This window comes from Mangifera indica, chromosome 1 (genome assembly GCF_011075055.1).
Source record: "Mangifera indica cultivar Alphonso chromosome 1, CATAS_Mindica_2.1, whole genome shotgun sequence".
Lineage (NCBI taxonomy): Eukaryota > Viridiplantae > Streptophyta > Magnoliopsida > Sapindales > Anacardiaceae > Mangifera > Mangifera indica.
The window spans coordinates 13122273-13185951 of record NC_058137.1 but is presented as its reverse complement, the minus strand read 5'-3'; the positions used below and the strand labels follow the sequence as shown (position 1 = coordinate 13185951).

The 63679-nt window shown below is 32.5% G+C and overlaps 2 protein-coding genes and 2 long non-coding RNA genes across 4 annotated transcripts; 3 read left to right on the top strand and 1 right to left on the bottom strand.

Moving 5' to 3' along the window:
* Positions 1–3963: 3963 nt before the first annotated feature.
* On the bottom strand, positions 3964–4362 carry LOC123204394. Its single transcript, XR_006499546.1, has 2 exons — positions 4224–4362; positions 3964–4139 (listed from the first exon to the last, which is right to left on the bottom strand). It is a non-coding gene; the product is annotated as an uncharacterized LOC123204394 (long non-coding RNA).
* A 3216-nt stretch (positions 4363–7578) lies between these two features.
* LOC123216831 (zinc finger BED domain-containing protein RICESLEEPER 3-like) lies at positions 7579–9600 on the top strand. The gene is made up of 2 exons (XM_044637427.1): positions 7579–7708; positions 8785–9600. Exon 2 carries the CDS (start codon positions 8787–8789, stop codon positions 9594–9596), a length of 810 nt encoding a protein of 269 aa, XP_044493362.1. The 5' UTR covers positions 7579–7708; positions 8785–8786; the 3' UTR covers positions 9597–9600.
* Positions 9601–10141: 541 nt separating this feature from the next.
* LOC123216834 lies at positions 10142–11440 on the top strand. Its single transcript, XR_006502353.1, has 4 exons — positions 10142–10278; positions 10363–10410; positions 10498–10552; positions 11164–11440. It is a non-coding gene; the product is annotated as an uncharacterized LOC123216834 (long non-coding RNA).
* Positions 11441–32643: 21203 nt separating this feature from the next.
* LOC123216562 (cell wall / vacuolar inhibitor of fructosidase 2) lies at positions 32644–33165 on the top strand. Its single transcript, XM_044637044.1, has one exon. It carries the CDS (start codon positions 32644–32646, stop codon positions 33163–33165), a length of 522 nt encoding a protein of 173 aa, XP_044492979.1.
* Positions 33166–63679: the final 30514 nt, after the last annotated feature.

Genomic DNA, 63679 nt, shown 5'->3' with positions numbered 1-63679 from the left:
TTTTTATGCGTAAATAATAATATATTATTACGTAATTAAATAGTTAAAAATTAAAGATAAACCGATAGCAAATCATATATTGAACAATGAATGTGCCTGAATCTTATGTCTTTATATAATAACTAATTAGATTTTGTACTCACTATAACAAATTTTACAAAAGGTGATAAAAATTTTCATCTCAAAAAGTTAGTCGTGACAAAAGATTAAATTGTCAAAAAATATACATTGCCAAAAAGTAATACCCATGAAAAAGGAAATCGTCTTTAATAACTAGTTATTGTGGATGAAATAATATTTTCTCATAAAATAATGCACATTTTAAGACAAAATTTTTATCCACAAATGAATTAAATTTCATCTCAAATAACTCTATTTTATTCCAAAAAATCACATTTTGGGACAAAATTGTTCATTCTTGACTGTACATTGAATTGGAGACAATTTTTGTTGTTTTTGAATGTATAAAGAATCAAAGATAAAATTTTTCGTCTTTGATTGTATAATGAATTGCAAATAAAATTTTCTGTTTTTAATTGTATAAGAAATTGACAATTTTTTGTCTTTAATTGTATGATAAATTTAGAACAAAATTTTTTGTCTTTTATTAAGTGGTGAGTTGGAGACAATTTTTTATGTCCTTGATTTAGTGGTGAATCGAGGACAAAAAATTTCAGTCTTTGATTGTATTGTAAATTGAGTACAAATTTCTTTTTATGTAATGAATTTGATATGAGAATTTTAATTATAAATTAAAATTTATGATTATATTAATTCTCCAAATCCAACAATTTATATAAAGCATCTTTTCAACTAGTAAAAAATATTAATTATATCAAATTGTTATTTTACAAATTAGCTAATAATTAAACACTAGCAAAGTATCGTAAATTTATTAATATAATCATTAAAACATTTAATTATAATAAACTCATCAATAAAAGAGGCTGAAAGACTTATTCTCACCCAAGGTATGGTGAAATCCTAAGTTCTATCTTTTAATTTTTAAAAACTCAAATACCTACTAACAAGACAATTTAAGGGTAAAATCGTTATTTAATAAAAATATTTAAAAAAATTTATATCATTTTATTCCCTTGATTTGAAAAACTAATAATTTTTCTTCAAAATTAAATTTTGAAAAGTGACATTTCCCCCTTAGTGTTTCAAATTTTGTTAGCAATTTTCCGATGAATGATGATTGATCTCTCTCCCTCTAGGCGATGTCTCTCTCTCTGACCCTTTTCCTTCGACCAACGACTTCTAAATTCGATAGAATCTAGATGAAGAGTTGAAATTCTTTGTTGTCCAAACAAATCAGCTTTGTTTGGACGACGTTGTTGGGATAACAAAAGTCCAAATAAAGAGTTTCGACTCGTTATCTAAATTTTGTTGAATCTAGACATCATCAATTGGAGAGAAAGCATTGAAGAGAGAGAGACATTGTCAAAAGAGAGAGAGATTGACTATCATTCATTGAAAAATCATCGGTGAAATTTGAAACCTTGAGTAAGGGGAAAATTGTTTGTTTTCTAAATTAAGGAGATAAAATAATATAAACTTTTATTTTTCTAAATATTATTATTAAATGATTATTTTATCTTTAAATTTAACTAAAAATTTTAACAAAAATTGGTTCATAAGTAGGTGTTTGAGTTTTTATGAGACTTTGAGAGTTTACTATATCTTGGGGGATAACAAGTTTTTTAGGCATAAAAAAACATAGAAAGTGTCACTCATATCTGATAAAAAAAACTATGTTTTTTTATTAATTGAATGTAAAAATATCTCACTTTTATCACTATTTGAATATGAAAATAGGTGCATTTTTTCTTGTCATTCTAAGTAAACGATTATTTTATCTACTTTCTCCGAATATTTGATATTTCTCTTGATATGAACATTTTGTCTTTAAATGTACAAATTCAACCAACCTGAGTATGAACATTTATTATTACATTTCCTACCTAAATTATTTTTTACAGATTTCATAAAAGATCTTACTCCTTTGACATCTCTTTTAGATTAATTTTTTTCCTTTAATCAAGTCCTATCCATGATTAATATCTATAAAATGACCAAAAAAAAACCACTTTAACAAAATAAAGGACTAATAAAATCAATGTAAGTAGCCACATTATGTTATACAAAGAAACATGCAAATTTATAGAGGAAAATATTAAGAACTCACCTAAGAATCTTTTGTCAATTAATATGTCAATTGGATAGACAGAAAGAAATATGTGTTGTAACAACACATAATTCAGACCCTTCATTTAAAGAAATAATTTAAGAACAATTAATTCAGACCCTTCATTCCATTAGGTACTGCTTGGGCTACTAGTCGGTTGAGTGAAAAAATTCTTTACTCAGCAAGTTGTTCATAAAAAGAGTGAAAGTAATTGGTTGAGACTGACTAAAACTAGTACAAATAAAGCACCATCTTAAAAAAAGTGTGCCATGTATGCTAACATAGGAATCAATATGCTATAGCGTATGATATATATTTTATGATATAATATAATACAAATATAAAATAATATATATTATCAAGTGTATCAAATTAATATGATATAGTAGATATATCGTAAGATATGATATGATGAAACATATTATTAATACAGAACAATATATTTTTTAGAAAAAACGATAATATAATAAAAGTATATATAAAATTTTTAAAGGTGTTTTTGATTTTTTTAAATTGATGATGTGTTAATTAGATTTTTTTATTGTTTTATTATTATTTTATTTTTTAAAAGTTGTAGCATATGATATGATACAATACTTAATATACGATATAAAAAATTAGATTTTTTATACACGATACGATATATGATTCAATTATTATAATGCTCACACTAAATTACCTAGAGCTTAAAGAACAGACTACACCTATTAGTGGACAGAAATTAAGATTGATTTTAGAAATAAACTAAAACACTAAAACACATAGATGAAATACAGGATTTCACATGTAAACATAACAATTGGGTCGGGCCAAATGGAGGCCCGACCTGAAGCCCCAAATTCAGACCCGCTTCGATATTATAGCACAATGGATTGGGCCCATAAGCCTTTCCAGCTGTGCTATAGGTTTTAATATTAAGTTCATAGCTTGGGGTAACCCAATACTGTTCATAAATTTTTAAAAAAACAAGGGCAAAAGCCTTCATGGCTTCTGTCTAATTGGCTTCGGCTTGTGGCAATTTTTTTATATAAATCAATCAAACTTTTTTTTTTATTTACAAATCTCTTAATCTTATTTTATCTCATCAAATCTCTTTCGAAAACTATCTGAATTTGTAAATAATAATTTTTTGTGCTTATAATTTTGTTTTCATTTTAGTTTTATTTTTACAAAATATTACAAATGAGTCCAATGTTAAATGAATTCAGAAAATTGGATGTTGAGGATGAGTAGATAAATTGTATGGTATATATATTTTATTTATATTTATAATTACACAGTATGTAAATTAATTTATTTATACTATGTTATTAAATTATAATATTTTTAATCATATAACCACAATATTCTTCTATCACAAATGAGAGATTATAAATAATATGTTTAGAGTATTGTCTTTGGTTTTAATAATTAAAAAATAATTTATGTTTTAAAATTTTAATTAAAATTAAAATAATATTTAAATTAGAGGATCCGATTAAAGCTTATGGGCCAGCTTGGGCTTATATATATAAGGTCAAACTGTAAGCTTAAAAAAATTCATAGGCTAGCCTGGCTCATGAGCCCAATGGGCCGTGCAAGAACTAACCCATCCTGCCCGATTGACATCTCTTTGTAATACAAGCACGTTGTTATTTTAGGATGACAGACTGTACGGAAATCATGGATGAAAAATGTGGAGACATTATTATCCAAAACTACATCTGCAATAATGCAATCATGAAGATAAAATAAGATCTATGTAATTAAATTCAAATAAAAAACACATCAAATCGCATAAAGCTGAAATTCATAAATACATCTTATAACAGTAGAAATCATACATTAGCAAAAGAAAAAACCTAGAGTTGGTCAAAGAACAAACACTTGACTCAAAAATAACACATCATTCATTCAAATTCGAACCTGGATTTAGGGATCTTGAATCCAATGGAAGCCTACCATTAACCTTCACAGCTATGATTTTCAAAAATTAGTGCAAATAGCCATTCTAGCACTATGTTTTGTAAATAGAAGAGAAGAGTGAACGAACCTGGATTTAAGTTTCTTCGGAGGATTGCGTGCAGTGGAGTTGGGAGATCGGGGGAATTTCAAAAGTGAAAAGGTGGTGTTGTTTGGGAGTGGAAGTGCAGTTCCTCCATTTTTATGAGAGAAAAGAATCAATGTCTTGTTGTTCGGCTATCATTTGTTCAAAATGAAAGGTGCTCCTATTAAAAATTAATTTAATTATTTTATAGTTTATGGATAAGATAGGTAATATTATTTTACATAAAAATAAAAATGATTCACTAATTAAGCAACACTTAAAAATAAATATTTTTCAGATTGAGTTTGAAATCTTTGAGTCAAAATTAGTTGTGTTTTGAGAGTTGTTCAAATTAAAAATTATTTAACCATGAATTTAAGTTGAATCAAGTTATAAATTCGAACCACCAATGTGAACCAAATTAAGTCAAAAATTTCAACCATTGATATGAGAGCCGAATTTAATAAAAAGTCTTTTAATAAATCTTTACTTATTAGGCATAAAATTAAGATTTCGTCTCTTAAAAAATTATTTTGGGATGAAATTAAAATTATCTCTAAAAAAATCCTATGTTTTTGGGACAAAATTAAGATTTCGTTCATTAAAATTATCATTCTAAGACAATAAAATCACCTTTAAAATTATCATTTGGGACGACATTAAAAATATTTTTAAAAATAAATCTTAATTTATTAGGGATGAAATTATGATTTTATCCCTTAAAATAATTATTTATGAACGGAATTAAGATTTTATCCCTAAAAGTAATATTTTAAGAGAAAATTAAAATCGTTCTTAAAAATAAATCCTACGTTTTCATTTTGCTAACTAAAATTATAATTATAGGTAGATATATCAAATAGGTCAGAGTATATACAGAAAAATGGTCTCGCCCGAAAGGGCCTAACCGACATTGTAGCTGGTCATGGGTCTTTAGGGTTGGGTCTTAGGTTTAGGCATCAGGCTCCCGAGCCGGCCTGTGCACTGTTCACAATGGATTTTAAAAAAGAAACTTATAATTTTGGGTTGTAGCCTACAGCCTGCAAGGCCGCTTGGCTAAATCAGCACTCTGCGGTTAAGAATTTAATTTTTTTTCATTTTTTCTACACCCTCTCCACTGTCTAAATCACACGCATCTAATCTAATTTTTCATTCTCTCTCTACATTATTTTCTTTCAATCTCTTTTATATTCAACATTTTCTTTATTTAATTTTAATATTTCAATTTCAATTTCAATACATTCTATTTATTCATTTTTTGTATTAATTTTTTTATCTTTTGTTTAAAAAAATTAAATAAATATTTAAATATACTAATATAAGTTTTCTTCTAAATTAACATAATCGAAGATTGTAAATTGCAAGTCGATTTCCTAAATCGTGTTTTGTTTATTCTTTCAAATGATGTATATTTATTTTAAATTACTAATTATCGTATCTAATTAAAAGAAATTTTTTAATTTATCATGCCACCATGATGGATTTGCTTTCTGTAGCTTCGTTTTTGTGACTTACTTTACACTTGAGCCGATACAACTATATTTCATATGCTTTGTCAATAAAAAGATTGACTAACTCGTGTGCTTGTCTTTAAAACAACGTTACTTGTAATTTTTACTATACTTATTACTATCACCATTCTCTTAATGTTTATTAACAAAATACTCTTTTTTTAATAATTTTGTTAATTATTATTTTTCTTTAAAATATTTTGATAATAAAAATATTTAATATGATCTAAACGCAAAAAGGTGTGTATGCAATTGAGACGACTTAACTATTATAAACTCAATTGATCAAGAATAAGTGTAGTGTAAATACTACAACAAAGACTGCGTAAAGTCTATGTTACACTGTCGTTGTTATAGTATTTACATTGCATCTATTCTTGATCAACTGATTCTACAAAAATGAAGCCGTTTCAATTATTTGAACACTTTTTGTGTTTAGAACATATTAAGTATTTTCATTATCAAAATATTTTAAAGAAAAATAATAATTAACAAAATTGTAAAAATAAAATAGAAACTAAGTTGTTAAACATTAACAAAATAGTGACAATAGCCGGTATAAAAAAAAATGTAAGAGACATTGTCAAAAGACCATTCACATAAGTTATTTGGTTATTCTTAGTGGTTAAGCATATGAAAAATAGTTGTTTAGGCTTAAGTGTCTGATAAGTTAAGAAAACTTAGTTAGAACAAGTAGGTCTATGAAGGATTTTGGCAAGAAAATTAGAATTTTTAGATCATGTTCACACATATGTAACAATGGTAATATAAAATTTACATGTTGTTTCAAGAAATAAAACATAGAAACATGTAAACTACTTTGTACCTTGTAATTTGATTTGAAGTTTGGAAGCTTGAATTAGAGATGGCAATTTGGACCCTGTTTTAGGGGCTTCGACCCTCCCCGACCTAAACGGGGAGGGGATTCCCCGATAAAAACGGGGAAAGGGGCGGGGATGGGGATGAAAAAAATCCCCGAAATCGGGGACGGGGATACATATGTCCCCGCCCCTCCCCTCCCCTCCCCGCCCCCTAAATCTAATATATTAATATAATTTTTTTTTGAACTATTAAATTCTATAAAACTTTAACATTATAATTTATATAAATTGAAGTCACATCAATATTGAATTTTGATATTGATTAGTTGGTGTTAAGTTGAAAAATATTGAATTTTGATGGTAAATTTTAAGAGATACATCGTTGTATGTGGTTGGAATGGAGGAAGCCTGCTTTAGATCCAAACCTTTTTTTAATTACTTAATTAATTTGTAAATCCAAAATATTAACAAACCCTTTTAGAATTACTCAAATGCTATTAGAAGTGAAATTTTTTAGAATAAAGAAGCTGCAGGGATTAACACAAAAACATCATATACATGCCCATTTCATTAAATTCCATGGAATCAAGGGTAAATGATCTTCTTCTAAAATCTGTAGACATATGTAAAAAGAAAAAGATTATTAAGAGAAAGATTAATTAGAGCATACACAATACATTAAAATATGATTCAATTTGAATAAAAAATAGTTTAACTTAGTTTATTTTAAATTTTACTCGATTTCGTAGTTGTAATTTGATTCAATTTGAATTTATAATTTAAATTTATAACTCAAGTTTGTGTTTTATTAACAAAATGATATTATTTTATCTAAATAATATTTAATAATTAATTCAATCATAAATTCTAATAATTAGTTTAAAATATGAATTTAAACTAAATAAATTAAATACTTTTAACTCAAATTTAATATAATTTAAAAAATAAATTAAATCTTTTAATTTAAATTTATTTTTATATTACTAATAATTCCATATTACAAAAATGCCACCTACTTTTAACCCTAAATCCCCTTTTCCTTTCAATTTTCCTCCACAGCCGCACCCTTCCTCTTCCAGCCAAAGCTTTCATTTTTCACTCCACAGCTGCACTGCACACTCCCTCTCTCAGCCAAAGCTTCTTTGTCTTGTAGTTGGAGGTAAGCTTCTTCAGATGTAGATATTTAAGTGGTCATTTGATTAGATTAGCATTTGGCATGTCTGCTAAGCATATCCTTTTACATTAAGTTATGCTAGTACTTTTACTTTCCATTAAGGTCGCAAATACAGAATAAATAACTTTTGCATTGTAGGAACCTGGAAACCAAGATTTTGATCAACATTACTTGGGGTGCTTCTGTTCATCCATTGGTTCTTGCTGTTGTTTGATTGCATATGGATAATTGCTTCTGCACGTGAAATTTTCTTAATTTTTGTGGTTAGCATATCCTGCTGGCAGTGAGATGATTTTTCTTTGTAGCTTGTACTTTATTTTTTTCCCATTGTTGGTCATAATAGTTTTGATATATCAAAGTAACAGAAGGATTTTAGGTGACAGATGATATGGCTTTTTCAAGTAGAGTTTAGAAGATAATGCTTTTATGGAAACTTGTTAGTTCTTCAATTAGAAAAATGTAAAAGAGCTTTGTTGTCTTAAATTATTGAAAAATAGTCTTATACATAATTTGGATTACTTAAATTCATTCTATAGAATCAGGATTTTTTGAAAATTTAACACTTCTTTTCAAATTTTGAGCTTTTCCTTGTTGGCATAGAATAGCTTATTAAAAATCCTACAAGCACTTCTTCTATGCAACCAAAGAACTTAAATTTCAAAAAGAATTTGAACCTTTAAATAAGCTCTTATCTATTAGTATTTTCTAGAAAGCTTTTATAGAAAATGGCAACATGTTAATTTCCGAAAGTTACATATTACTTATGGTGCCTTATTGATATAGCATGTGTATACCTAGCATATCATTTTAATTATCTTGTGCTTGACTATAATATCTCAGGAATTGTTTCTACAATCTAAGGCTGTATAAACTAGCTAAAAAGAGATAGATCACGTTTTAGTAAAAACAATATTTTGGGTTCAATATTTTTTTGCTTCTAAAATGTTATTGTACCATCATGTTTTATTAAAAGTAAAGTTTATTGATTGTGATTCGCATTATGGGTTTTAATATTTATGTTATATATTAACTTGTATTTTAAATTTTGGACTATTTGATAGGAATGTCTGCTGAAAACTTTTTGGTTAATAAAAGAAAAAATATTGAAGATGTTAACATGCAAAATTCTCAATCCTTTAAAAAATTAACATCTTCTGAAAGTGGTCCTCATACTGCAACTCCGATAGGAAGTAATCAGATGCAATTGCCCGTTGATGAAATTAATAAATCAAGTCAGGAGTTGGATAGTCCTTATTCAAGCCCTCTTCAAAATGCACTTGCCAACTCTCTTGTTACTGATCCTACTGGAAGGTGTAAATCAATTGTATGGGAACATTTCAAGAAAGTAAAGGTTGATGGAAAAGACAAGGCGGAGTGTAACTATTGCCATAAACAATTGGTTAGTGGGGGAAAAAATGGCACTAGACATTTACATGATCATCATAAAATTTGTCCAAAGAGAAAATACCATGATGTATCACAGAAGTTGCTTGTGGGATCCCATAGAGAGAATAATAAGTTGACATTATCCACTTGTCAATTTGATCAAGAGGCAGGTAGAAAAGACCTTGCAAATATGATTATATTGCATGAATATCCTTTAAGTATAGTAGATCATTGTGGGTTTAGGAGATTTTGTAATACTATTCAACCTTTGTTTAAGATGATCTCTAGAAACACCATTAAGAAGGATATAATGAAAATTTATGATGTTGAAAAGGGCAAGACAATGAAATTGTTAAACAAAAATTTAGGGAGAATTGCAATCACTTGTGATTTGTGGACTGCAAGCAACCAAAACAAAGGGTACATGACTATTACAGCCCACTTTATTGATAACAAATGGGAGTTACAAAATAGACTTATAAGGTAATTTTTTTTATTTTCCTAAAATTTGTCAAATCAAAATTCATTTGACAAAATGGCTCATGTGTGAGAATGTCATGATAAAGAAAATGGCTGAATGAATGATTGAAAAATTTAACAAATATTGGAGTGTGATTCATGGTGTTATAGGGGTGGCCATTGTTTTGGATCCTAGATTCAAAATGAAATTGTTAGATTATTTCTTTCCTTTGATATATGGAGATGATGGCAAAGATGAAATAATTAGAATTCAACAGTATTGTCATGATTTGCTTTATGAATATCAACCGGAGCATGAAAGTAGTACAAGTCAAACTTTGTTTGTTTCATCTCCTTCTCAATCTAGTTTTTGTGGTGATGAAGAGTATCTAGCAGATTTTGATATGTTCATTGAACAAGAATCAAGTAATATCTTGAGAAAGTCAGAACTAGAATGTTATTTAGAGGAGCAACTTTTACCTAAAAGTCCAGACTTTGATATATTGACTTGGTGGAAGTTAAATGGGCCTAAATATCCAACCTTGCAGAGGATTGCTCGAGATATTCTTGCTATCCAGTCTCTACTGTTGCTTCTGAGTCTGCTTTTAGCACTGCTGGAAAGGTAATAAGTCCACATCGCAATAGACTTCATTCAGGTACATTGGAGGCATTAATGTGTTCTCAAAATTGGTTATGGGCTGACCTAAAAGGTAATTAAATGAATTTTTATCAACGTTAATATAAAGTTAATCATTATTAGATTTTGTCTTTAATTTTTTTAATTTTCTTGAAAGGTGAAGAGTCTTGTTCGACAATCTATGATGATAATGATTCAGAAGATAGTAAGTATTTTTCATTAATCTCTAAAATATTGGTTTTTAAAATATTACAAAAATTTATTACTTATTTTTTTACGTGTTGTATTGTAGTTGATAATTGATGACATGGATTTGAGTTTCACTGTCCAACCTTGATGTTTGACATGTAAGTGAATTTTGATTTTCTGTTATATGAATGCTGAAAACTTTTGGTGAGATATAAATGGCCCACTTGATAATGTTCCTAAGTAAAATTTGTTTCACTACTTTTAATGGTGGTATTGAACAATGTTTTTTGACTGTTATATACCTTAGATTGGCATGTCCAGTTGTTACTGTCCTTGATTCTTCACAGGTTTTTCCTTTTCCTTTTGTTATATAAAATGTTCATCTCTTCAAAAGTCCATGTTTTCTTGATTTCCTTCAAGCTATTTATCTAATGATTCTCATTCTTGTCGTTTAGATGGATGCTTACCTTATGAATTCATAAAGCTATTTATCTAATGATTCTCATTCTTGACATGAATAGGCTCGAAAGTGCTACATGAATTAGCCAATGTGTTTACATTGAGTCGACGATGGCATGACTATGACATGATCTAACAATGCCTGCTTGTATCTAATAATGAATTCTGTTTGCTAAATAATTTTACTCCTTAATTATGTGACAATGTAGTTGTGCTTCCATATTACAACACTCTTGAAATTAGTACAATATTCTCCCTCATTTTTATTTGTGACGAAAAGTTGATGCTATAAATTGGTTTAAACTTACAGTTGGTTTTGGGAGGGCCATTTCTACCACACATTGAGCGCATTCTTCGTGATAAAGCATCGTCAATGTGTTCACTGGTAGTATCAGCTACTGATGCTGGAATCAGAGCTACCATAAAGGGACTGAATTTTAATGATAAACCTTGTCAAGCTACCATAAAGTGGGCCATTATCAATTGTTTTCTTATTTCTTCAAACTTCATAGTGTGATGGAATTGGCAATGTCAATTTATAAAACAATGATTTGGACATTTAATTATACATATTTTATTTTATATTACAGGAAAATGTGCTTGAAAGATTAAAATATTTTCTATAAAAGGTGGAATATTATACATAAATTGTGAGATCTCTTTGATATATTTTTGTTTAATTAATTTCATTCTAATAAAAAATGTATTTTTTTATAGTTTTGTAAAATTTATTTATTGATTATTAGAATTATTAATAATGCACCATTGAAGAGTGTATATTCATAAAATATTGAGAAATTAAAATTTATTGGCTAGGGTATGGGGAGGGGATTTTTCCCCTTGGGGATGGGGATGGGGATGGGGATGGGGAGGGGAGGGGAGGGGAGGGGATTTTTCCCTGCGGGGACGAAGAGGGGATTTTTCCCCGCGGGGACGGGGAGGGGATGGGGAGGGGATTTTCCCTCGCGGGGAGGGGACGGGGATTTTTTGTTATCCCCGTAACGGGGACAGGCCGGGGACAGGGATTGATATCCCCTACGGGGACGGGGACGGGGATTGTTATCCCCTCCCCGCCCCTCCCCGTTGCCATCCCTAGCTTGAATCACTAAAATAAGTGATCTCTTGACTTGCACCCTTCAAGGAAGAAAAATGGAAGAAAAAGAGAAGCTTTCCCAGCAAAAGAAGAAGAAGAAGAGAAAATCTATATTTTTCTTCTTTTTCTCTCACATTTATTACATTAAAACTTTATATTTATCAAGTGAAAATACGTGTTTAATTCTCATTGGTTAATAATTAAGAGAAATTAAAATTTGACACATGTTGAATAATTTGTACCCAAAATTATTCATTCTAACTTTCTAAACAATTTAAAAGGTGTAAAATGATAATTTTGCCCATTTTTCGAATCTTATTCGAAAAACACAATTTTTATCCTCGGAAAGTGCTAGCCAACCATGGATAAATATTTTCAGCTTCATAACACCATTTTCTTCCTTAAAATATGGGTGTGACCTTCAAGGTTCATAGTGATGTAGTCGTGGGCCTTATATCAGACAATACGTTTCATTATATCACTATATAACCTAAAACTGTTGTTAACCGATATACTTCATTTTCCGCTACAAAACGAAGCTCCCATTGATCATGTGGTGTCATCTAGCAATGTCTCATGACCCCTACATCACAATGAAGTACAAGCTTCACATAATGTCAAATGAACATTTCTTACTTACACTTACCATGTAGTCCAATATTTCCATCATTACATCCCGATTAAACTTGGATTTATTGAATGTCAAAATCCAATATTTAATGTTTTCGAATATCAAGTAATACATCATAACGTGCCACTAGTATGATTTATGATGTATCATTGACTACATATTAATGCCCATGTGATCATCATTTAGCGATCACGTTCGATAAACAATATAATATAATAACCTTTGATCAGTTTTCTAACCATCAAACGGTTCTATTGTTTACCCATGTGTATATCTGTCATGTCTAATATCATCCATTGATATACTGTGGTGATATAACACACACCCACTATGCAATACCATTGCCTAAACAAACTGCTTATGCAGGGAACGATTTGATGACGTTTATTAAAACTCATCAGGACCTTTCACATGTCATATGCATGTAGCTAATATGGATGTAATATACAACTACAACATAGATATAAAAGTGATGCAGAAAATATGTGAAGTATGACATAACCCTTAAAACCAATTAAAGCGATTGGTTTTTAGGGCATATTCTAACAAGAACTCCCACTTGCACTAAAGCCAATCGCTGTAGTACCTAATGCCCATTCTTTCTAGATGTTAGTCCAACAGTCTTTGCGTCAGTGCTTTAGTTAGTGGATCTGCAAGATTGTTTGTCGAAGCAATCTTCTGAATGACAATATCTCTAGCTTCAATGAATTCTTTCAAGATGTCATTTTTCGTTGAACATGTTTTGACTTTTGATGTGCTCTTGATTTCTTTGCCTGTTCAATAGCACTAGTATTATCACAAAATAGAATTGCTGGTTGACTCTGAGGAACCACGCCCAACTCTGTGGTGAATTTACGTATCCAAACGACTTTTTTCGCAGCTTTTGAAGTGGCAATATACTCAGCTTCTATAATAGAGTCTACAGTAGTCGACTATTTGGCATTTTTCTAACTGACTGCGTCTCTATTACAAACAAAAATAAATACAGACGTAGACTTTCTATCGTCTACATCTGACTGAAAATCAAAATCTCACTATCTTTTGAGCGTCAACTCTAAACCCCTATAACCTAGTTTCAACTCCTTAGTCATTCTTAAATACTTCAAGATGGCTTTTACTGTTGTCCAGTGTCTTTCTCCAGGATTTGATTGATATTTGCTTATTGCATTAACTGCAAAAGCAATGTCTGGTCGTGTACATGACATGACATATATGAGACTACCTACTGTCGAAGCATATGACACCTTACACGTTCGTTGTCATTCCTCATCAGTCTTTGGACACATATCTTTTGATAGATGTGTTCCATAGAGTCTTGCATATGAAAACGTTTCAACACTTTCTCTATGTATAACTTTTGAGATAAACCTATTAATCCTTTCGCTCTATCTTTATAGATGTGAATACCTAGAATATAGGTTGTTTCTCTAAGATCCTTCATGGAAAAAAATTTCGCTAGCCATAACTTAACATCAGTCATAGTGCCAATGTCGTTTCCAATTAATAATATGTCATCTACATACAAGACTAGGAAAACGATAATTTTATCCCTATCCAATTTATAAACACACGACTCATATAGATTTTTAATGAAACCGAATACTTGAATTATTTCATTAAACCGGATATTCCAGCTTTTTGAAGCTTGTTTCAATCCATATATAGATCGATGTAGTTTGCACACTTTATGCCTCTTGATAGTGAATACAAAATCGATTGGTTGCTCCATATAGATATTTTCCTCAATATACCCATTGAGAAAAGCAGTTTTAACATCCATCTGTCATATCTCATAATCATAATGTGCTGCGATAGCTAGTAGGATTCTGATGGATTTAAGCATCGCGACTGGTGAAAAGGTCTCCTTATAATCCAACCCTTGTTTTTAAGTATAACCTTTAGCTACCAATTGAGCTTTATAAGTTTCAACTTTTCCATCTTTGCTAATTTTTCTCTTGAAGATTCATTTACATTTGATCGAAACTATTCCATCAGGTGGATCAACGAGTGTCCATACTTGATTGACATTCATAGATTCAATTTATGAATTCATTCCCTCTAACCATCTGTCGGAGTCAATATCCAATATTGCCTCTTGGTAAGTTTTTGGATCCTCTAGATGTTCAGTTTCTCTATTAGAAGAGATTCAAAATCTTCTTCTGTCAGAAATCCATATCTCTCGGGAGGTCGAGACACTCTAATAAACTTTCTTATTTGAGCCGTTATAGTTGGTAAAGGTGATTATATACCTGAAGAATTTATCTGAATAGGCTCAGTTACGAGCTCTTCAAACTCTTCTTCGAGCACAATTTTCTTTCCTGCACTATCTTCCTCTAAGAACTCTTTCTGAAGAAAATATGCATTTCTACTAACCATAATTCTTTGATTAAAGTGAAAGTAGAAATAATATCCTAAACTTTCTTTTGGATACCCGATAAACCAACCCTTTTTTACTTAGGACTCCAATTTATCATTTCTAACCACTTTAACAAATGCTGGACATCCCCAGATTTTTAAGTAGTTTACACTTGGAAGTCTGTCATACCATAATTTGTATGGTGTCTTTCGAATGGACTTTGATGGTGTTTTATTCAACACATGCAGTGCCGTCTGAAGAGCATATCCCCATAAAAAAACTGGCAAATCAGTAAAACTCATCATAGATCATACCATATCTAACAAAGTACGATTTCTCTGTTCAGACACACCATTATACTGTGGTGTGAATGGCGGAGTCAACTGAGATAGTATTCCTTTGTCTCTTAGGAACTTCTGGAATTCTGTACTCAAGTATTCACCTTCACGATCTGAATGTAAAGCTTTAATATTCTTTCTAGTCTAGTTTTCTACTTCTTTTTGGAACTCTCTGAACTTTTCAAAAGCTTCAGATTTGTATTTCATTAAATATAAATTCTCATATCGAGAATAATCATCGATAAAGGTAATGAAGTATGAAAAACCTCCTTGGGCCATTTCATTAAAAGGGCCACACACATCAGTGTGTATCAATTCTAATATATTTTTGGCTCATTCCCCTTTATTCTTAAGTGAAAGCTTGATCATTTTTCCTCGAAGACAAGATTCATAAGTAGGATAGGGTTCTGAACTGAATAAACCTAAAAGTCCACTTTCTTTTAATTGTCGAATCTGATCCTCTCCAATATGACCAAATCTATGATGCCATAGAACTATTAGATTTATATGTTCTGTAGTTCTTTTAGATGATTTGGAATACATAGTATTATATAAATCAAGTTCTACCACATACAAACCATTTGTATTGATAGCATTTCCTACTAATCTATTCCCAAAATAAATTAGGCATTCATTTCCAGTAAATGTAAATTGATAACCATTTTTACACAAAACTGGAATAGAGATGATATTCCTGGTGGCATTAACAAAATACAAAGTTTTAGCAAAATACAAAGTTTTATACAAAGTTATTACATGCCTAATAGGTAACTGTACACTACATACACCTATAGCCTCTGCAGAAACTCGTGTCCTATCGACCAGTCTCAGTATGATCTCATCACGTCTTAAAAAAGAACTATTCTGCAGATGCTGTAAACAAGCACAAACACGTGAAGTTGCAGTAGAATCTAATATCCAGAAATCAATGTTTGAATTAACATTTAATTCAAATTCAATTACATAACACTGATATGTACCTGCTTTGCTTTTTCTCAGATCATCAAGGTATAAAGGATAATTCCTCTTCCAATGCCCCTCTTGGTTACAATAAAAGCAATTGCTCTTCTCTTGCTTCTTTTCTTTCTGTGGAATAGATGGTCATGGAGGCTGAGAACGTGATGCCCCGATGCCAGAACCCTTCATCCTAGAAGGCCTAGTAGTGGTTTTCTTAAAACCCTTTCTTTGTACTTTTGGTCCACTAGATCCTATCTGTGAACCTCTCTGCCAAGGCTTTTGAGCTTGCTTCTTTTTACCTCTTGTGGCAAAGGTAGCTAACAACTCAGCTGGTGTTTTCCCTTTCTTCTCATTATTGTAAAATTCTTGAATATCATTAAAAAGCTCAGAGAGAGTGCGCTCAATCCTATTGAGATTATAATTTGTAATAAACAACTTAAAAGTTGGAGAGAGTGTATGGATAATCAAATTCACCCGAATATTATGTGGTAAATTTGTGCCCATAATTTATAACTTTCCAGTCTTGTTAATCATTTTAATAACATGATCATCTGGGGAAATGCCCTCCTTAAGCTGCATGCTGAATAATGAAGTCATCAAATTATATCTTTTCATTCGAGCATTTTCACTATATAATTGTCTTAAAGTAGTGATAATTTCATACGCACTCTTCACATTCTCAAACCGAGTTTGAAGTTTAGAGTTCATTGATGCCAGCATATAATTGCGAACTCGTAAGTCAACATCTACCCATTCAGCATAAGCCCTTTGCTCTTCCTCAGAGGCTTCAGGGTCCACTACTATTGGTAAAAGTGTCTCTAAGACATAAACTGACTTTTCAAGATTGAGAACAATGGTCAGATTTCTCAACCAATCCCTAAAATTGGGACCAATAAGCATATGCGAGTCCATCAATTTCAGGAGTATATTGTTTGTCATTGACATTTTGAGATTCTAGATCACAAGAGAGAATGCTACAAGAATGTAACATCCGAATTCAGGTGTGTCAGTAAACTCTACTTCCAAAATTACCCTTAGAGTTGATTTTATAACTTGTTGTATAAAGAAATTGCAAAAGAATCATAGAAAACTACTAAATGAGCAATATTTTTCAAAGGGGGTAAAATGGTCATTTTATAAAGATTCAAGGGACAAAGTGGGAATTAAAATTAAAGGGCACATTTGAAATTATATGGTGGTGCTAAGGGTTTTTGGTAATTGGCTAAGGATAAAATAGTAATTTATGGAAAAGATTAAGGGCAAAATGGTCCAAGAGGTTTATAAAACATATAATCTATTCATCTTCTTCATCATTGCCGAGAGAACTCCATTTCTTGTTTAGCTAAAGCTTCCCTTAACCAAAATTCGCTAAAAAACTTAGCTAAACCACCTAATTTCCAGTGCCTCCAGTTATAAAAAGTGTAGATCTGTCAATTCTGATCAGTTCTAAGGTAAGAAATTTAATTTTTAAGATATGTCAAGTTTAGGGTTTTGATGGATGATCATATTTTTGGTTGATTAAGGTTGCCAGAAAGAAGAAAAGAAGGTGAATAAGCTTAAATCACCAAATCAGCAAAGAAAAGGTGAGAATTTCATACTTTACATACTTAAAGTAAATTTGAGTTAGGTTATTTAAATAACCTTTACTTATATAAGTGTGTAAGGTATTAGAATTAAGGTGATTTATGCTTAAAAGGATAAAGAAATTCATTAGGATTCAGGATGTAATTTTTGGCCATAAGGGCAAAAATGTCATTTTATGTGATATAGGTTAATTTTGCTTAATTATGTGCATAAAATGTGTGATAACCCTTATATTAAGCCTACATTGTATATTTTGAAATTAATTAAATGTATAAGATATATAGATGCATTAGAGGAGAATATGATGTTTGATAAGGAATGAAAATAACAAAAGAAAACAATGAATGAGCATATCTCATATTATGATTATATATGCATACATGGGAAATCATAACATATGCATGATTTAGAAAAAAAAAATATAAAGAAACAGGAAAAATATTTTCTAAGTCATGCATGCTTTCAGAAAATGGAAAACAAGTGTTTTTGGTTTTATCATGACGCATATGATACAGGAAAGCAGAAAACATACTTAAAATCCTTACACGCGAGCTGTACTGTGTGGACAACAAAGAAAATAATTGGTTGTACTGTGTGGACAACCAGCTATACCGTGTGGACAACAAATAAAAATATTAGTTGTACTGTGTGAACAGCAAAGAAAAAATATCAGCTGTACTGTGTGGACAGCCAAAGAAAAATATCAGCTGTACTGTGTGGACAGTAAAGAAAAAAGAAAAATATTAGCTGTACTGTGTGGACAGCAAAGAAAAAAATATGCGTGTAAGAGAGAATTATACTTTGTATGGTGACTGCAAGTACTGTCATATGTAGTCTAGACCGATCAATGAGAAAGAGAGAGAAACAAATTAGTAAATATTTTATGAAAGTCATTTGTATTAGAATTATGCATACAAGCCTGTGTGGCTGATAAAGAGTTGAGAAAGATGTACGATCAGAAAATAGAAATGTCATGGCACTCATACATGCATAAATCATAACAAGTGAATCATATCTGTATAGTAAAGAAATGAATAAATGTGTGAAAGAAAAGAATTATGATATGTGTTAAATGCGTGTTTTGTGTCAATTATTTTGTTGTAAATAGTTCAGACATGCTGAGTATGGAAAAGATTAGTACTGGTATAAAATGCTTTAAGTGTTGAGTATGATTTTCTTACTGAGCCATAATCGCTCACTCCGTTTAATTTAATATTTTACAGGTAAAGAAATGCAGCAAAGGTTCCTAGGGAGCACTAATGAGACATGAGGCTGAAGGAGAAAGGCATTATAATCTTGTTAATTTATATGTTTTGATATATATGTGAATATATGCATATATATATATATATACTTGATGTAGATATTGGTGGATATCTATATATATGATTTTGTATAACTATATCTATATATGTATATATATATATATGGCTAGTTATGAAAATTGATTATAAAGTTCTGTGGGTGATAATTTTTATAATGATTATTATTATGTACTTATTGTAGTAATTGTGATTAAGTTGATGAAAATCCAGTCGGTTGGTAGGACTGGTTTGTGTGAATTGTTAATTGAGAGTGTTACAGGACATAATTAAAAAGAGAAAATATTCCCCGGGCCCTCTAAAATAGGGGAACTCTTGCTGTTTTTCTGTAACACACCCAATGGTTAGGAGAGGTTACATTTTTGGTATCAGAGCACGATTTTGGGCGCTTAAAGGAAGATATAATATAATGTGTGGTAATATAATACAATATATCTATGGTTTTGCATTCTAATATTGCATAGGTGCCCCTCATGTCTCACAGATCAGCTCCCGAGAATCGACTGCAGTAAGTTGTTTTCTTTAACTGTATTCAAATATTAGAATATTATGTAATTACACTTATGCAGTTATTAGATGATGAGTACCACAAGACGAGGACGAGGATGGGGTCGTGGAAGGGGTATTCAAAAAGAGATGGGAGAATCGTCTAACCCTGCCCCGTCAGTTAGTTCAGGATTTGGGCTAGCAGAAATAAGAGATATAGTTCGTCAGGTGTTGATTAAGAGTCAAGATAGACCCACACTTGAAAATATAGCCAGAGATACCATCCGAGATGAGATTAGAAGTGAGATTCGTGAGGAAGTCATAGAAGAAATCAGAAATGAAATGAGGAATGAAGGGAGAGGAGAAATTAGAGCTCAAAGGCGACTTGAGCCCATTTATTCCTTACCTAATCAGCATACCCCTCCTGAATTTAAAGGTACTAAAGATCCTTTAATGGCTGATGACTAGATCAAGCAGGTGGAAAGTACTATGGATTTATTTCCTATGACTGATAGAGAAAAAGTTCGGTATGCCAGTTTCTTGATGAGGGGAGAGGCCCGCGTATGGTGGGACCCAGTTAAAGAAACCAGAAATATGGATCTGATGACCTGGTAAGACTTTAGAAGGGTATTTGAGGCCCAATACAAAACAGCTGATGTGGTAGCAGTCAAAGTTCAAGAGTTCATTTCTTTACAGCAGGGAGAGGGTTCAGTAAAGGATTACTCTACCCGTTTTGATGTCTTAGCCAGTTTTGCTCCAGGTATGGTGAGTACCCCTAGTCTCCGGTTGGACAGATTTCTTCAAGGCCTTAAACCGGAGATAGCCTTACATGTGTTAGCTGGACCACAACCTTCTCAAACTTATAAAGAGGCATTGGAGAAAGCATTGAGGTTGGAGGTATATGTTAATAAGCTACCCAGGAATGCATCTTCCATGTCAACACCTCCATCAGTGACAGTACCCTGGATAGTGATGCCAAGTCAGTCAGCTTTACCTGTTTCATTGACTATTTCAACACTTGCTACAGCATCAGGGGGTAGCTCAATTGGCTCCAGTTTCAGAAACAATAGAGGAAAAAGAAAATTTCAGTCAAAAGCAAGTAGAAAAGGCTGAAAGAGTGACAAGAAGCCTAGAAAAGAAAATATTCCCCAATGTCAGATTTGTGGGAGACGTCATAGTGGGGAATGTTGGTACCAACAGAAACAGGTGATTTGTTATAGATGCCGACAGCCAGGGCATATAGCAAAGGATTGCCAAAGTACCGAAGTGCCAGTTCATATACAGCCACCACAAAGCCTAATTCCGCCAGTACAACCAGGGAGAGGTACTAATGCACGAGTCTATATAGCTACCCATAGTCAGGCAGAGGCTAGTCCATCTGTAGTTACTGGTCAGCTCTTTTTCCACTTTGTTTCTTTATATGCATTGATTGATTCAGGAGCTACACACTTCTTTATTGCACCAGGGGTTATTGAAAGGGTAGGTTTAGTACCTGTTAGATCTACCCATTCCATTAGAATTGAGATGCCAGATGGTGGGAGTGTGATTACTGATAAGATGTTAAAAGACCAGAGGGTAGTGATACATAGGAGAGAGTTAAAGGTGGACTTAATTGTCTTTGATATGCCTGATTTTGATGTTATCCTGGGCATGGATTTCTTAGAAAGATATGGAGTTGAGATTGACTATAGAAAGAAAAAGGCTCGATTCCAACTTGACAATGGGGATTACTTTAATTTCGGAGAGGGTCATCAGCCTAGTATGATGATCAGTAATGTAAAAGCACAAAAATTATTAAAAAAGGGGTGTACGGGATATTTAGCTCATGTGGTACATGAGCATGATGTTCAAAGATTGGGTGTTTAGGATGTCCCAATAGTATAAGATTTCCCAGATGTCTTTCCTGATGAACTACCAGGTTTACCTCTAGAGAGAGAGTTAGAGTTTAGTATCAGTTAGAACCTGGCTCAGCCCCAATTTCAAAAGCCCCTTACCGAATGGCTCCAGCTGAATTGCAAGGATTAAAGAAACAGTTGCAAGAACTTTTAGATAAGGGTTTTATTAGACCTAGCCACTCTCCTTGGGGAGCACCCATACTATTTGTCAAAAAGAAAGATGGGTCGCTCCGTATGTGCATAGATTACAGAGAGTTGAATAAATTGACAGTGAAGAATAAATACCCGTTGCCTCGAATTGATGATTTATTTGATCAATTGAAAGGAGCTTCGGTGTTTTCCAAAATTGACTTGAGATCGGGTTATCACCAGGTGAGAATTATAGAGCAAGATATTCCAAAGACAGCTTTCCGGCCCGTTACGGGCACTACGAGTTTGTGGTAATTCCCTTTGGATTGACTAATGCTCCAACAATCTTTATGGATTTAATGAATCGAGTATTTCATGATTGCCTTGACAAATTCCTGGTGGTATTCATTGATGATATCTTGATATACTCTAGATCAGAAGAAGAACATGTCGAACACTTGAGATTTGTCCTACAAAGATTGAGAGAAAAGAAATTGTATGCCAAATTCTCTAAGTGTGAATTCTAGTTGGATCGAGTAGTATTTTTGGGACACGTGGTTACTAAGGAAGGTATAGCTGTAGACCCTAGTAAAGTGGAAACAATACTTGAATGGGCGAGGCCAAAAACTGTGAAAGAGATCAGAAGCTTTTTAGGGCTAGCCGGCTATTACAGAAGATTTGTTCAAGGTTTTGCCCGGTTGGCCAAACCACTTACAGCTCTTACTAGACAAGGAACTCCTTTTATATGGACTGATGCTTGTGAAAAGAGTTTCCAAGAGCTAAAAACACGGTTGACTACAGCTCCTATTTTAGTATTGCCAGAGGAAGGTGTAGATTATGATATTTATTGTGATGCCTCGCATAATGGCTTGGGAGCCGTGCTGATGCAAAGGGATAAGGTGATAGCGTATGCCTCTCGGCAGTTAAAAGATTATGAAACACGCTATCCTACCCATGATTTAGAGTTAGTAGCAGTGGTTTTTGCTTTAAAAATTTGGAGGCATTATTTATATGGAGTTAAATGTAATATCTACACTGACCATAAAAGTCTAAAATATTTCTTCACTCAGAAAGACTTGAATATGAGACAAAGATGATGGTTGGAGCTAGTCAAAGATTATGAATGTGATATTAAATATCAGCCGGGTAAAGCAAATGTGGTAGCCGATGCCTTGAGTAGAAAGATTGCCATAGCTCATCTCACCACTCAGCTAGAGTTATAGAAAGAGTTTCAAAGGGAACAGATTGAGGTGATGGAGAGTTGGGTGGCCAGATTGGAAATTCAACCTAATCTCCTCAATGAAATAAAAGAGAAGCAAGTAGAAGATTTGTGGTGCCAGAAAATAAGTCAACAGATATGTGAAGGGAAAGCAACTGAGTTTCAAATGATAGATGAAGTACTCAAGTTCAGAAACAGGGTATGTATTCCCCAAGATCTGGAGTTGAGAAAGAAAATCTTAAGTGAAACACATGATACACTTTACACTGCTCATCCTGGGGGAGTAAAGATGTATCAGGATTTAAAGAAAACTTATTGGTGGATAGGTATGAAGAAAGATATTGGTGACTATGTAGCTAAGTGCTTGGTATGTCAACAGGTCAAGACTGAGCATCAGAGACCTTCAGGTTTGCTTCACCCACTTAGTATTCCTGAATGGAAATGGGAAGATATAAAGATTATCAAGACTAGATTGAAGCAAGCTCAAGACAAACAAAAGAGCTATGCAGATTTGAAAAGGAAAAAAGTAGAGTTTCAACCGAGTGATAAAGTTTTTGTGAAAGTAGCCCCTTACAAGCACGTGATGAGATTTGGAAGAAAAGGGAAACTTGCTCCAAGATTTATTGGCCCATTTGAAATTTTAGAAAGAGTGGGCAAGGTGGCTTATAGACTTGCACTTCCACCTAGTATGGATCGAGTTCATAATGTATTTCATATTTCTTTATTAAGAAAGTACATTAGCGATCCTTCACATGTCTTGAGATCAGATGATGTGGAATTAAAAGAAGATTTAGCTTATGAGGAGCAACTGATGCAGATACTAGACAAAAAAATAAAAGAGCTCCGAAATAAAACAATTCCATTAGTGAAAGTATTATGGAAGAATCATAAGGTGGAAGAAGCCACATGGGAAGTTGAGCAACAAATGAGAGAGAGATTTTCCAACTTATTTGTTTAAATTTCAAGGACGAAATTCTTTTAAGGGGGAAGAAATGTAACATCCGAATTCAGGTGTGTCAGTAAACTCCACTTCCAAAATTACCCCTAGAGTTGATTTTATAACTTGTTGTGTAAAGAAATTGCAAAACAATCATAAAAAACTACTAAATGAGCAATATTTTTCAAAGGGGGTAAAATTGTCATTTTATAAAGATTCAAGGGACAAAGTGGGAATTAAAATTGAAGGGCACACTTGAAATTATATGGTGGTGCTAAGGGTTTTTGGTAATTGACTAAGGATAAAATAGTAATTTATGGAAAAGATTAAGGGCAAAATGGTCCAAGAGGTTTATAAAACATATAATCTATTCATCTTCTTCATCATTGCCGAGAGAACTCCATTTTTTTTTTAGCTAAAGCTTCCCTTAACCAAAATTCACCAAAAAACCTAGCTAAACCACCTAATTTCCAATGCCTCCAATTATAAAAAGTGTAGATCTGTCAATTCTGATCAATTCTAAGGTAAGAAATTTAATTTTTAAAATATGTCAAGTTTAGGGTTTTGATGGATGATCATATTTTTGGTTGATTAAGGTTGCCAGAAAGAAGAAAAGAAGGTGAATAAGCTTAAATCACCAAATCAGCAAATAAAAGGTAAGAATTTCATACTTTACATACTTGAAGTAAATTTGAGTTAGGTTATTTAAATAACCTTTACTTATATAAGTATGTAAGGTATTAGAATTAAGGTGATTTATGCTTAAAAGGATAAAGAAATTCATTAGGATTCAGGATGTAATTTTTGGCCATAAGGGTAAAAAGGTAATTTTGGCCATAAGGGCAAAAATGTCATTTTATGTGATATAGGTTAATTTTGCTTAATTATGTGCATAAAATGTGTGATAACCCTTATATTAAGCCTACATTGTATATTTTGAAATTAATTAAATGTATGAGATATATATATGCATGAGAGGAGAATATGATGTTTGATAAGGAATGAAAATAATAAGAGAAAACAATGAATGAGCATATTTCATATTATGATTATATATGCATACATGAGAAATCATAGCATATGCATGATTTAGAAAAAAAAAATATAAAGAAAGAGGAAAAATATTTTCTATGTCATGCATGCTTTCAGAAAATAGAAAACAAGTGTTTTTGATTTTATCATGACGCATATGATACAGGAAAGCAGAAAACATACTTAAAATCCTTACACGCGAGCTGTACTGTGTGGACAGCAAAGAAAATAATTGGTTGTACTGTGTGGACAACCAGCTGTACTGTGTGGACAACAAATAAAAATATTAGCTGTGCTGTGTGAACAACAAAGAAAAAATATCAGCTGTACTATGTGGACAGCAAAGAAAAAAGAAAAATATTAGCTGTACTGTGTGGACAGCAAAGAAAAAAATATGCGTGTAAGAGAGAATTATACTTTGTATGGTGACTGCAAGTACTGTCATATGTAATCTAGACCGGTCAATGAGAAAGAGAGAGAAACAAATTAGTAAATATTTTATGAAAGTCATTTGTATTAGAATTATGCATACAAGCCTGTGTGGCTGATAAAAAGTTGAGAAAGATGTACGATCAGAAAATAGAAATGTCATGACACTCATACATGCATAAATCATAACAAGTGAATCATATCTATATAGTAAAGAAATGAATAAATGTGTGAAAGAAAAGAATTATGATATATATTAAATGCGTGTTTTGTGTCAATTTATTTTGTTGTAAATAGTTCAGACACGCTGAGTATGGAAAAGATTAGAAAAAATTAGTACTGGTATAAAATGCTTTAAGTGTTGAGTATGATTTTCTTACTGAGCCATAGTCGCTCACTCCGTTTAATTTAATATTTTACAGGTAAAGAAATGCAGCAAAGGTTCCTGGGGAGCATTAATGAGACATGAGGCTGAGGGAGAAAGGCACCATAATCTTGTTAATTTATATGTTTTGATATATATGTGAATATATGCATATATATATATATATACTTGATGTAGATATTGGTGGATATCTATATATATGATTTTGTATAGCTATATCTATATATGTATATATATATATGTATATATATATATATATGGCTAGTTATGAAAATTGATTATAAAGTTCTGTGGGTGATAATTTTTATAATGATTATTATTATGTACTTATTGTAGTAATTGTGATTAAGTTGATGAAAATCCAGTCGGTTGGTAGGACTGGTTTGTGTGAATTGTTAATTGGGAATGTTACAGGGCATAATTAAAAAGATAAAATATTCCCCGGGCCCTCTAAAATAGGGGAACTCTTGCCGTTTTTCTGTAACACACCCAATAGTTAGGAGAGGTTACAAAGAAATAACAAATTCATTAGAAATTACCAATAAACCTAATCTTATTAGCTCCCACTATTTTATTCAAATCTTATACTTCCCAAACTGAAGATTCGGAAAGTTCATTAGATCATTTTCTAGTGGGGAATCAAGTTCTTATCAAACTTGACAAACCGCACATAATAGATCTAAGTCCGTCAAACTCAATAAGTAGGAATCGATTTCCTTTTACATTCTAAATGCAAGCTATGATTCATGTGAGCCTCTATCTTTGAACACTGCATATAATAAATCTAAACACTCTAAACTAGTCAAATTCAACCCATCGTGCTTTCCAGATATAATACCCTATCACTCCCAAACATAATGGAATCTAGGGAATGACAGAAATAGTACTCTAGACACCAATCGACTAATTTTATGCCATATGACATAATATTCGTCACATAATAGAAATCTAGGATTTATAGCCTTATGACGTAACCCTAATCAATCCACAATGGAAGGCTCGAATTTGATATTGAAAATTTGGGAAAGATTTTATTATTATTAATTAGATTCATTTTATATCTTGGGTAGTCTATTATGTATTTTTGGATACGTATTTGTCACCCAAGACATGTTACTAAACCATATTCTTACAATTTATGCTATTGAAAACTTTTCTAATATCCTAAATGGTATTGTAAGAATATTTCATGCCTAAAAGTTTTAGTTCTCTAAAACACAAAACTATGTGTTATATGCCATAAATAAATTACATGATAACATAAAACATAAAACTTAGGCATGCTATTGAATACATATCAACTATATTATTCAATAATCAAAAGAAATTATATTTTCATACAACTTAGCATATCACATATCTAAAATGTACATTAGGTTGATCTTGCATATAAGACATCCAATATCTTATAACTTAATCCTAGACTAGCAAACTTGAGTTTTTATTTATGTATCTAAGACAACAAACATATCCAATATGTTAAGTCCATTTCAATCTAGCCTACATAATATTAAGCATTTAGATGCATGATGTTTACCATGTCACAATGTCTCATATATAACATACACATGTCACACATTAATACTATCACATATACCTTTAATAACAAGACTTTTTGGGCATCATATTAATATTTGTAACACCATAGTCAAACATTCAAACATAGAAATTAAATTTGTAATTTGGTAAACTTAACAAATAATTTACCATACTTCATGCTTTTTATTCAAGTTTGCTAAAACACAAACACATCTAATGTTTGGTGTCTACAAGATCAAACCATAACAAGTAAACAAAGTAATTTAACCAAAATTTTATGTTGCATTTTTCTTGAAACCAACCATGAAACCCTAACTCTTGATGTTTCCAAAACACATACCAAGTTCACCAAAATCTCACTAAACATGGTTTAATTCATACTTAAACATGAATAGATTTTATAATGACAAGTTGTAAAATAAATACATAACACATGCCTAATGTAAGCCAAATTCACAAGTGTCATGCATTTCACCAAATCATGACATATATGAATTATTCATCACTCAAACATAATCCATCTCACCAAGCAATAATTATTCAAGCATGAATATGGTTACTCATAAAATAATTTATCCAATCCAAGCTATCAAGAATTCAGTTCTCAATCAAACCAAGTCAAACACTAGTTTAATGAACTAGTAACAATTCAATCAATATTGAATGTTATTTCCATCAACCAAACACATGGAAATCATGTCAACTTGTTCATGCCCTTCACCAAGTCACACAAACTAAGTTTCTTAAAAACACATTCCCATGTAAAGTCAAGATTAAAATTCATGTGTATATCATGACAATCATGTATAAATCATGATTAAACCATTAATTTAAAAATCAGCCAAATTTCTAAAATTAGGGTTTTTTTTATTTTTTTATTTTAATTATGTCAAGAGTTATCCAACATAATTTCAACAATTTAAAGCGTCTCAAATGCTATTAAGACATTCCTAATAACATATGTACACTTGGTTTGAACCAATCACACATAACAAAACTTATATCTTAGGTTTTGATCACTAACACTTCCAAACACCTAAAATTATGGCATGTTCTTGTCATTCAAGGATCAAACTCTTGCTCTGATACCATTTGAAGTATTTTGGAAAGAAAATTAGAATTTTTAGATCATGTTCATATCATATGTAATAATGGTAATATAAAATTTACATGTTGTTTCAACAAATAAAACATAAAAACATGTAAACTACCTTGTACCTTATAATTTGATTTGAAGTTTGAAAGCTTGAATCACTAAAATAAGTGATCTCTTGACTTGCACCCTTCAAGGAAGAAAAATGGAATAAAAAGAGAAGTTTTCCCGGCAAAAGAAGAAGAAGAAGAGAAAATCTATATTTTTCTTCTTTTTCTCTCACATTTATTACATTAAAACTTGATATTTATCAAGTTAAAACTTGTGTTTAATTCTCATTGGTTGATAATTAAGAGAAATTAAAATTTGACACATGTTGAATAATTTGTGCCCAAAATTATTCATTCTAACTTTCTAAACAATTTAAAAGGTGTAAAATGACAATTTTGCCCCTTTCTAAATCTTATTCGAAAAGCATAATTTTTATCCTCGAAAAGTGCTAGCCAACCATGGATAAATATTTTTAGCTTCATAACACCATTTTCTTCTTTGAAATATGGGTGTGGCCTTCAAGGTTCATAATGACGTAGCCGTGGGCCCCATATCAGACAATACGTTTCATTATATCACTATATAACCTAAAACTGTCGTTAACCGATATACTTCATTTTTCGCTACAAAACGAAGCTCCCACTGATCATGTGGTGTCATCTAGCAATGTCTCATGGCCCCTACATCACAATGAAGTACAAGCTTCACATAATGTCAAATGAACCTTTCTTACTCACACTTACCATGTAGTTCAATCCCTCCGTCATTACATCCCGATTAAACTTGGATTCATGGAATGTCAAAATTCAATATTTAATATTTTCGAATATCAAGTAATACATCATAACATGCCACATCGAAACTCTCTTCATGTGGTCTTTTATCTACATTGGCCAGTGTCTTAGATTTTCATCTTTCTTAATATTCGTATGGGAACTCGGGAGCAGTCGAGCTAACGGATCCCTGTATGATCACCACTTGTCCTCTCGCTTAAGCAATATATGATCAAAACGGCTTCTGAATGAGACATGATTAGCCTCGTGGTATACACCGTATGAACTATACGTTCTAGAACGAAACACAACTATAATATCTCAAGTCAAAGGATCTATACACTAGTATGATTTATAATGTATCATTGACTACATATTAATGCTCATGTGATCATCGTTCGGCGGTCATGTTCGATAAACAATATAATATAATAACCTTTGATCAGTTTTCTAACCATCAAACAGTTTTATTGTTTACCCATGTGTATATCCATTATGTCTAATATCATTCATTGATATACTGTGGTGATATAACACACACCCACTATACAATACCACTGCCCAAACAGATTGCTTATGCAGGGAACGATTTGATGACGTTTATTAAAACTCATCGGGTCCTTTCACATGTCATGTGCATGTAGCTAATATAGATGTAATATACAACTACAACATAGATATAAAAGTGACGCAGAAAACATGTGAAGTATGACATAACTCTTTATTTATTAATAATGTATATGCAAGATATACAACCCTTAAAACCAATTAAAGCGATTGGTTTTAGGGCATATTCTAACAGTCTACTGCAGTGTCATCGATAAAATAAAGAGTCTTATTTAATTTGATAGGACAATAAGTAATACAAAATGATTTAACATCATTTAAAAATGTAAATAAAATCTTATTTGAGGAATCGACTTGCAATTTATAATCCTCAATTGTATTAATTTGTAAGAAAATTTATATTAGTAAATTTAAATATTTATTTACTTGTTTAAAATTAATATATAAACAAGTCAATTAGGTCGTGGACCTTATATATTTACAGGGTTGATCTGGCCTGAAGGCTTGCAACTATGCTAGCCTAGGAGCGGGCCCCTAGACCCAATTGACCGTGTTAAAGCTAACCGGCCCAACCTAACCCATTGTCACCTTTAATTTTAGGATAAAAATAAAATCGTCTCTAAAACAGACATTATAGGATGTAATTAAAATTATCTCTAAAAATAAATTCTATGTTTTTTAAGATGAAATTAATATTTTGTCTCCTAAAATTATCATACTGTGATAAAAATAAAATCATTTTAAAAATTTCATTTTGAGATGATATTAAAAATATCCTTAAAAATAAATTTTAACTTATTGGGGGCAAAATTTAGATTGTATCCCCTAAAATAATCATTTAGGGATGAAATCTTAATTTCATTCTTAAAAGTAATATTTTGGGACGAAATTAAAATTATTCTTAAATATTTATTCTTAAATGGAATTTTTATTGAAGTGACTCCAATACAAATATGAATTTGGTATTTAGGTCAACCTATAATTCTAATTACTCAATTCACAACTTTCTTTCTGGCTGTTATAATCACTAAGAAAAGTTAATTTCTGAATACTTTTGCATCTTTCTTTAAACTAAAATGACTCATATACTCCTACGAGGAGGGGAGATGAATAAGAGTTTTGAAAAATTAGTGCAAAATTAAAACTTAAATAAATTAAATCACATCGTGGAATACCCCTTTCAAGGGATGAATACTTACCAAAGAAAATATTCACGGAAGAGTTGTGTTGACTTGCTTTACTTAAACATCATGTCATTTCAAAACTAAATGCGACAGAATTAACTTACAAATAATAACTCAGCATGAATACTCCTCTCATTAAACACGTGTAAAATGTGTTAAAATATATATATATATATAATAATCAAGACTTGAGATCTCCAATACATAAAAAAATAAGCATTATACATAAACACAAAATAAAAAAGATAAAATCAGGAAATGCAGCAAATAAATCTCTTCTCATGCATCCACTCTAGCTAACCCTCACTCCTCTCATAGCTCTCTGTAATCATCTCCTGCATGCAAAACCATCACAAGGAATGAGAAAGTGTTAGACAACAATATGAAAAAATATGACCTATATGATACCTTAACATACACATAACTAATCTTTTATATCTTATCATTCCTTTACATACAAAGTATACAATTGCACACAACTAACGTCAGTAAGACTTCTCTCTCATCCGTTCACTTTACTTCTCATGAAAGCATAGCTACTTAATCTTATCTCATCACTTTACTTAACTCATTACTAGCTTGCCTTAGGTGATAAAATATAATTTATCTATTAGATAAGAGGTGTATCTAATATAATTTTTAATTGTGATTAACTGTAGATTAATTTAAAGGATAAAATTTGATGTAATAAGTATTGTAGAGTTTAAGATATAATCATATTATAACGTGTTGGAAGACATGGCCACTTTATTTATTCATTGAACTGAAATAATATTTTACATTAGAGGACCTAATACTAGTGATTATGCATGGTGCTAATATAATTATATTATAATAATCCTCATTAGAGAAGTACTATATATATATATATATATATATATATATATATATGTATGTATGTATGTATGTATGTATGTATGTATATATTGACATTAACGTTATATTTAATAAATCGCAATATGCAATATGCATTTCTTAAAAAATGTATTTCATTGAAACATTTTATAAGAATAAATTTAATATCAAACAATTGTTTTATAAAGAAACTAAATTTAAATTTATCTTTTAAGGCAAAGGTATCTTTGTCTACTCACATAATATGGTGTTCGAAGATTGAAAATAATTGGTAGTTAACGTGACCTTATCCTTAAGAGCAATTAGTTACTTAATTAAGTTAAACAGTTTTCTTATTCTAAATTATCGTGAAGAAACTAATAACGTCTATCGATTTAGAAACTAATTAGTCGGCGGCATGGTTTAAAAAAAAAAAAAAATCACATCTCCTCGCAATGGCAAAGGGATTTTAGCCACCCCGAAAGTTTAAGGAATTTAAAATACCCCTCACGTTTATAACATGTTAGACTGACTAATATGCCCTGGAGCACGATGAGAAAGTTTTTTGGTTAAAGAAAATATTGAGAGTTTCCCATTAATTATTAGTTTTAGATGATTATTATTTAACATGGACAGCTTGCATTAAATTAATAAATTTATTTTGGTGTTATGGATAGCATTAAGAGGCTGATGAAATCATAGCGCACAATAATTGGCGGTCCAGATCATGTGTTTAATACAAAATTGTGCAGTTTTGATGAACAATACAATTCAGACTCAGACCACTCAAGTGAGGGGGTGTTCTGTTTTTATGTGTAACCCGTGAACCTTAGCTATATATGCCACCTTCCAAACCAAGGCCCATAATATAACTAACCATACAACATGTATGCACATTAATTTTATCTCCTTTAACATGTTATTCAAATTATTATTAAATCAATCTCCTCTCTCTAATGGCTTCCACCTTCTTCATCTTTCTCCTCTCCCTTCTCATTTTTCCCTGTGCAGACCCAAACTACATTCATAAAACCTGCAAACTCACCAACCACTACCATCTTTGCCTCTCCTTTCTCAACTCCAACTCAACCAGTGCCAATGTGGTCGGCCATGGCCTAACACTCATCATGATCAGTGTTGGCACTGCCAATGCCACTGCGACCTCTACATATCTGTCGTCGCAGTCGCTCAGCAGCGCATCCAATTACTCCGCTCTAAAGAGGGTGCTTAAAGAATGTGCCGACAAGTACTCATTTGCCGGCGATGCTTTGCAGGATTCGGCTCAATATTTGGTCTTAAAGAATAATGATTATGTCGCCGTGCACGCAACTGCAGTGGCAGATTATCCGAATGCCTGTCGCAACGTGTTTAATAGGTTTCCACGGCTGATTTACCTGTCAGAGATTGCTCCGAGAGAGGAGAGTTTGAAGGAGATTTGTGATGTGATCTTGGGAATTCTTGAGCATATTGGCTGGTGAAGAAATGATTTTTTGAATTTTCGTTGTTTTGTTTGTGTGTAAGTGTGTTTTTTTTTTTTTTTTTTTGGGCTTTTGCCTTTAGATATGGAGTCATAAGGCTACGTGTGTATGGGTACACACACACAAACATACTAATCTCCTTAATGGAAAGAAAGTGCATATGAACTTAAGGTGATTTAGTGGACATAATTTTTTTCACAAATAATAATATATCATATAATTAAATAGTTCAAAATTAAAGATAAAATATTTAATCAAATGATAACATATATTATTTATGTACAAAATTCTATACAAAAATTATACAGATAATTTTATTAAATAATTAATACGTTAAATTTTGTTTTAAATATTTCATTATTTTTGGTGAATATATGCCAATTTTTTTAATTTTTATAAATTTTTATAAATTTTAATCATTTTCATATTAAATTATGTGGTTGACCAAAGGCCAAATTAAATGGAGAGAGTATATTTATTCAATAAAATTATGTATACACATTTTTTATATACAATTTGAGTACATAAATAATGTGTTATTATATGAATAGAAAATTTTGAATTAAAGATAAAATAATATTTAAATTGTGTAAAAATATATATATATATATAAATGTAACACCCTTCTCCAGATACATACTCTTAATGGGAATATGTCAAAAAGAGGCATACACAACTGAACTATTTTAAAATTTTAATGCATGATCATAATTACAAAGCGTGCAAAAAAGTGATGTAATAAAAAAAATCACTTATTAATCAATACTCATGGGGTACCATGTGTTTGAAAATACCAATAACAATGATGATAACATAAACAACAACAACAACAATAATAATAATAATAATAATAATTAGTATTATATGCCAGATAAAAAACTGAATAACAAAAGGCTCCTCTCCTTGTGCAACAGCTAGTTAGATTGATGAATCCCTTGTTTGCCTCGTTACTCACCTCTACTTACAAACATATGAAAGAAAACATATGAGTAGAACTCAGTAAGTGGTGACCTTTCGACACTTAACACTATTATATTTATAACTGGTGGTAAATTTTGCATTCCATTCATAAGCTAAAATGCGATCATACTATGACACCTTAGTGCCTTGACATGGGATGTCCACAGAAGTTATGGAGTCCCAAGCTAAAATCGATATATTTGATGCCCTGATAAAAGCTACTATTGTGTCTTACACATATGCCCAAAGATCTATTGGGTTATCTAGCTAGGACACCTTGATCACACAAAGAAATCTTTGATAGTAGTTTCTTCCCTTACCACATATGTTGATCAAAACTGTTGACTAACCATGAAAAGATGACCCTTACCTCAGCTACATATATCTCATCAATCACGTGAGGGATATCTAAAGCCATATCCTTACCATGCATACTTGAACTGAATTACCATCACTTATGTGCCTTGGCGCCGAGTTCATAATGTATCTCATGGGTAACCATCCTTATTGCTTTCATAATTACCATCACTTATGCACATAACTAGTGACTATCTAGTTGTGTGATATTAGCCTTTAGGTTGTTAACTTTCAATTTAGATTCAACTTGATCTGAGTTTGTATGGTAATCCAAACAGTTGAACACCTTACCTATGTCTTTTTTTGAATCCTTTGTCCTCTAATAACTTATTATTCTTCTTACTTAATTTTCCTTTTCTATGCACATAGCTTAGGGGTATAACATCTTTTGTCTTTGTCTAGAAGTACATGGTCATGTGTTTCTCCATACACACCCTTGTGCCTCTTAACCTATATACATGAGCATGTGTCACTTAACATATGACCATGCATAAAGCAGATGCACACGAGGAGTTCATAATTACTATCACTTAAGACATGATTAGGAAATCACATCCCAAGGTTTCTACACCTCTCTAATTATGATTTTAGTGATACTCACACAACCAATGCCTAAACAATAGTCTTTAAGCATCCTAAACATATTGTTTCCACCATTCTTTAAACCATAACGCATATATACATAATTTCATGGCTTTAAATCTAAGAATAATGGACATTCAAGCATGCTTTCATCCAAATAGCACATCAATCATGTCATACATTACTACAGACATTTCACATGCATATCTATATTGTTTTATAGCTAATAATTATCCCAAAGACTCCTATAAATATTCAAAATATAATCAATGCAAGGGCAATGGTCATTCAACCTAAACAATCCATAGATAAGATTCTATGATGAAAAGATTCCATGATCTCATCCAAACATCAAATATTTCAACCACACAGATCATAAAACAACATATTCATGTCATGAATCATACAAAAAATCCTCTTAAACATTCCTACAACAATGAATCATGCTTAATAAATTGAAGTCAAGCTAGAAGTACCACTTTTCTTTCTATGCTTAGCGATACACTCTCCTCAAAACTGTCACTTTCAATGATCGATGGTAACTCCTGAGGTGACCACAAACTCCTAAGGAAAGCGGCTGAAAAACAAAAGAATATGAGAGAATTAGGGTTGATTGTGGTTTTATTTTATCTCTAAAATGTGATACACGGGCTTGTATAGCATAACCAAGGTAACCTCTTGTTTCATAACGATCACAATCTAATCCACTAATTGACTTTCTACTAACCAAACACGATTGTGTATGCCTCTATACACAGATTTATATCCTTAAAAATAATTAATCATTGAATTTAAAAACTACGAAAAATATTGAAATGCTCTTAGACTTACTTGTAGTGTTACAATCTTCCTTTCCTAATATGAATTTCATCATCGAAATTCATTTCAACAAATGTGGGAAAATTTGTCGGATATTCTACTCAACCTCTCATGTGGCTTCCTCAACTCGTTGATTCCTCTATAGAATCTTTACAAATGGAATCTGTTTATGTCTAAGCTTTTTAACTTGCTAGTCTAATATCTAAACTAGATGTTCCTTATAAACTAGATCATCCTCTAGCTCGACATCCCCAACACTAAGCACATGAGTAGAGTCACTGATATACTTGCATAACAGTGATATATAGAACACATTATAAATACGATCCGTGCTCGTTAGTAGTGCAAACCGGTAGGTAACCTTATTTACATGCTTTAATACCTCAAAGGGTCCCACAAATCTTGATGCTAACTTGTTTTTTCTATTGAATCTTATAACATGCTTGTAGGGGTTTACTTTGACAAATACCTTATCACTTACCTTAAACTTAAGATCACGTCTCCTCTGATCTATGTTACTCTTCTGACGATCTTGGGCTTGCTTCATCTTATTGTTGATCATCCTTATATCCTTAATTATCCTTTAAGGATGATATGTTATGTTGAATGCCAATCTCATACCCAAGAATTTCTACATACTCTACCATAATACTAAGACAAATTTGTTGTCTTGATCTGATATTATTCTCCTAGGTGCTCTATAAAGTTTGACAATCTCCCTCACATAAATCTGACCTAGCTGGTTTATACTCACGGTGTCTTTGACTACTATTGATGCGAACCTTGATGATTTAACGTAAAACCTAACAGTCAAGAAGATATTTTCCTAGAATTGAATCGGTTTCGTCACGTAATTAAACCTTGACCTGAATCGATATGGAATCGAATGAACCTTGGTATTGAGAATGGTGAACACCACAAGACAAGCTTGATAAGTTCAAAGATTGTAAACTCAACAGTAAGCAATCTTTTTGTGAAAAGTCAGCCAAAAAGTCTTATTCATCAGGAAAATGTTTTGTTTTTATAGTACAATGTCAACTTAACCCTAAACTACCCATGACCCAATGGACTTCTAAACTTCCCAAAGCCCATTACCTAAGTAACTACCCAAAACACTAATTAAATTAAAAGAAAATATGTCACTTGGGCTCAATAAAGTCTAGCCCTATCACAAACAAGATCAAAATCATAAAACTGAAAATCCTAAATTTGGGTAAACAAAAAACTATGAAATACGAACTGAAACGATGTTATTTGGATCTCCAAATTGGGTGCAAACGATGTTTCCATCATTCCCTCCCTCTTGAAAAGGATTTGTCCTCAAATCTGTATCATCAAAAGGAGATAGGTCAAAAACATCAAAAGTAGCACTTATATTATACTCACCTGGAAAATCTAATCTATAGGTATTATCGTTAGTCTGCTCGAGTACTTGAAATGGACCGTCACCCCTCGGATGTAACTTCGATTTACATTAGGATGGAAATCGTTCCTTCCGCATGTGTACCCAAATCCAATCACCAGGTTAGAAGACCACCTTGTGCCTTCCTTTATTAGCTTGTTTGACATATTGCTCAGTCCTCCTCTCAATATTTTGTCTAACTTTCTCATGAAGCTATCGAACTAACTCTGCCTTCCTTTTGCCGTCTAAACTGGTACGTTCCTCAACAAGTAAAGGTAACAAGTCTAAAGGCGTAAGTGGATTAAAACCATAAACAACTTCAAAAGGTCAATAACCAGTAGATGTATGCACAACCCTATTATATACAAATTCTACATGTGGCAAGCTATCCTCCCAAGTTCTCAAGTTCTTTTCTAATACAACACACAATAACTGAGATAAAGTTCTATTGATTACCTCTATTTGCCTATCCGTTTGTGGGTGACATGTTGTAGAAAAAAGTAGTTTAGTACCTAACTTACCCTACAATACCTTCTAGAAATAGCTTAAGAACTTCACATCACGATCAGATACAATACTTCTTGGAACTCCATGCAAACGCAAGATCTCCCTGAAAAACAAATCAACAATGTAAGTTACATCATCAGTCTTATGATATGGAATAAAGTGTGCCATTTTTTAAAACCTATCAACTACGACAAAAACCGAATCACTACCCTTCCTAGACCTAGGTAACTCTAAAACAAAGTCTATAGAAATATCCTCCCAAGGTATAGTAGGAATAGGTAAAGGTGTATATAAACCATGTGGTAAGACTCTAGACTTGGCCTGTTTACACTTAATACAACGAGTACAAACATGTTCTACATCTTGTTTCATATGTGGCTAAAAGAAATGCTTTTGTAGTACATCTAAAGTCTTAGCTTTACTGAAATGACCCATTAATCCACCCCTATGTGCTTCCCTCACAAGCAATTCACATAAGGAACTCATAGGCACACATAATTTGTTTTCACGAAATAAATAACCATCATGCCTATAAAATTTACCAAATGCAGTTTTCTCACAAGCTTCATAAATACTAGAAAAGTCAGAATCATTCACATACAAATCCTTTATGCACTCAAAACCAAGTAACTTAGTATCTAAAGTCGAGATTAGAGTATACCTGTGAGATAACGCATCTGCCACAACATTTTCCTTACCTTGTTTGCAATGAATGACATAAGGAAAAGTTTCAATGTATTCAACCCACCTTGCATGTCTCTTGTTCAACTTACCTTGTCCCTTTAAATGTTTTAGGGACTCATGATTTGTCCTGATGATGAACTCACGTGGCCAAAGGTAATGTTGCCACGTCTCCAACACTCTTACCAAAGTGTACAACTCCTTGTCATAAGTAGGGTACTTCAAAGTGGGTCTGTTGAGCTTCTCACTGAAATTCACTATGAGTCTATTTTCCTACATCAAAACAGCTTCAATACTAATACCTGAAGCATCACACTCAAGCTTAAATGGTTTAGAAAAATTAGGTAGCGCAAGTAAAGGTGCAGAACTTAACTTATCCTTAATTAATGCATATACACGCTCTTGTTCCTTACCCTACCTAAATCCTACATTCTTTTTAATAATTTCAGTTAGTGGTGCCGCTAGTGTACTAAATTCTCGTACAAACATCCTATAAAAACTAGCTAAACCATGAAAACCCCTAACCTCGGTCACAGAAGTAGGTGTTGGCCACTCTTTGATAGCCTTGACCTTTTCCTCATCTACCTTAATTGCCTTAGATGAAACCACAAATCTTAGGAACACAACTTGGTCAGTGCAAAAGGAACATTTATTAAGATTACCAAATAACCTCTTTTTCCTAAGCACAAGCAAAACATCATGCATATGTCCTATATGCTTATCTAGACTATGATTAGGGCTGGACTCAAGCCGAGCCAGCTCGAGCTCTAGCTCGAGCTCAGCTCGGTCGAGCTTGAAATGAGTCGGGCTCTACTCAGCTCGATCGAGCTCGAGCTGGCTTGGGTTGGCTTGGTAGATTTGTTTTAAAATTTTTTTATACAAAACGGCATCATTTTGATCAATATATATTAAAAACGATGTCGTTTTGATAACAAAAAATGAGTCAAACTGAGCTGAATCGAACTCGAGTCAAGTCAAGTCAAGCTCGAGCTGAACTCGAGCCACCCATATATGAACTGAGCCAAGCCCGAGTTGGCTACGAGTCGAGCTCAACTCGGCTCTAATCCAGCCCTAACTACAATTATAAATGAGAATATCATCAAAATAAACGACTACAAACTTGCCAATAAATGCACGCAAGACATGGTTCATTAATCTCATAAACATACTAGGCGCGTTAATAAGCCCAAATGGCATTACCAATCATTCATATAGTCCATGCTTGGTTTTAAAAACAGTTTTCCATTCATCTCCCTCTTTCATCCTAATCTGATGATACCCATTTTTCAAATCAATTTTCGAAAAGATATAAGATCCATTCAACTTATCAAGCATATCATCTAACCTAGGTATATGATAACGATACTTTACAATGATTTTGTTGACGGCTCGATAGTCAATGCACATTCTCTACATCCCATCCTTCTTAGGCACTAGAATCACTGGTACAACACCGGACTTATGCTCTCTCTCACGTATCCCTTCTTTATCAACTTCTCCACTTGCCTCCGAAACTCCTTTGTCTCATCAGGATTACTTCTATAAGCTGGTCAGTTAAGTATCACCGCTCTAGGTATGAAGTCGATTTGGTACTCAATCCCATAAATTGGAGGTAGTCCATCAGGAATCTCCTTAGGGAATACGTCTTCAAACTCCTGTAAAAGAGAAACAAACACACTAGGAAAAGAATTTTCAACATTAGTGAAAGATATAAAACTTTCCTTGTAAATTAACAATAATGGATATTGTTTAGTCACAAGGGCAATCCTCACATCACTCATCTTCCTATAAAAACTCTCTTTTTTTTGCTCCTTGTTTTCTCTCTTGTTTTTTCTCTCATGGCTGAATTGCTCTTCCTCTTCTTCCTCTCCCCTCTTTTTGGCCTTACTTTTTCTTCTCTCATCTTCATTCACATTTTTTCTCTTTTTGTTTTCACTCTCACTTTCTTTTCTCTCTTTATTCATGTTTCTTCTCCTCGCTTGATCCTTAAAAACTTGCTTTGGTGACAATGGTACAAGTGTGATAAGTTTATGGCTCATCATGAAAAAGTATCTCCGTCATATGTCACCTTTCTATCATATTGCCATGGTCTCCCTAACAAGATGTGTCCAGCATGCATGGGTACTACATCACATAACACCTCATCTTGATATCTACCCACAGACAAAGCCACCACTACTTGTTTGTTCACCCTAATTTCTCCACAGTCATTCATCCACTGAAGTTTATGAGGTTTAGGGTGTTTGATTGTGGTTAAACTAAGTTTTTCTATAAGTTTGGTACTAGCTACGTTCGTGCAACTACCCCCATCTATAATTAAAGTACACAATTTACCTTTCATATGTCATTTAGTATGGAAAATATTCTCTCTTTGCTCGTCATTTTCTTCCTTATAGTGTAAACTCAAAGCTCTCCTAGACACTAATGCCTTACCCTCTACTGCATACTCCAACTTTACATCATTAGCATCCTCTATTGGTGGCATAGACTCATCACTAGACTCTTCCTTTGTCTCATATTCACCATCCTTTCTCAACACCATGGTTCTTTTGTTAGGGCATTGGGAAGCTATGTGACCTCTACCCAAACACTTAAAACATTTTATCTCACTATTCCTCTTCGATGGTTAAGGATTAATACTAGACTTTTCTCGGCTAGACTTATTTCCCTTAGGTTTAGAGTACTCATTTTTGGCTTAAAAGATGGCCTATCATCTCTCTTTGACACACTCGGTTTCCCAAGACTAGAATAGGAAACTACATCCCTTTTACCCTTATGTTGTAATTGTCTTTCTACCTTTATCGCCATATGTACCAAATCCTCTAGCTCTATATAGTGTTGAAACTCTACAACATTTTCTATTTCCCTATTCAACCCCATTTAAAAACCTAGCCATAGTGGTTTCCCTATCTTCCTCTATATTAGCCTTAATCATGGCTATCTCCATCTCCTTGTGATAGTCCTCCACACTTTTAATCCCTTGCTTAAGCCCCTGTAACTTATGAAGTAAATACTTATGGTAGTGACTAGGAGCAAAACACTACCTCATTACACTCTTCATATCATCCCAAGTATCTATGGGTTTACCCAAGCTCTGACGTCTACTTTTCAACAACTGGTCCCATCAAATGCTGGCATAATAAGTGAATTCTACAGCAGCCAACTTTACCTTTTTCTCCTCAGAATACCCTATATGTATCAAAAACCTGATCTACTTTTCGCTCCTAATCTAAGTAGGCTTCCAGATCGTCTCTAACTTGAAAAGGTGGAATTTTCATCTTAATGCTACTAAGGTTACTATCACTCTGCCTACTCTCTCTATACATACTATTTCTATGACTTCGATGTCCTCCTTTACTCCTTATATTATTCAACCTATCATTTATTCCATTATCCTCATTATCGGTAACTATCCTATCCTCATCCCTTACTACTGGTGTTTATCTCCTACCCTTAGTTATATTACTTTCCCCTTTATCACTCTATTGTTGCTCTAATCTATCCAATCTATCGTTAACACTCTTTATTACATTAAAAAGTCGCTCAAACTGTTGTTAGATTGCTTACATTGTAAAAGCCTTGGTTTTACCCGAATCTTCTACCATGTTATAATTTTAGAAAACAAAATGTGTTTGTGAACAATAATCCTCCCATGCTCCCTTACGTGTTTACACTCGTGCTCGTGTTTTCACTCTAATGTTCTCACCAACTTTCTAATGTGAAACTCTTTTTTTTTTTAAGAACAAATCAAAATGGTATTTGTGACAAACGACCACTAGTTAACCTAGGTTATGCTACGATTATCGACTATTAAAATAAAGAGACTAAGATTCAAGAAGAAAGAAAATTTTTAAAATCGGAAAAAAAATGAACACAATCACAAGAATGAATAGTCAAGGGAAAGAAATTCAAAAGAGATGACAAGAATAAAGGAAATCAAATTCAAAGGAGGTAAGTGTGCTAACTTTCTCCTTGATCTCTTTCTTTGTTTTTGCTTTTTTTTTTTACTTTTTTTTTTTACTGTTTTTTTAACTTTCTTTTTTTTTTAAGCTACTTGGCTGAAAAGTAGGAAAGAAATAACTTCTTTAGATCACACAAAATCCCCTCTTAAAAAAAATTTAAAACAATTAAAGGAACAACCAAAGTCTAATCCCCTAATTTAGGAATACCAAAATTTTCAAGGAAAATTTAAATTTTTAGGAACAAATCAAGAACTCAATCTTCCAACTTAGGTAATTACAATGCTTCTCCTAAAGATTAAAGGAAACAAGGCAATCCTAATCCAAGATTATTCTCCCCAATTTCGGAATCCCTACTTTCCCATTTTTCTTTTTTTTGCTTCTGTTTTTTTTTTTCGCTACTGTTTTTTTTTCTTTTTTTTTTTTGACAATCAAGGCAATCAAACAATAATTTCCACCAAGAACTACCCTTGCAGTTTCGGCAACAACAAAATCTTTCCTAAGAGGTCAAGAATCCCACACAAAGCTAATCCCTAATTCACTCCCCAAAGGTTTGTTTGAATCTAGATAAAAAATCACGCCACCCTTAATTTAAATTACTTTCGGCCTTCAACAATATATATATTTCATTTTTTTCATTTTTTTTCTTTTTTTTTTTTTGGATCAATCAAGAAGACAATTAGACACCCACATAACCTAGAATTTGACTATTCCAGGGTTAATCACGAATTCAAGAATTTGACAGAAACAAGGACACCAAAACACAATCAAGAATTCAAGAATTTGATGGAAACAAGGACACCAAAACACAATCAAGAATTCAAGAATTTGATGGAAACAAGGACACCAAAACACAATCAAGAATTCAAGAATTTGATGGAAACAAGGACACCAAAACACAATAAAAACGATGAAAACGAAATCACCAAGAGAACGAAATCACGACTAATGAAGAAGAGAATTCCTAATCGAAAACACAAGAAAAGATAGATACGAAACCTGATTCAACTCGGCTTTGATACCAACTGAAGTGAACCTTGACGATTTGATGCAAGACCCAACACTTAAGAAGATATTTTCCCAGGATTGAATTGGTTTCGTCACGTAATTAAACCTTGACCCGAATCGATGTGGAATCGAACAAACCTTGGTATTGAGAATGGTGAATGCCACAAGATAAGCTTGATAAGTTCAAAGATTGTAAACTCAACAGTAAGCAATCTCTTTGTGAAAAGTCGGCCAAAAAGTCTTATTCATCATGAAAATGTTTTGTTTTTATAGTACAATGCCAACTTAACCCTAAACTACCCATGACTCAATGGACTTCTAAACTTCCCAAAGCCCATTACCTAAGTAACTACCCAAAGAACTAATTAAATTAAAATAAAATATGTCACTTGGGCTCAATAAAGTCTAGCCCGATCACAAACAAGATCAAAATCATAAAACTGAAAATCTTAAATTTGGGTAAACAAAAAACTATGAAATATAGACTGAAATGATGTTATTTAGGCCTCCAAATTGGGTGCAATTGGCGAAGCTAGTTATAGTTATAGAGCTCAAAATGAACTTCGTGTTGATATATTATAGGCCCCGTAACTCCTCCCAGATCAAAAGTTATGGCCGTTCAAAGTCTATTCGTGCATACGCTTAGGCCTGAATTAAGTTGACCTCTCTGTTGGCTCCTTCAAGCATCCAATCATCCTTGAGTGAGCTGATCTTAGTCTCCAAGCCCTCCACGAGTCCAACTAAGGCTTGTTGCATCTTCTTAGCTTTGCTCCTTGTAATTAGCCCAACTGAAATATGTAGTGGATCTCCTTGATGGCTCGATGTGCCTATAATGCCTCTATCAACTATAAAATGTGTTGACTCAGTCAGCCGATCAATTATAACTTTTAATGTATTATAACCAGCTTTGACTCTCGATAATCCAACCACGAAGTCCATCAATATATGTTTCCATTTCCACTCAAGAATACTAAATAACTATAAAAGTCCAAATAGCCTTTGACGTTTAGCCTTAATTTGTTAACAAGGCATTTAGCCACAAAGTTTGCAATGTCTTTCTTATTCCTAACCACTGAAACATCTTCCTCAGATATTGATACATCTTTACACTCTTAGGATAGGTCATGTAAAAGAATTGTGCGTCTCTGCTAGGATCTTATCTCTCAAACTTTGTTCTCAAGGAACACATATCCTTCCTCAAAACCTTAAGATGTCTTCTACCATACTAAACTCAATCTCAATATTCTCAGTCATCTTTTGTCTGATCTATAGATATCTCTCATTTGAGCCTGTGCTACACAGATCTCATCTAAAAAGGTAGACTGAACTTAGAGACCTATTAACTACCCTATGAAAACCTCAATCTGCACTCTTAATAACTCTTGTTGTAACTCGTAATATGTGGGAATATGTGATAAAAACATTTTTCTACTCAAGGCATCTACAACTACATTGGCTTTACCTAGGTGGTACTTAATCTCATAATCATAGTCTTTTTTACCAACTCCAACCATCGTTTTTGTGTCATGTTTAATTCCTTTTGAGTGAAGAAATATTTGAGGCTCTTGTGATCTATGTAGATGTTACTCTTTACCTTGTATAGGTAGTGTTGCCATATCTTAAGTGTAAACACCATAACTGGTCTCATACTCCTGTAACTGATAGGAAACATACGCTATCACTTTCCCTTTCTACATTAGTATTGCTCCCAAACCTTGTTGTGAGACATCTATGTATAAATCATAGTCCTCACACTCTTTTGGCAAGGCAAGGATGAGAGTTGAGGTCAATCACCTTTTCAATTTATGGAAACTCTACTTGCAAGCCTTTAACCATGTGAAATGAATCTCTCTGTGTGTCAACTCTATGAGAGATCGATCTAACTTAGTGAATCTCTCAACAAATTATCTATAATATCTTGCTAATCCTAGAAAACTCCTAAGCTTTTTAGTTGTCTTAGGTCTCTACACTACCTCAATTTTACTTAAGTCTATTGATATGCCATCTACTGAAATCACATGACCCAGAAATGTCATTTTATCCAGCTAGAACTCATATTTAGAGAACTTTGTGAATAATTGTCTCTTTTTTATCCTTTAGAGCATAAATCTCAAGTGCTACTTATGCTCCTCTCGAGACCACTAGGAATTTATCTAGATGATCTTAAAAGGTTTATAAATATTGTCAGAGCATTGGCTAATTTAAAGGGCATGACCACAAACTCATAGTGCCTATAACTAGTTTTGAAGGTAGTCTTAGGTATATCTTACTCTACTACTCTAACTTGGCTATATCCTGACCTCAAACCTATCTTAGAGAATACCAAGGCAGCCTTGAGCTGGTCAAATAAATCATTAATTTTGGGTACTTACTCTTCATCGTCACCTTTTCAACTCCCTATAATCAATGAAAATCCTTATCAATCCATATTTCTTCTTTGTGAAGATGATTGGTGCAACCCATGATGAGTGGCTCGGTCTGATGAAACCACTATCAAACAATTCTTGTAACTGCTTATTTAGTTCTTGTAATTTAGCTAGGGTAATTTTGTAGGGGGTTTTAGAAATTAGTGTTGTTTTTAGGGCTAACTCAATGTTAAACTCTAATTACCTATCTAGTGTTAACCTTGGGAAGTTATCAAGGAATACATCTAGAAATTCTTACACTACTAGAATATCTTTTATGCCTAAAACTATCACTGTTAATTCTTGAACCATGTGCACCAAATACACCATACACCTTTCACTCAACATCTTTTTAGCCTTGATATTGCTAATCATTATTTTGAGGATTTAACCCTTTCCAAATGTGAACTGCCTACCATTATCCATATTGAATCTAACTTTTTTCTTCTTGCAATCTATTTCTGCTTTGTATCTACTTAGGAAGTCCATGCCTAGTATTATATTAAAGTCTGACATGTCCATGATTATCATGTCTATGACCATGCCATAGCTTCTTAGAAAAACTGTCTTCCTTACTAACATTAAACTATTGTGAATTCGGTCCTTATCTAACATTTCTATTCTAATTCGAGTGACGACTGAAAGCTCTAGTCCTAATCTCTCAACTATGCCTCTAGCAATAAAATAATGCATGACAACATAGTCAATTAAAACATATAAATGACAAGTGTGAAATAATAATTGGCTCGTCATAATTGTAAGGCTAACATCCACTTGTGCCTCAATAACTACGAATACTTGGGCTTATCCTCCCTTAATAATCTATTTACTAGGGCTGGCACCATAGCTGATGCTATACACTACCAGGCAAAATTTCCTGATAGCTTATATTTATGACACCTATAAGTAAGCTTAAAGGCATTTTAGTCTTTTTTCTAGTTTTAAATTCAGTAATTAATGATTTTCAAAGATACACACCTATGTATGGAGGCAAACACAATCATGTATAATTAGTAGAAAGTTAATTAGTGGATCAAATTATGATCGTGATGAAACAAGAGGTTGTCTTAGTTATGTAACTAGATACATGACCATGTATGGTCCCATACACACCTATGTATCGTATCTTGAAGATAAAATAAAAATGAGATCAATCTTAATTTTCTCACATTCTTTTGTTTCTTAGTCATTCAAAAGTGAGAGAGGAGTTTGTAATTGCCTAATGAGTCATCGCTAATCATCAAAAGTTACTAGTTTCGAGGAAAGTACATTGCCAAGCATAAGAAGACAGGTAAGTGGTACTTCCTGCTTAACTTCAGTTTATTAAGCATGATTCATTGTTATAGGAATGTTTAGGAGGATTTTTTATATGATTCATGACCTAAAAATGTTGTCTTATGATCTATGTGGCTAGAACATTTGATGTTTGGATGAGATCATGATATCCTTTCATTATAGAATCATATCTAGGGATTGTTTGGGTTGAAAGACCACTACCCTTGCATTTGATTATATTTTGAATATTTATGAGTCTTTAGGATGGTGGAATCATAATTATCGTGCAAGGGAGACTTTGTCAATGGAATCCAAAGTAAGTGGAATGTCTTCCCTTGCTTAATCATGATTTTTATGATGTTCTTTTCTGTTAAATACACAATCTAGGGTGATTTAGATATAACTGTGAATAGGACAAATTATAAGCATGCTTAGTTTCTGAAATGTATGATGAATATATGTTTTGGCTTGAAAGGTCTTTGTTTTTAGATTTGATGCCATGAAATTTCATTTATGTGTGTTATGGTTAAAAAGATAGTGAAAATAATGTCTAGGATGCTTAAAGACTAGTATTGTATATTGTCTGTATGTGTATCACCGAGATCATAATCGGAAAGGCGTAGAAACCCTAGGGTATGATTTTTAGATCATGACACACGACCATATATAGTTGAATACACGCCTATATACTGTCTTAGAATTTTGAAAGCCCAAAGATCTTGTGCTCGTTCTAAGGGGAGAAATGCATGGTTGTGTGGTGTGAGATACACACTTGTGTATGACTTTCCGAAAGTGGATGACGTGCGCCAAAGGACATGTGGCTCTTACATATGGATCCAAGTACATGGGAATGTGTCCAAGTTAACTCTCTATGTGTATATGCTCTATATACAACCATATGCTGAGTGTCACATGTCTGTTTATATGGTTTAAAAGGCACACAAGCATGAATTGAGAAGCACACAACTATGTATCCTTAGACAAAGTCAAAAGACGATTATACCACTAGACTGCATGCATAAAAGGGTGAGAGTTACATAATAAGAGTGATAAGCTATTATAGGATAAATAATTCAAGAAAGATATAAATAAGAAGTCTAAAGGCACAAACTCAGATATAGTCAAATTCGAGTTGAAAAGTTAGCAACTTTAAGGCTAGTGTCACATAACTAGATAGTCACCAACTATGTGCGTAAGTGACAATATTTATGAAAATAATAAGGCTAGATACCTATGAGATGCATCATACACTTGGTGCCAAAGCACATAGCCACCCAATACAATTCAGATATACATGGTAAGGATGTGGTTTTTAGATATTCCTTATGTGATTAGCAGGATGCACCATATATGTACATTATTTTTGCATAGTTAGTTAGTTGTTCTAATCAAATTATGTTGTAAGCGAAAGAGTTGCTATCAGAGAGTTCTTTAGGTGATCAAGTGTCCTAGTTAGATAGCCTAATAGGTTATTTGGCATATGCACGAGGCACCAAGTAGCTTTCACTAGGGTATCAGATATGTCATTTTTAGCTTGGGTCACTATAGTTTTTGTGGATGACCTATGTTAGGACATTGAGCTGTCGTAGTGTGACAATAGTTACCTTATAAATGGAACACAAGTTTTACCGCTAGATAGTTTAATAGCCATAGATGTCAAAAAGTCTTATTGAGTTTTACTCACACGTTTCCTTTGTATATTTTGTAAGTAGAAGTGAGTAAGGGGCATGCAGGGATTCAACGATCCAACGAATAGTTGTACAAAGAAAGAGGTGTTTATGTCACCTCAGTATTGGCAGTCATATGTTTATTATTGTTATCGGTATTTTTAGATACCTTGATGTAGTTATGTTATAATAAAGATTTTTTAGACAATTATTATTTTATGAGTTTGACTTATAAAGTGTTTTTATTACATCACCTTTTTGCACACTTTATACTTACAATTGTGTATTAAAATTTTCAAATAATCTAGTTATGCACATCTCTTTCGGTATGTTCTCATCAAGGGTACATACCTAGAGAGGGGTGTTACACAATCTAACCTTGTACTTTCTCACATACAACCCTAACTATTAAAAATTATTTCACTTTAGTCCCTCAATACTATAAAATATACTTTTGGGTCTAAAGACCTTTCCAAGACTCAAAACCCTCAATTTAGAATCCAGATCAAATTTGGCACAGGTTTAACTCGAAATATCCAATGCCTTTGGAGTTCAATCAACTCCTTTTTGTGTGTGACCCATAAGTTCTCCACTAAGTCGATAGTGATCAAATTTGTGTTGGGCTTCTAACCTGACATCTGTCTAGACATAAACCAAGACATCATGGCCATCAGATTAATGGAGTGTTAACATATGACATTTTAACCTATCAATGATATAATTGCTCGTATAATTCGATCCTTTGTCATACGATATCTCTTTAAGACTGAGGTATAGATGAGGTGTCTCCCTCTAGGATCTTGAGTTATATAGATTAACTTCTGCCAACGATAAAAAAAAAATCAAATCGAGCATCAACTCAATCCCACTATGGCTATAGATTTAATTGATCATTGCCATTTGTCAAAGGGCCCTAACTGAGATATTAGCTCTTATGTTTAGGAGTGAGGAATCCTTTATTGATCTACTATAGTCTTCATACAAATCTTTGTATGGCTAATCACAATCTTTCTAGCAGTCCTCTGACCAGACTATGTTAGGTTGGTGTCAAACCATACGATCCTTGCATATGACAGTCTGATAATTTTAAGTCCAAGGATCACATGTATCTTTATTCACTAAAAGAATATATTCCATAGACACTAAAACAACCATCCATATAGAATCCTTTTGGTAGATCAATTCAGTGAACATATCTACAACATGTACTTATGTGTTGTACCAAGTTATCAACAAACTTTGATACGTGAAAATTGTCATCATCTTTTGATGAGGTCGTTCAACACTATAATAACTCTATCACTATTTCTCGTGCCCTTGGTCATGGTAATATCTGAGTTATGAACGTTTTAAGAACAACCACCTAATATGCACATAAAGTTCTCAAGATTAGGTGCCAAACACTAGTCCCTTCATTATAGTTCACCTATTCTTAGGATAATTGTTTAAGTATATATTAGTTTGTTTTATAAACAAAGAATGTCCTAGTAAATTACAAATATAACATTTATCAATGAATTCGTCCCGTTATAAGGATTAGCTCTAGGGCACCAACCTTAACACGAAGAGGGAACATGGGGGTGCGAGATCTTAACACGTCTATGTGTATACACTTAATGGAACATGAGGGTGTAATTTCCATACATGCTCTTATAGATACTAAGAAATAGAAAAAAAAAAAAAACTAGTTTACCCTAAGCTATGTGCAATAAGAGGAAGAGAATTAAAAGATTTTAGCAAGGCAAAATAAGATTGTTAAATATAGAAAGGTACCTGACTATGTGAAAGATGACACAAACCCTAACTGAGTCAAATTTAGTTTAAAAAGCAAGAAAGTTAAGAAAAGTGGTATACATTTAAATAACCACTAGTTGTTTGTATAAGTGGTAAGATCTATAAAAGTAATAAAACTTTGTGAGAGATAGATACTTATGAGATGTATCATGCACTCGACGCCAAGACTTACTAGTCATATAGTTCAATTCAGATATGTATGGTAAGGGATAAAAGACTTCAATTAGTTTCTCACATGGTTAGCAGGATGCATCACACATGAGCTCATGTTAAGGATTGTTCAATGATGGTTTTTTAGTTAGCAATCCTATAGTATGTGTACGTGATAAAGGAAGGACTGCGACTAGTTTCCCCATGTGACTAAGGTATCATAGTTAGTTAGCCTAATAATCTATAAGTCATGTGCACAAAGAACAATTACTAGACACGTAAGGTGTCAGTTGTTTTCAATAAGGCATTAGATATGTCAAGATCAAGTTAGGTCTTTGTAGTTTTTATGAGGGCCTATGTATAAGGCACAAGGGTGCCAAGTTATGACCACATTAAAATCCACTAATGGACTATTTTAGTTTTATGCTTTGTGTAGGGTATTGAAAGGTCACCTATTTACTGAGTGTTTTTCACTCAAGTAAAGGTAAGTAGCAAGGATATGAAAAAGCCACCAGTTAGATTGAGTAGTTGCATAAGGGTAAAGGGCAAAATCATCATTTTTGGACTTTATGCTATTTTATGTTTTATTTTATATATTTTTGGACTTTGGTCTTTGTAGATTGTATTTATGCACTGTTTGAATTATGGGATTCCAGACAATAATTAATAAGTTGATAGTTATTTCATTACACCTTTTTGCAAGCATTTAAGTTTAAGTATTCAACATTATTTCATAATTTCCGTTATGTTGTACATGAAGTTAAGTTATGCACGTCTCTTTAGGTCATATTCCATGTAGGGTTATGTATTTGGAGAATGGTGGTTTATTTATAGTATCTAAACATGATTTTTAAACCAAAAAGGTGTTAAGTCTTAGTGTGTCTGAAAAGTACATTAATAAGTTAAGTAAGAAAGTAGCTCATAATGTAATGTTAACCACCTCTCATACCTACCATTGTAAGTATTTTAAACCTACAATTAAATTTAGTGGTATAGTGGTTTGCGTTTTATGGTCTTATTTCAAGATGAGAAGATCCAGAAGGTTGATTAGAGATGTTCCTGAAATCCCTCACCAAGAAATAAGCCAGGCAAAGGCTTAGGGATTGGCCTACAGTACGTCAATGGCACCCTTAGTAGACTGTATAACAATTAGACAAATAGTAGAGGAGATCCTCAAGGGAAATAGAGAAGCATCAAATAGTGTTGGGTTCAAAATAGCCTCTAATTGTTAAGTTGCCATCCCAATAAGATAAAGTAGGTAAAGAGGCTACAAAAGTGGCTTAAGTGGGTGGTAGCAAATGGCAACTTCACCCTATTTACAATATGACAACTAGATACCAGCCTCTTAACTTTAAAGGCAACTTAATTCTATGAGGGGTACCAACTAAAAAATGACTAGAAGTAGTTGAGTATGCCATAAGACTATTTATCATGGCAGAAATAGAAAAGACTTAATATGCCAATTTTTTGTTGAAAGAAGATTCTAAGATTTTTTGGTAGATGTTTTGTAGGACTCATCAAGTTTCTAAGATGAGTTAGGTTGACTTTAAATGGGCATTTAAGAAAGAGTACCTATCAGCAGACACCTTTTATGTAAGGGCTTAAGAGTTTATTAACCTTAAGGAAGGCAATATGTCAATAAAAGAGTATTTCACAAAGTTAAACACTTTAGCCAAGTATGCATTGGGAGTAGCGAATACAAATATGAGTAAGATAGAGGTTTTATTTGGAGGGCTTAAATCAAATATAGCTAAAGATGTCATAATGGGAGATCATGCTTCTTGGTCCTATTTGGATGCCCTAAGTAAGGTATTGAAGCTAAATGCCATGAGAGAAAAGATGGCTAAAGAGAGAAGAATGCCAGATCAGCCTATACCAGTAATCTCAAGAGGCAAAAAATGGTTACCTAATAATTGTTATTATATGTAAACTTCATCAATAGTAACGCATCAATCCAACTCACTTTTGGTTCCATGTAACATGTCTTCAACATGTCCTTAATCACTTGATTGACCCTTTTAGTTTGTTTGTCAATCTGAGGATGATAAGTGGTACTAAATGCCAACTTTGTTCTCATAGACCTTTGTAACTTTACTAGAATGTTGAACAAATCTTGTGTCTCAACCCGACATAATTATCTTGAGTACACCATGGATAATCTTTCTAGCATAAATCTAACCCATCTTATCAGTGCTAATGTTATCTTTAAGTAGAATAAAATTATGTTGATTAGGTTAATCTATCTACAATAACTAATAAGACATTAAATGCACCTTTGATCTTCGATAATCTAATAACGGAATCCATAAATATTTGCTTCCATTTCAACTCAAGATTACTTAAAAGCTATAACAAACCCTATGTTTAACCTTAACCTACTAACACACCAAACACTTGTCAACAAAATCAATGACATCATTTTTCATACCAACCACTGAAATGACTTTCACAAGTCTTAATACATATTTACACTCATAAGGTGGGCAGTGTAAAAGGAACTATGAGCTCTTACAAGGATCTGACTCCTCAAATCAACATTATGGGAAACACAAACCCCGATCACAAAACCTCATCATATCATCAATCACGATAACTCTACCTTATCTAGTTACATTGCTTATTAGTGAACTTAGCCATCTAGATCTCTTCCAACAAGGTTGATTAAATCGTTAATCTAGCCATTAACTTAGTATCCAAATTTATATGATCTCAGCTCGTTGATATAAATCTTTATTTTACTCTTGTCAATATTAGTTACACTAAGAGCACACAGAGAATCTACATTAAGTTTGATAGAGAGCTCTTTAACTGTAATGTTTCCTTATCTCAAATTAAGATACTTTTGTGTTATAACATACAAAATATCAATTAACAGGTACTCTCACTTAAAGGCCTCTCTAAAATCAACCCATGTCATCACATCAATCGAGTAAACATTATTTAGCATTTGTTACCATATCTTAGCATCAATTCTTAAAAACAAATAGCTTATCAAAACCTCTCACAATTTGTCATCTCAAATAAGCTTATAACATCTTTCACAACCTTGAGCCACTTCTCTACAGGTATGGATTTAGTCTAGCACCACCTTAATACTCTAAGGGTTGACATCTGTTAGCCAAACTATAAATAGGGTAGAGTTGTCCCCTATTACTACCCGCAACAACGGTCCTCTAAACCTCCTCGCCTACTTTCTCATGCTAGGATGACAAATCAATGATTGGTGGATGCTCAATAATAAGGGAAACCTAAACTAGATAACCCACACTTTTTGAAGCTTTTTGATTCTCCTAAAGAACTGATCGAGCAATCTATCTAATTATAAAGCTATCTATTTGAGGCATTGTAGCTATGCCAAAAGTTTGTCATTATGCCACTCTCTAGCTACCTTCTTGGGTTGAGACTTCATTAGCATTAACATTGCCTAACAACTTTATAGATCTCATCATCCTCAAACCACACATATAAACTCATATAGATATACCATAACTTAAAATGTAGGATAAAATGATAGAAATATTAGTCAACGAGCAAGAGTAGTCAATGTCACATGAAGGGCTACTTAAACATTTATGTATATTTAGACATTTAACACTTTTGGGATCCCAAAATTAAGCTTTGATACCATAAATATAACACCCCTTATTAGATACATACCCCTACCTGAAATATACATCGAAAAAGACATGTTAGCTTAAAATTTTCCCAAATACATACAACAATTATTGTAATCGCATGGTACTCAATATATTCCCACATATACCCAAAAGGTAGAATAATTAAACATTATCAATATTATATAATGAAACTTAAAGTGTTTGAAATTTAATACACATAATCCAATGCATATATAATCTTAATGACATAATGACACAAATACATACTAATACAAACAAGAAAAACATAATGACATAATGTCTCTCACTCATGCAATGTCCCAAATTGACCCGCTAGCTCCTTCACCACTATCTTCTTACTTTATGATCCTATCTACAAAATCATAAAAGAGTATGATGAGTGAAATAGGCTTAGTAATTAGGTATGCACATAGTAACATAATACATGATAATGTCAAAGCATTTCATATTCTATAACGTTATAGTATTTCAAATGTTTTCTCAACATCTTAGATACTCATCTAAGTATCTCAAAACCTGTGCCCAATCTCTAATAACCATGTCATCCCTGATGACTTATACCAAATGATGTATATCAATGGTTCAAATGCCTAGTGAAAGCATGTAATATCAAGCTTTGAGTTAGAGTCACACAAAAAGTCATATATACTAGCCCTAATGCTTTTATAGGTGCACATAGCTTAACAGCATAATCACATTGCATGTAGCTCAGTGATATGTAACACTAGATATAGCTCAATGATATGTCACATCATACATAGCTTGGTAACAAGTCCATACTACACTAAGCTTAATGGTATAGCCACACCGAACACAACTTGGAAGGTAGAATCACATAATACATTGTTAGTGTTTTCAACTCGGAATTACTTTGGTCTAGGTCTATGCCATAGTTTATATAGTCGAGCACCCTAATATTAATTTCCATCATATTCAACCTTCGTTAAGGCCTTATCCTTTATTCACTTCTCATTCATCCCTTATAAAGGTAAAATAGTAATTTATATTATTATACACAATTATTACTAGTACTCCAAACCTTTTTTTCTACTTTCCCCAATTATGCATGAGGGTGTGCCTTGTATACAAGAATGTGTACTTTTAAAGCTACACGACATGAATGCTACACACACAAAGGCATGCAATTTAGGTAATATACATGGTCGTGTGTCCCATACCATATGGGCATGTTTCCATTCTCAAATTAATACACTTGTGACTTTAAGCTAGCATAGGAGATGATTTCCCCAAAATTACACGAGCGTATGTCACCAATTTTCCAAAATTTCAAATTATGATTATTTATATTTTCTAGTCTACCAACACACTACCACAACATTAAACAAGAATCATTACACATCCAAAATATTATCATACATTCCAGTTTCATAACATATAAAAAGGATAATCATATAACATCAATATCAAAGCCAAAAGTATATTTAAACCCACATCTCAATTTATTCAATAACCCACATGTGTAGCCATTCAACCTTGACTCCACTCATTTTTCAATCATTTATAGTGCCAACAAATCACCAAAAGCCCATCTTAAATACATATAATCATACACATACAAATGAAAATGCAATCAAGCCAATATTTCATTTAGATAAATAGGATCTTAACTATTCCTTCATATATTACTATTAATGAGAAAGTAATCACCAAATCATCATCTATTTATCAAGTATGAGTAATCACGATCAAGTATTTGTCATGTACATATATTTATATATATAGTCTAGAGAAATCAAGATTAAGCAAAACAAATTGAGGTAAAAGAAACCATACTACTTACCTCTCTTCTATGGTCCAAAAATAGGTCTCATGTGGCAAGGCAATTTCTCCAAGCTACCAATGTGTTTCTTGACTCCAAGAGCTTTTGTAAGCCTATATTTGTTGGGAGTTTTGCCAAAGTGTTTTAGTCAAGGCGTTTAGAACTTTTTTAATTTTTACTACATTTTGTGATATATGGGTGTGTACTATTCATACACAGGCATGTATATTATTACTATATAATGGTAGTTTTCAAAATCATCCTAAAATTGTTTTATATCCAAAATTCAAACGTGTTGACTATACACAAGCATGTATACCAACACACACAAGCATGTATGTCAACCATACTTAGCATGAAAAAAAAAACTATTTTGCCCATGTCATCACACACATAGGCACATGGCCTTCTCACATGATCATGTAACCCCAATTTTATACACACAATATAATTAAACATAATTAATCATAATCAAAGCCGAAAGATATAAACAACCATGGACAAATCTACAAGTGTTACAAAAGGTCTTTCTAGTCCAAGAGTAATAAGAAAAACTAGAGCTTTAAGAAATAAAGGAGAGAAGATCAACTAAGGTAGGATGGTCTCCTTGCTTATTAAAGATATAGGCAGAGACATGTCGATGACTGCTTAATAGGTCAAAAGAGTTGCTACAAGTGTAAGTAACCTGACCATTTTGTCAAATAGTGCACAACAGTAGTAATACTAACCTGTACAAATCAGACAGTTGAGGAGGGATAGGCCAAAGTATTTGTAACTACTTAGACTTAGGCTAAGGCTAGCTCGACAATGGTGACAAGTCAATTAATCTTTCATTCAAGTCTTTTGTATGCTTTAATTGATTGTAGTGCTACACATTGTTTTATTGCAAGTGGCATAGTAGAGAGGATAGGATTAGAGCCCACACTAGTCTCACAAATTAGTACAGATATGTCTAATGAAGATAAAGTCCATAACAGCTATTTTTTAATAGGAGAAGCAATTTCTCTGAGAGACTAAGAATTTGTCATAAATCTGATAGTGATGGACATGCTCGATTTTGATGTAATACTCTACATGGATTTCTTAAGCAAATATAAGACATAAATTAACTATAAAAAAAGGTTTGGTTAAACTTAGATGGTGGTGATGAGTACACTTTTGGAGAAGGTCGAGTTCTTAGTATGATGATCAATATTATCCAAGCTAGAAAAATGATAAGTAAATGGTACGCAGAGTATTTGGTGTATATAATAAGCAATTCAAATAAAGTAGTCTTGGGTGTAAGAAATACTCTATATGGTGTTTCTATACAATTTTTTAGATGTGTTCCTTAACAATTTTCCAAGGTTAACACTCGAAAAAGAAAGGTAAAGTTTAAAGATCCTCATTCAGACAAAATTTCTTTTACACTACCCACCTTGAGAGTATAAAGATATATCAAGGTTTGAGGAAAACATTTGGGCGGTTTGGTATGAAGAAAGGTTTAGCAATATTTGTCGCTAAATGCCTTGTCTATTAGTAGGTTAATACTAAACACCAGAAACCATCATGGTTATTTATTAATTAGGTGATATTTATGTCAAAGAGATAATTAGACTTCACGGGGTACCTAAGATAATGATATAAATCAAGACACCAGATTCATCTAAGCTTTTTGGTAGAGTATATAGAGGTCTTTAGGTATGAGATTAGCCTTTAGTATAACCTATCATTCCTAGACAGATAGATAGATCAAAAGAGTCAGTAAAGTGATCAAAGATATGTTGTAGGCTTGTTGCTTAGACAAATAAGCAAATTGGATGGAGATGTTACCTCTGATGGAATTTGCATACAACAATAGCTATTATGCAACTATCAAGATGGCTTCATATGAAATATTATATCGTAAAAAGTGAAAATCATTATTCATTGGATGAGATAGGTGAAAAGGATGCCTTTACTCAAACATTGGGACCTAAGATGGCACAAAGGATGATAAAAGATGTAAGATAAATATGGGAAAAAATGAAACAAGCTTAAGATCATCATAAGAGTTATATAGATAAGAAGAGATGAGATCTTGAGTTTGAGGTGGGTGATAAGGTATTCTTTAGAGTTACCCCCTACAAGTATGTCATGAGGTTTGATAAGAAAGGCAAGGTAGCGCCAAGGTTTGTAGGACCATTTGAGGTATTAAAGCATGTAGGTAAGGTTATCTACCAACTTGCATTACTAGTAAGCATGGATCATATGTATTCCATGTGTCGTTGTGCAAGTATATTAATGACTCAACCCATGTGCTAAAGGTTGAGGATGTTAAGTTTGAGAATAACTTAATGTATAAGGAACACCAGTTCAGATATTAGACACATAGGTCAAAAAGCTCAACATAGACAAATTTCCTTTTTGAAGGTTATTTGGAGGAATTATTGGGTAAAGGAGAATATATGGGAGGTCAAGCAAGATATGAGATAGAGGTTTCATAAACTCTTTAAGTGAATTTTAAGGACAAAATTTATTTAAAGGGAGGATTGAAACACCCACAAGTAAGCCTAAGGGTAAATTAATTTTTTCTCTTTGTTCTAAATTTTAATTAATAGTGAAATTTCAGTGGGGTGCAAACCTATGTATGTTCATATACACAACCATGCATCATCAACAAAATTTGAAAATTAGGTAAGATGAGGTTCACGGTGAAATGGGAAACTACCTTAGTTGTATAATGTCACATGTCTATGTATCGTGTTTGCCAAGAAAAAAATTAAAAAAAAACACTAAACATAATGTTTGCATTATTTTACACTCACAGTTACATGAATAGAAATAAGGAGAGAAAGTTGAGTGCCTTAAGACATCGAAAAAGAGTCATCGATCATCAAAAACGCCTTAGTCACATGAAGTTTAACATTCTCCAAAGGACAAGTAAGTATGGTATCCTTTGGTTGATCAAGTTCTATGAAATATATGCTAAATATGGTTTATGATTGCATGATTTCGATTGTATTAATATCTTATGATTAGTGTGATGATTATAATGTAAGGATGATCATTTAAAAAGTATGATATGACCGTTGAAAGTGTGAATGACGACTCTAAGTGAATGAGGCTGTGAAGTTGTACAAATAAGCTATATAATTTGAAAGTTTGGTAGTATGCTTACGTTTTGGTTAAAGTAAAGATGATTAGGATGCTTAAAGATATGCTTGGAATGTCTGTACATGATTGGATTGCTGGAAGTTGGCTAGAAAAACATAAAAATCAGTAAGGTGCAATCTTCATATCATGATACACGGTTGTGTAGGACAACCCATAGGCCCATGTATTATCTATATAGAAAAGGAAATTTAGCACAATAACACATTCGTTTTGAGGAAGTGCTTACACGATCGTGCGATATGGACACATACTATGTATGGTTTCTCTAAAAGTGAACGCTTATGTTAGCATTAGGAAATATGTTGTGTACGAAGAAGGAACAAAAGGTGGTGAGATCTCAACACACTCAAATGTATACACTTAAAGGAACACGAGGGTGTAATTTCCATGCACACTTATGTAGATATGAAGAAATAAAAAAAGACTAGTTTATCTCTAGATTGCGTGCAATAGAAAGACCTTAGAAAGGCAATATAAAATAGTTAGATATAGAAAATGTGTTTGACTATGTGAAAGACGACACAAATCTTGACCCATTTGAATCCAAGTCAAAAATAAAGAAAATTAAGTGGTATACACTTAGATAGTCACCAACTATATGTATAAGTGGCAAGATACGTGAAAGCAATAAGACGTTATGAGAGATAGATACCTATGAGATGCAATATGCATTTGATGCCAAGACATAGTAGTCATATAGTTTACTTTAATTTAGTTCAGGTGTGCATGGTAAGGGATAGTAATACTTCAGTTTGTTCCTCAAGTGATCAGTGAGATATATCATATACATGCCTATGGTAGGGGCCATCCAAGGATGGTTTTTCAGTTAGCAATCTAATAGTATGCATATGTGGTAAGGGAGGGATTGTGACTAGTTTTCCCGTGTGACCAAGTTATCACAGTTAGTTAGCCTAATAGGTTGTATAGCATGTGTATAAGATAAAATAGTTACTAGACATGCAAGTTGTCAATTGCTTTCACTAGGGTATCGGATATGTCAAGATCAACTTAAACTTTCATAGTCTTTGTGAGTAGTCTATGTATAAAGTATGAGGGAGCCAAGTTATGACCACATCAAATTTCACTAGTGGAGCACCAACTTTAGTTTTATGCTTTGTGCAAGGTATCGAAAAGTAGCATATTTACTAAGTGTTTTTCACTCACGCATTCCTTTTCTGTGGTTTTGCAAGTATAGGTGAGTAGCAAAACATGTAAGAGAGCTAGCAATCCAACAAAAGCGGAAGGGTAAAATCATTATTTCTAGATTTTATGTTATTTCATGTTTCGTTTTATATATTTTTGGACATTGGTCTATGTGAAATGTATTTATGCACTATTTGAATTGTTGGATCCATATTTTTTAACCAAAATCTCAGTTTTTGACTCTTATTTCAATAATAAACGAATCTACGACTACTATAACATAATAGCCCTCAACTAATTTATCCAAAATAAGTAAGAATCAACCCATAAAATCAATTAGTCAAAACAGAAAACCCTAAACTAATAACACTCAAAATCTTCATCTAATCGGAAAAATATAAACATCAAAATGATTCAAACTAGACAAAGGACAATATACTCACCTTTTTTACCATTTTTGCCACCAAAAAACTGCAAAAATACCGAAGAAAATGAGAAGTTTTGAGCAGTCGTCAAAAGCCCCATGGAAGCCTTAGGTTTTCTTCAAATTTTGGAATAGTGAATTCAAGGGAAAAATGAGTGAGAATTTGACTAGGTTTTGTTTATATATGAGGGTATTTTGGTCATTTCATGTTAATGGGGGCATTTTTGCTTTATCAAAAAGAAATTGGGCAATTTCGTTTAGAACCCTAATATTTAGGACAACTAATTTAATTTCTTTTTTTATTATTACATTTTTTTACCTTTTTTTAATTTAATATTGTCTTCTCAGTATTATTTTAAAGTTGGTATCAAAGGCCAAGTGCACATTGTCCAACCAAACTTTGATAAAATGATCATTTTCACCTTTTAAGTTTGAAAATTTTGTTTTATTTTTTTTTTGCTTGTCCATCAATTCTATCTAGTTTCACTATAAATTATTTGTTTGTCTTTATAATAAACTTATGAAACTGCCTTAATACTTATTATAAATATTAATTACTAAACTATCCTTATTTTTTATTTAAATTACAAAAATACCCTAATTTAATTTTAAATATTAAAAATAATTCTTTTCTTTTTCTTTTTCTTTTTCATTTCTTCTTCTTCATCTTCATCTCCTTTCCTATTTCTCTTATCTTCACCACCATCATCACCGACATTGTTTCATTAGTCACCACCATGATTGATTCTCACCATCACATAGTTTGGCCAAACACCACCATTGATTGGTTCTCACCAATCATCTTATTAATCCTCACCATCATTGCCATCGTTAATTAGTTTTCACCATCAATCCTAAACCCTCACTCATCATCTTAGTCACTACCACCACAACATCATTTCATTGTTGGATTAGCTAATTCCATGTGTTTGACTAAAAAAATCACTTCTTCCCTAATTCTCAAGGTATGTGTGTAATTCACTTCAAATCATAAAATCAGATAAAAATGCTTGAAAATTACAGTGTAGTTTGATTTGGATTGATTTTTTTTTTGAAAAACAATTTACAATTTAAGTTACAATTTGGTTGATTTTTAAATCAAATCAAATTAGAAATTGTATTCTTTTTTAAATATACACATAGTAGCTTCACAAAGGCTTTTATGTTGATGTTTAATGCTCCAAGGGCTTCGATGTTAAAAAATACAGTACAATTTTCTATATGATTTAGGAGTTAAGTGCTTTTTGGTAACTACAAAGTTATAATAAATGCCAATCATAGTAATAACTTTTTTTTCTATAATGAAAAAATTATGTGTATATATTTTTAAGTATACAATTAGATACATTGATTATCTATCTTCATGTAATTGAGTAATTTTGAATTAACAATAAAATAACATCAAATCATATGATAACATATTATCTATGTACTTAATTATATACTTAAGCATATATAAACATTGCAATGCTCTTTCTACAAATATTGGGCACCCACCACTACATAATAAAATCCTCTACTTTGCAACCTATAATTCAGAGGTGTCAAAGGGGGTGGATCAACTTGAGACATGGCCCAAGCCCCTTTATTTTAGCCAAACCCGAGCAAGTATAATCTATTACTGTAACAACCACAAAATACGTCTCAAGGGTAATTTACTCTTTTATGTGAGTTGGCATGAGTTGAAAAGTCAAACTTTATATTATGGGTAGCACACAATCATGTATGGGAGAGGTCACAACACGTGTGTCCTTGCCATGTAAGTTGGATAAGTTGATTAAGTGTTTATTTAAAAATTTAAGTAACACACGCTCGTACACCTCGACACACACCCGTGTGTCTAGAGCGCATAATCAATTTATAAAAGGTTCGTCATAGTGCTTTTGGGGGAAAAGTTCTAAAAAACTCTAGTGCACAAAAACCCTAGGAAAAAATGGTATTAAGAGTCTAATCATTCAGCTTCTTGGTGGTAGTTCTGACGAAGTTCCTTGGCAAATCAATCACCATCAACACTAAAGAGAATAAGGGTTGCTCGTGCACAACAATCTTACAAGAACAAGGTAATTAGGGCTTCTTTCTTGCTCAAGATTTTATTTTCCTTGAATTAATAATTGATTCTTGATGCATTGTGACATAATTCTTAATTGGGTGATGATTCGTTATATATATATATATATATATATATATATATATATATATATATATATATATATATATACATATATGCATGTATAAGTGCCTAAATTCGACAATGTTAAGATCTATCACACATAATAATTGTTATATTAGTTGTTTAGATGTTGTCGATTGTCATGGTGCAAGAAAAGGGGATTAAATTGATTTTATACAAGTTAAACTTGTTATGCTCATCTGGTTATAATGATCATATGCTTAAGAGGTAGTTTACATGATGATATACATTCAACTCAATGAAGTTCATTAGAAAGATTGGTTTTCTTGATATATGTTGTGTAATGAGTGATTATGTATGAGATCTTTGTTACTTAAGAGGCAAACCATGTTAGACCAAGTATGTGAATGCATGAAACCAAGCTTGAACAACAAAATTAGGGTTCTCGACTGGTCATATGGTATGGGACACAAGCCTGTGTGCATGAGTCCCAAATTTCTAGTCATGTTTCGATGACCACTAGACATTGTCTATCGAATACTAGTCATTTATTAAATGTTAGCATTATGTAAGTAGCCTTAGCACAGTCAAATAAGATGAAAATTTATCGAATTACCCTTGTGAAAAGGCATAGTTAAGATGAAATTAGGCAAGAGTAGTAAGCAAACAACTAAAAGACACACAACTATATCCCTAA

Coding starts and splice junctions, on each gene's coding strand:
- LOC123216562 (XM_044637044.1), top strand. CDS start 32,644: ATGGCTTCCACCTTCTTCATCTTTCTCCTCTCCCTTCTCATTTTTCCC.
- LOC123216831 (XM_044637427.1), top strand. CDS start 8,787: ATGTCTGCTGAAAACTTTTTGGTTAATAAAAGAAAAAATATTGAAGAT.